This window comes from Oncorhynchus gorbuscha, linkage group LG01 (genome assembly GCF_021184085.1).
Source record: "Oncorhynchus gorbuscha isolate QuinsamMale2020 ecotype Even-year linkage group LG01, OgorEven_v1.0, whole genome shotgun sequence".
NCBI classification, from domain to species: domain Eukaryota; kingdom Metazoa; phylum Chordata; class Actinopteri; order Salmoniformes; family Salmonidae; genus Oncorhynchus; species Oncorhynchus gorbuscha.
In genome coordinates, this window is record NC_060173.1 from 52,237,467 (window position 1) to 52,308,691 (window position 71,225).

A 71,225-nucleotide genomic window follows, 5' to 3' on the forward strand; every position below is an offset into this window, starting at 1 on the left:
CTCTCCTATTGTGTACCACTGTTAAATACTGTGGAAAAATAAATGACAGGGAAAATAAGTACTAAGAACTACCAATTATTGTAGATAAATATTTTTTTAAAGGGTAAACACTGGACTGAACCCCCTAATTGTCAAACTAATATTAATGTTCAACAATATAGAAGATGCATGACTAGAGGTTATGTAATATAGGTGTATATCCACTGCATGATTCTTAGGTGTGTAATTGACATGACCAAATTGCAAATTTCAAAAATTCATGTAAAACCATGTGAGATAAAAATGGACAAACTGTTGTCCATGTCTGTGTGCAATATGTAGGGCCACTGAGTGGACATTCTGAACCCTGTTTGAAGTCACTAGATCACATGACCAAGGAGCCATTGAAATTCTAAATTTTAAAAAATTGTATAGATGTATATGGACAAGCTAAATGGTGTGCAATGTGTCTATGCTATCAGGTTAGCCATAACCCATTTTGAAAGTGTTAGGAGTAATGGTTAGAGAGCTATTGAAATATTATTTTTTAATTTTTAATTTGTCACTATGTTGACAGTCCCTAACTGTTGTTGGTGGACGTGAGGAAAACTACAGGCGAATATCCGTTGAATATCCAACCTGAAACTGCCTTTCCTCGGTAAGATATACTTACCAAGGCTCTGGCTATCCGACGAGAAATACCCCGCCTTTCAGACGGGCTTTAGGGCTTCTGGAGTGGGGGAAAAATTTGGTGAGTAAAGAATATTGAATAAGCGCCGTAGGTTACCGAATGATCAGCCACAATTTGTCGGGGCATTGACACTACTACAACTTGTCGAAAGCGGTTGCCGAAAAACAGTAGGCTTTTAGGGATGGTATAATGACCTTCCTGACAAGTAAATCATTTAACCTACTGAATCGGATGGGACTAAAATGACGGATGTGGTGATTTGTGCTCTTACACATTTACATTAACCGAGCTCCCCCAGTAAAAAAGAATCCCGTCTGAATAAGGCTGAAGTCATGGAAAGAGCAGGTGTTCTTGTTTCGTATACTCTGTGTATCTTTTGATTAATTTCCTTTCACTGTAGCCCCCAATACCTTCACCTATGTAGGGAACGTAAATCGTTCATGGGAGGAAGAGTTTGGAATCGAGATCTCCGATATCACCTGGCATTCTGCAATTGACAGGATACACTCATCCTCTATCTGCATTAGACATGATTTACTAAAGTTTTCAAGTATTTCATTGCCTACACTTTTGCAGGAGTAGACCTGTCAGATTGTAAACAGAAATAGACTCAACCTACTCTAGATGCCATCAGCCAACCGCCACTCTGTATCACATGTACTGGTCATGCCCGACACCAGGTCCATTCTGGTCCTCTATTTTTGAGACTTTCTCATATATATGCAATAAGAAAATTGCCCCAACTCCCTTTTGTCCCTATTATTGAGGCGCTCCCGAAGGGATTACTTTCTGCACTACCCAAGCAGAGGCCATAGCCTTCTTGTCCAGTCTGGCCAGCCCACTTATTCCTTTTTTAAGTGGAAACGGGACGTTATGGCCCATCTTAAACTGGGTTAGTGATGTCATGGCCCATCTTAAACTGGGTTAGTGATGTTATGGCCCATCTTAAATTGGGTTAGTGATGTTATGGCCCATCTTAAACTGGGTTAGTGATGTTATGGCCCATCTTAAACTGGGTTAGTGATGTTATGGCCCATCTTAAACTGGGTTAGTGATGTTATGGCCCATCTTAAACTGGGTTAGTGATGTTATGGCCCATCTTAAACTGGGTTAGTGATGTTATGGCCCATCTTAAACTGGGTTAGTGATGTTATGGCCCATCTTAAACTGGGTTAGTGATGTTATGGCCCATCTTAAACTGGGTTAGTGATGTTATGGCCCATCTTAAACTGGGTTAGTGATGTTATGGCCCATCTTAAACTGGGTTAGTGATGTTATGGCCCATCTTAAACTGGGTTAGTGATGTTATGGCCCATCTTAAACTGGGTTAGTGATGTTATGGCCCATCTCAAACTTGAGAAGGTAAAATATTCCACCCGTGGCTCCTCTCAAAAGTTTTCTAAGGTCTGGCAGCCATTTCTTGACTACTTTGAGAGTAGCCTTCTTGTATTTAAATAAAACCCCATTGTTATTGTCCACCAGCTATTGCATAGGACAGTACCAATGTAACCTTGATCTGTCTAGGATGTCACATGTCAATCTAAGATTGCAGGGAATAACCTTAAGGAGAACTGTGGTGGACACGGTCCATGACCTCCCAAGGGGCTCAGTGACACTGTGTAAGAGTGCCCCCTATTACATATTGGGTGGAACTGTGAGACCATTCAAGTTGACTACTACTAGGAATAAGTATATTTGACCTCATTGCCTTAGCCTGGCATCCAAACTGAGGTGAAGTAAAACAACGGTGTGCGCAGCATTCAGTATGGTTTAACCAGGCTATCGTTGGCTCTCTCTGCCCTCCACATCAGCTTTAGTTCTCAAGGGTGAACTAGATGACTAATTGAACATGGACACTGACAATACTGGGAAGAGAAAAAAAACATGTTTTATTTTCTTCAAAATATGGTGGCTCTTCTGAATAGATGTCGATGTGGGGTCCTAAGAGTCGTGCAGGTTTAGCAACGCCTGAACTGTGTCAGAGAAGACAGAGAGAGTAGGGAGAGGGACAGACCGAGAGAGACAGAGAGAGTAGGGAGAGGGACAGACCGAGACAGACAGAGAGAGTAGGGAGAGGGACAGACCGAGACAGACAGAGAGAGTAGGGAGAGGGACAGACCGAGACAGACAGAGAGAGTAGGGAGAGGGACAGACCGAGACAGACAGAGAGAGTAGAGAGAGGGACAGACCGAGACAGACAGAGAGAGTAGGGAGAGGGACAGACCGAGACAGACAGAGAGAGTAGGGAGAGGGACAGACCGAGACAGACAGAGAGAGTAGGGAGAGGGACAGACCGAGACAGACAGAGAGAGAGAAACCATTTTTGACTCAAACATCCTGTAGGTCTACTGTATCTATTATGTACTTTACAATGAGGATCTAAAATGAGGCATACTTATTACATGATTAAGGCATCTGGCAAAAACGCATGAAACCTATTCAGAAGTGTTGTTGTTGTTTCAATAGTTCAGACTCATTTCTACTAGTCTCGGCTACCAAGACTATTGCCAAGTGCATAGTCTCAAGTGGTTTCCTATCCCTTTCTCATCTTGTGGCGGATGAATCAGAATTAGTTGGGTAACATAGATAATTAAGATGTTTTATTTGCATAATATGCTCATGTGAGATACTTGTCATTAGAATGTATCCTTTGGACAATAGTGTTGGCAGTTGCACTTTTCCCTCAGCTGGGTCTCAGTCACTTGGGGCCCAGAGAGGGGAGAAGTCAGGCTTGTCTTTCACATGTCCCTGGTGCTATGCAGAATATCAGAAAGGGAAGAGGACAGAATGGAACATTGTCTTCATATGTGAATGTGTCTTTACCAATTCTTAAACCATGTGAAGGGATGGCGTGATTAATGGGGAACCAATTACTTGTCTCCACAATGTCTGTGCACCAGTCACTCCCTCCTTTTCCCATTGGGGGGAGATGTATGGCAGCGTCTGGAAACATTGTATGTCCTCTCTGATCTGTCCTGGGATAGTGTATGACCTAGAGGCTCACTCCCCTCAGTGAGCTCGTCCAGGAGTGGGGTCAAGAGGGGGTTTACTAGAGATGGGAGTATCTAGAGTTGACAATTGATATATGCCATTGGATGAGTTGGTGTTTTTGTACTATGAAGTACCAGGAATGAGATTAGAACCTTGTCGTATGGACCAAACTGAGCGATAATTTATAGTGACTGTTATCTGGCTAAGGGATACTCCTTTGTCAATTATAAAGTCACTTTGTGAAGAGTTCCTAAGATCTGTGGTTCGTCATGTAGGTTGAGAGGGGTGTATCTTGGCTATAAAAGATCTTTGTAATTTTCTGTAGCCACTCTCAATGGTTCATTAGAAATAGTGAATTGTTGAAAGTCAAATGCTATTGCAAAGCTGAATTATTATTAAAGATGAAGTTTAAGTAAAACTCTGACTGGTGTGTGAAGTTTGTCTCTCTCTCCTCATTTGGTAAATCAGAAATTAATCCACCACAATCTCCTTCATCAGCACTCAGTGCCACCTCTAGCCTTTTGGGGGCCCTATGAGAGATTTGGTTGGGGGGGCCCCACCCCCTTGCAAAACCTTTTAGTCTCTTCGCCATCTAAATACAGTCCTGGAGGGGACTACTACTACTACTACTACTACTACTACTACTACTACTACTACTACTACTACTCCTCCTCCTGCTCCTCCTCCGTGTGATTCCTTACCTGCTAAGTTCTGCAGCCTCTTCCTCTCGTCCAGGTTGTGCTGGAGAACCTCCAGCAGCTCAAAGTACCTGAAAAGGGAATCCCGGGGCCAGGTGACCTTCTCGTCCTCCTCCTGCTCCTGCATCACCTTCATATTCTCCTCCACGTAAGACTCCCAGTCTAACAGAGACGGGTAATACGAGTTCATTAGGGCATGAAACAGAAAAATGCTGTAAAACTGTTTGCAGCAGAAAACGAGTCCAGGGATACCCTCTCTGTTTCAGTTTGTTTTAAGTTTGGTGCCTTTATGATGGCCCAGATGGCCCAGACTACTCTTTTAGAGTGCATCATAGTAATGAGATCTCAGTGTCCAGGGCATGTTGGTATGTTCACTGTAATTCTTAACAGAATTGATGTACTGTACCAAATATCATCACACACTCCAAATGTACTCCCTATGATTTATTTGGTATCACAACATTTTGACACAAATTTGGTTCCTTGGAAGTTGTGGGAATGTGTGTTTTTGGTTTCAGATTGGTTTCCAGGAACAGAGCCCTAAGTTTCCTGACGGGTAAAACTAAAAGTAAAAAAAAAAACATTCTTAGAACAAAACCAAATATTCCAGACTGTTATGGGAACATTTATTTTTTTGGTTGCAGGGAGATTCTGAGAACATTTTACTCGAGTTTCTGGGAGGTTTTATTAACTCTCTGAGATTGGAAATGATAGTTTATTTGAAGGTAATTAAATAACATTCTGAGAACATTCTCTAAATGTTATGAAAGTTTTGTTAAGTTATTAGTGAAAGTTTGCCAACAATCACAGTAGGTGTGATCTTGCACACACTTAACAAGCTGGAGAGTTTTGTTGATGCTGAGAATGTAATGTATATGTAAATAACATTCTTAGAGCGTTCTCTTAAAGTTACTTAAGTTTCTGTATTTTTTCTGGAAAGTTTTCTTCATGTTCTGAGAACAGAATTTAGAGCTTATTGATGATAATGTTTTTCGTAACATTTAGAATTCCATTTTTGTTTACAACATTCCCAGAATATTACCAAGAATGGACATAAAAGAGAACCATACATTCTCGGAAAGTTCTGAGAAAATTGCTTAAGTTACACTGTTTTTGAGAATGTTCCTTCTGTAGCTCAGTTGGTAGAGCATGGCGCTTGTAATGCCAGGGTAGTGGTTTCGATCCCCGGGACCACCCATACGTAGAATGTATGCACACATGACTGTAAATCGCTTTGGATAAAAGCGTCTGCTAAATGGCATATATTATTATTATTATGTTCCCAGAATGTAGTCAAAATATTGCATTAAAGAGAACCACATGGGAACTTGTGCAGAATGTTCTGTACTGGAATTCCCACAGAAGACCGTTGTTTCTTAACATTGTCTGAACAATTTGAGAACATTCCCAATGTCAAACCATTTAGAGAACGTTCTTCAAATATTATCAAAATGTAATTAAATGTAACCATGTGTTAACTTTTAGGAATCGTTCTGTTAAAGTAATGAAAGAAAGTTTTTTTTGTCAAGTTCCTTAAATGTGCTGAGGATGTTCCAAAGCCAAGCAACTATCCTGCACCATTCACAAAACGCTGTGGGGAAGTTGTATGCAAAATAACCATAGGTCAACCTCTAACCTCTCAGCTCTAAGAAACATAGGGTTCTTAGAATTTTCTTTGTTCTGTGACAAAATAAATTGCTCTTTTTTCTCATTGCAGGATCGCAAAGAAATGGTCCCTATTCAAAGTATGATGAGTTTATTACGGTGTCCCAATGGTGGTTAGGTTTGAAAAGAACCCACTGTCACGCCCTGACCTTAGAGATCCTTTTTATGTCTCTATTTTGGTTTGGTCAGGGCGTGAGTTGGGGTGGGCACTCTATGTTTTGTGTTTTCTATTTCTATGTTTTGGCCAGGTATGGTTCTCAATCAGGGACAGCTGTCTATCGTTGTCTCTGATTGGGAACCATTCTTAGGTACCCCTTTTCCCACCTGTGTTTGTGGCAGGTTGTCTTTGTTTGTGGGCGCTAGTGCCTTTAGCAGCACAGTTTGGTTTGTATGATTTATTTTTTTGTTTTTGTTGGCGTCATTCTTTAATAAAGTAATATGTACGCTGCACCTTGGTCCCCATCTTTCAACAGCCATGCACCTTTTTCTGGAATATTAGATCTTGTAAACTGTAGTAGATCCTCAGTGGAAAATGACTCTTCACCATCCTCTGCCACTTTGCTCAGCCTAAATGTACATTTGAATATATTAGACCTAAGTTTTTACAATTGTGAATTTAAATGAAACTAATTAAATTGTGTTGACATCAAATTGTTTTATACATTTTACGATATGACAGGGACGTGAACGTACATTAAAGGTTATAAGAAACTGCCTTACCCGGCAAATTTCGAATGACTTATCCTCCTACGAAAAAGAAAAGAAAAACACATTTTTCACGGTATTTGTCAAAAGACATTTCAATGACAACATATTTGATCTAAACAAAGGTAATATATTGGTTAGTTTCTCACATATTTTCCCAGAAAGTAATAGTGAACATCAAAGACATTCTATCTTGAAAAAGATAATACTGTTTCATTTCTTTACTTTATTTTTCGCTACATCTTATTAGCCAATCACACCGGTCTGAAGAATCCAATAGAACATCTCCACACTCACCTGTTTATGATCTCAGCTTTAAAGAGATCAGCTTTGGCCTGGATCTCAATCTGCTGTACCTCTTTAGAGAGGTCACTCCGGATGGCCTGGAAGTTATTCACTGGACGGACAAAAAGGAAACAGACAATTCGGTAAAAAATCTGAGCATTATCACATTAGCATACCACTTAGACTGCATGCCCAGTAGTATTTATGCAAGTAGTATGGACATTGGAACAGTATGATATAAAACCCTTTTATATCCAGCTGGCCTTCAAAGTTAGAGAACTTTTTAAATTTCCATTTTAATGTGAAATATCTAGATAAAAGACAAAAGACCCACAAACAGTCAAGTCTGAGAATATGAAAAAAGAAAATGAAATAGCTAAATGGATGCGCTTTATCAAAGCATTACGGGGAAGTACCTACCCATAATACCCACAAAGATATTGCGGAATACGAAGGAGCCTATGAGGAGCCAGAGGATGATGTATAGGCCACATATGGCTTTGTCCAGTTCTGGAACTTTGCGGGTGTCGGCGAGCAGAGCGTACCAGTGATCCATGGTGAAGAGGATGAAGAGGGTGATGAAGGAGTTGTAGATATCTCTGGGAGGTGATGAAGATTCATGAAAACGTGTCAAAAATCTTCAAAGATGTAACATGGCTGTAGGTTTAGTTCCTGAACGGAAATGGATTCTGACTGGTTGGACTCTAACCTTATCTGTAGTGTAATATCAAGTGTTTGCATTCTACTCTTGAAGCCCTCTTAAAATGTGTGAGATTTAGGAAAATGTGATGTTTCTCAATGACCACTGTTCACATTAATATTATCTTATCATAACTGAGAATGAGAGAAATACTACTGTTAAATACTTCCAAAGAAACCAAGCTTTCATAGTAAGAGCAAATGTCACACACTTAAAGTTCATATTGTAGACCAGGCCCTCAATGTTGGAGCGAGTGTAACTCTCGAACAGGATGACTCCAACCACAGCGAAGATATAAGCAAACACCAGCAGCAGTAAGAATATGAAGGTCATAGCCTGTAAACACACAGAGATATTTTGTCATCCTTCAGTAGAATAGAATAGAGGCCCTTCATAACAGTGGGACCATTTCTATGTTCCATGAGGTCACAAAAGGACCACACATGTATACAGGTATTACTAATCAAATCATATGTATTACATTCGCCAAATACAACTTGTATAGACTTTACAGTGAAATGCTTGCTTACGAACCTTTAAAAATAATAATACAAAATAAAATAGTAACTAACACGAGGAATAAAATACACAAGAATGGCGCTATATACAGGGAGTACCAGTACCAGATTAATGTGTATTTGAGGTAAATACACTGCATGACCAAAAGTATGTGGACATCTGCTCGTCAAACATCTCACTCCAAAATCATGGGCATTAATATGTAGTTGGTCCCCCCTTTGCTGCTATAACAGCCTCCACTATTCTGGGAAGGCTTTCCACTAGATGTTGGAACATTGCTACAGGGACTTGCTTCCATTCAGCCACAAGAGCATTAGTGAGGTCGGGCACTGATGTTGGACGATTAGGCCTGGCTCGCAGTCGGTGTTATAATTCATCCCAAAGGTGTTCGATGGGATTGAGGTCAGGGCTCTGTGCAGGCCAGTCAAGTTCTTCCCCACCGATCTCGACAAACCATTTCTGTATGGACCTTGCTTCGTATACAGGGCATTGTCACGCTGAAACAGGAAAGGGCTTTCCCCAAACTGTTGCCACAAAGTTGGGAGTACAGAATTGTCTATAACGCCATTGTATACTGTAGTGTTAAGATTCCCTTCAGTGGAACTAAGGGGCATGGCCCGAACCATGAAAAACAGCCCCAGACTATTACTCCACCACCACCAAACTGTATAGTTGGCACTATGCATTAGGGCAGGTAGCGATCTCCTGGCATCTGCCAAACACAGATTTGTCTGTCTAACTGCCAGATGGTGAAGCGTGATTAATCACTCCACAGAACGCATTTCCACTGCTCCAGAGTCCAATGGCGGCAAGCTTTATGCCACTCCAGCCGACGCTTGGCATTGAGCTACTCGGCCATGGAAACCCATTTCATGAAGCTCCAGACAAACAGTTCTTGTGCTGACATTGCTTCCAGAGGCAGTTTGGATCTTGGTAGTGAGTGTTGCAACCGAGGACAGACAAGTTTTACGCGTTACGTGTTTCAGCACTCTGGGGTTCTGTTCTGTGAGCTTGTGTGGCCTACCACTTTGCTGCTGAGCCATTGTTGCTCCTAGACGTTTCCACTTCACAATCACAGCACTTACAGTTGACCGGGACATCTCTGGCAGGGAAGAAATTTGACGAACTGACTTGTTGGAAAGGTGGCATCCTATGATGGTGCTACGTTTAAAGTCACTGAGCTTTTCAGTGAGGCCATCCTACTGCCAATGATTGTCTATGGAAATTGCATGGTTGTGTGCTCGATTTTATACTCTTGTTAGCAACGAGTGTGAATGAAATAGCCAAATTCATTCATTTCAAGGGTGTCCACATTTTGTATATATAGTGTATGTACATAAAGGCAGGGTAAAGTGACTAGGCATCCGGATAGATAATAATATGAGTAAAATAAAGAGTGTGTGAGTATGCGTGCATGTTTGTGTTGTGTCGGTATCCGTGTGTATGTGAATGTGTGGGAGAGACAGTGTAGTGTGTGCTCCATCTCCAGCATTTAGGTCACCAGGCTGCTCGTTATGGCTCACACCTGTCACCATCATTACGTGCACCTGCGCGTCATCAGACTCACCTGGACTCCATCACTTCCCTGATTACCTTCCCTACATATGTCACTCCGTTTGGTTCCTTCCCCGGGCATTATTGTTTCTGTTCCAGGGTCATGTCGGTGCCTTGTTTGTGTTTCTTGTTTTGTATTTAGTTGCGTTTATTTATTGAAACACTCACTCCAGGAACTTGCTTCCCGACTCTCAGTGCACTAGTTATAGAGTGTGTATATGGTATGTTCAGTGCATTCGGAAAGTATTCAAACCCCTTGACTTTTTCCACATTTTGTTATGTTACATTCTTATTCTAAAATTGATTAAATTCATTTTATTGCTCATCAATCTACACACAATACCTCATAATGACAAAGGAAAAATTGGTTTTTAGATTTTTTTTGCAAATGTATTACAAATAAAAAACAGATACCTTATTTAAATAAGTATTCAGACCCTTTGCTACGAGACTCAATTGATCTCAGGTGCATCCTGTTTCCATTGATCATCCTTGAGATGTTACCACAACTTGATTGGAGTCCACCGGTCATCAATTAATTTGGAAAGGCACACACCTGTCTATACAACTCCCACAGTTGACAGTGCACGTCAGAGCAAAAACCAAGCCATGAGGTCGAAGGAATTGTACGTAGAGCTCCATGACATGGGATTGTGTCGAGACACATCTCTGCGGAAGGGTACAAAAACATTTCTGTAGCATTGAAGATCCCCAAGGGCACAGTGGCCTCCATCATTCTTCAATGAAATAAGTTTGGAACCTCCAAGACTCTTCTTAGAGTTGGCCGGCTGGTCAAACTGAGCAATCGGGGGAGAAGGGCCTTGGTCAGGGAGGTGACCAAGAACCCGATGGTCACTCTAACAGTGCTCTAGAGTTCCTCTGTGGAGATGGGAGAAACTTTCAGAGGGACAACCATCTCTGCAGCATTCCACCAATGAGGCATGTATGGTAGAGTGGCCAGACAGAAGCCACTCCTCAGTAAAAGGGACATGACAGCCCGCTTGGAGTTTTCCAAAAGGTACTTGAAGAACTCTCAGATCATGAGAAACAAGATCCTCTGGTCGGGTGAAACCAAGATTGAACTCTTTGGCCTGAATGCCTAGCGTCACGTCTGGAGGAAACCTGGTACCATCCCTACGGTGGGGGATGTTTTTTAGTGGCAGGGACTGGGAGACTAGTCAGGATTGAGGGAAAGTTGAATGGAGCAAAGTACAGAGATATCCTTGATGAAAACCTGCTCCAGAGCACTCAGGACCTCGGCGAAGGTTCACCTTCCAACAGGACAACGATCCTAAGCACACAGCCAAGACAACGCAGGAGTGGCTTTAGGGACAATTCTCTGAAAGTCATTGAGTGTCCCAGCCAGAGCCCGGACTTGAACCAGATTGAACATCCCTGAAAATAGCTGAGCAGTGACGCTCCCCATCCAATCTGAACTGAGCTTGAGAGGATCTGCAGAGAAGAATGGGAGAAACTCCCCAAATACAGTGCCACACTTGTAGCGTCATAACCAAGAAGATTGTAATCACTGGTGCTTCAACAAAGTACTGAATAAAGAGTCTGAATACTTATGTAAATGTGAAATTTCAGTAAGACATATAATATTGCAGCTTCTTCAAGTCTCTATAATAGGAGACTCTGGAACGAAGCTCATCCATTTTTATTCTCGAGTGCCTAGAAATTTGCCAATAGAACAGACCGGAACGCCTTTCAGTTTTCTCTTTGCCTCAATTTCCCCAGGACTCCACCTTGTCTCCCGCGTTTACGCCCGCAGCGTTTTGATAGCCCATGGAACAAAGAAATATGGTCCAGTATGAGCAGTGGAACAGCTGAGTCTGAGTTGAAGTCGTATTTGAAGTTGAAATCGAGGTTAGTAACTGTCAATCTGATATCCAGAAGTGCTTGGCAGTCATATGTGATAATAGTATGTCTAGAAGTTGACCATGTTACCTGCCTGGGGCCTCATTTACAAACCAGTGTAAATGTCTCACTAAAATCTGGCGTACATGGAGATTCTATGATTTAAGTGCACAACAAATTATTGGGATTCATCAAACTGTCACACACAACATATACGCATGTTTTCATTGATAAATCAGACACATACCCGCCTGAAAAACATAATCCATTCACCTTTTGTGTTGACAAAAACATTCTCATTTGCTGTACAATTTGGACATGCTGGAACTGGGCCATGAGCAGAGTGTTTAAATCCTTTGCAGTGACTATTTCAAACCCAAAATGCATGCCATCTATAGCGAGTGCCAAATACTGGCCGCGCATTCTGGAGGATTGATTGCCATTTTGAACAATTTCAAAATAAATTATACAGCCTTGGTATAATATCCAGCCTTGGGATAAACTCTGAGATTACAGGCCATGATGTCACTCTCTTATCACACAACTATTTTAAGTAGGCTACTAATTACTTTCGAGCATACTCAGGCTATTGATTGAGAGATGGATAAATGTTAACGTCATTTGTTGTGTAGAGGAAATAAACCAGTCATGTCAGAAAGGAGAGATGCCCTGCAATACGATTATGATTTAGGGCCTATATAATACAAGTAAAAGAAACATATTAGGCTAATTGCTGCTATGCGATATACTTACAGCAAATGCATGTTTTATCATTAGGCCTACCTTTTAATGTTTTTATTAGTCTACTATTTTTATATTTCCTGTGCCTCACATTTCCCACAAAATAACAATATTTGCTTGCAATACAATTGATCAACCACTAGAAGTTGAGCGTATGCATGAGCTGAGCTGTACGTGGAGATACTCACACTTTCCTGTCTTTCCAATTGATCAATGCCAACCTTTGCGAGAAAACTGGCGCGCAAAGTTGAGTCCTTTTCGTGCACGCGCACCTTTGCAAAATGTGTCATTCATGTTTGTCCTACTCCCAAAGTCTGTATCACTCAGTCTCTAACTGCACAATAAATGCTGACACCAATGCAGTGGGAGTGTAAAACTGTTGGATCCATAGACATAGAATAAACAATTATACTGTATTTCTATGGTTTGTTCCCTACCTTGAAAGCTTTGGAGATGGCCAACACGATAAGGCGGATCTGCCTGAATTTGGAAATAATTTTCAGGGAGCGGAGGATACGGAACTTCTTCAGGAGTGCCACAATCTCCAGGTCGTCAGTGTCCACCCCTTTGAAAACCTTCACGATCTCTGGTATAACAGACTGGGGGAGGAGAGAGGTAACCTGAGTACTGTAACTGGGATTTGGACTTGTATGTACAGTGCCTTCAGAAAGTATTCACATCCATTCACGGATTCCATTTGTTGTGTTACAGCCTGAATTCAAAATTGATTAAATATCTAATTTTTTCTCTCACCTATCTACACAAAATACCCCATCATGACAAAGTGAAAACACGTTTTTAGAAATTGTTGCACATTTATCTAGAATGAAATACATAAATATATAATTTACATAATTATCCACACCCCTGAGTCAATACATAGAATCGCCTTTAGCAGCAATTAGTCTTTCTGGGTAAGTCTCTAAGAGCTTTGCAAGCCTGGATTGTACAATATAAAATTATATAAGCTAAGTCAAGTTGGTTGTTGATCATTGCTAGACAGCCATTTTCAAGTCTTGCCATAGATTTTCAAGACAATTTTAAGTCAAAACTGTAACTTGGCCACGCAGGAACTTTCACTGCAACTCCAGTGTAGATTTGGCCTTGTGTTTTAGGTTATTGTCTTGTTGAAAGATGAATTAATCTCCCCGTGTCTGGTGGAAAGCAGACTGAACCAGGTGTTCCTCTAGGATTTGTCCTGTGCTTAGCTCCATTCAGCTTTATTTTTTATTCTGAAAAACTCCCCAGTCCTTAACGATTACAAGCATACCCATAACATGATTCAGCCACCACTATACTTGAAAATATGGAGAGTGATCCACAGTAATGTGTTATATTGGATTTGCCCCAAACATAATGCTTTGTATTCAGGACAAAAAGTGAATTTCTTTGCCACAATTTTTGCAGTATTACTTTAGTGCCTTGTTGCAAACAGGATGTTTCTGAATATTTGTGTTCTGTACAGGTTTCCTTCTTTTCACTCTGTCAATTAGAATAGTATTGTGGAGTAACTACTATGTTGTTGGTCCATCCTCAGTTTTCTACCCTCACAGTCATTAAACTCTTTTACTGTTTTAAAGTCACCATTGGTCTCATGGTAAAATCCCAGAGCGGTTTCCTTCATCTCTGGCAACTGAGTTAGGAAGGACGCCTGTATCTTTGTACTTACTGGGTATATTGATAAACCATAACTTCAACATGCTCAAAACTATATACAACGTCTGCTTTCTTTATTTTAACCAATAGGTCCCCTTCTTTGCGAAGCATTTAAAACCTTCCTGATCTTTGATTCGTCAATGGAAAACCTCCCTGATCTTTGATTCGTCATTGGAAAACCTTCCTGATGTTGAATCTGTGTTTAGAATTCAGGCAGCAGGATAGGGTGCAGGCCAGGCAGCAGGATAGGGGGCAGGCCAGGCAGCAGGATAGGGGGCAGGCCAGGCAGACTCTGTCTCGACCTTTAAGTCTTTATTGAAAACTCATATCTTCAGTAGGTCCTATGATTGAGTGTAGGCTGGCCCAGGGGTGTGAAGGTGAACGGAAAGGCACTGGAGCGAAGAACCACCCTTGCTGTCACTGGCTTACTGGTGCAATTACGTCCCTATGAGGAGTGCGTCACTTGAGTAGGTTGAGTCTCTGACGTGATCTTCCTGTCTGGGTTGCTACCTTGTTCCGGACCTGCTGTTTTCGACTTTCTCTCTAGTGCACCTGCTCTCTCTAACTCTAAATGATCAGCTATGAAAAGCCAAATGGCATTTACTCCTGAGATGCTGACCTGTTGCACCCTCTACAACCACTGTGACCCTGCTGGTCATCTATGAATGTTTGAACATCTTGGTCATGTACTGTTATCTCCACCCGGCACAGCCATAAGAGGACTGGCCACCCCTCAGAGCATGGTTCCTCTCTCGGTTTCTTCCTAGGTTCCTGCCTTTCTAGGGAGTTTGCAAGGCAAAGGGATTTTAATACTTATTGACCCAAGAAATTTCAACTTTTCATTTTTTATGCATTTGTAAAGATGTCTACAAACATTATTCCACTTTGACATGATGGGGTATTGTGCGTAGGCACAAAATCTCAATTTAATCTATTTTAAATTCAGGCTGTAACACAACAAAATGTGGAAAATGTCAAGGGGTTTGAATTCTTTCTGAAGGCACTGTATGTGTATATCTACATAATGCATAGGCCTCTATGTATAGGTCTATGTATAGGTCATCTATCTACATAACATCTACAGTACATTCACATGGAGACAAGACATTATTCAATTATTTGCTGGTTTGACTCTTACCAGCATGGTGACAGCAAAATCAAAGATGTTCCAGGTGCTTTTCCAGAAGTTCCAGAAGTTGTCCAACCACTTCAATACGATCTCCAGGAAGAAGATGGCCAGGATGCTCCAGTCCAACATTTCCAGAACCAGTTTCACAATCTCCAGCTTGGGGTCCATGTTGTCAAACACCTCTTGGGCAGAAAGAATAGTCAGGTTGCCACGTCTGCTTGTTGACCAGCCAACAACAGTCAATGAGTTGGCTAAAGCAAAGATTAATAATTTGCAAACCTTAGAATACATTTTGAAGCTAAGAAAGATCTAAGCTCAGTGTTGATTACATTTTTACATTTTTTTATTGCCAGGCAAAATAGTTTAGAGATTGGGTGATAGTTATTAATGTCGGAGGGGTTACCACCTTTGGTGCGCATGGGCAGCTTTCCAAACCCTAGGAATAGCACCCAAGATAACGAAATATTTCAATGATTCCGCAATCAGAGTAGCAGAAAGATGCAGTAAGAAAGGATTGAGCAAATCAGCCCCAGTGGATTTAAAAAAACATTAATCTTAAGCAAGGTGTCAAGCACATCTCAGTAGAAAGTTGTTGAAATTAAAACAAAGATTCAGTAGAAGTTGATTGATCTTTCATTGAGCCAACTGGAGGTTGGGAGAGGGAAGAGCGGTCGACTAACTGACCAGGGTCAGTTAAACCACCATTTCTTCCAAATAAAAAGCCTGCCGAGATAAAAGCATCGCTTTACTCATTTTTCTCAGTAATGCCAGTCTGACACGATTTGGGGAAGGAGAGGAATTTCCACGTTTCAGTGCATTAACTGTTTTCCCAAAATTCTATGGCTCACCAGCAGAATCTGAGATAGAACTTAGAAAGTAGCTTGATTTAGCTTTCTGAATTAAGGAAGTGTAACTATTTCTCAATTGCCTGAAACACTGCCAATCAGCTACCGAGTCAGTTTGTCTGCCAGAGACAGTATAAAAATGGATGAAAAAAGTTATAGAGCCAGTTTAGGGTCAGGCATGCGGCCGATAGAGGAAAGCTCGGAGCAAAACATACAGTAGTAGCTTGAAGAGATACTCGGGGAGTTATCTTTTTTAAATTCATCTTCATAATTATATGAAGATCACAGTGTTTTGTTTCGTATCTCTAATACGTGCAATGATCACTGATGTCATTAGCAAAACATTAATTGATGAGTATTTGTGGGAGCTATTTGTCAAAATTAGATTAATCAGCAAGGACTTTGCTGGGTTTCTTACATGAATCACTGTAGGTTTGGGGAGATTAGTTGAGTCAGGTTATAGCCCAGACAAATATTCTTCAAATGATCAGAGGCCATGTTAAGCCAATCCAGGTTCAAATATTCTAACATAACTAATTCAGATGACATAAAATGTTATAAATACTCAGAAATAGTACCAACAGCATCCGCCAATGCAGCAGGAGTGCATTAAATCCCTGCTACAAACAAGTTAGTATTTTGGCATAAAGCCACATCTATAAGCAAACACTCACACTTTTTGTGGATAGTGACACTTAGAGAACATGCATTGATTTCACATGTATAGCCACCCCTCACTCTTTTTTTCAGGATATCACACCTGAAGATGTTGTAATCCCCAATTCCAATGTCCTTATTCATAATCGAACCACTGAGCCAGTTCTTTGTGAGAAACAGAATATCAGGGTGTGTGTCATGCACCCAGAAATCAAGAAGGTTCATCTTTGACGTGACGTTAATGTGCAACAGCCCTCTAATTGATTTGAAAACCGAGGGGGGTATCCATTTGTGGAATTCACATAGGAACTAATAGCACTGGTCGAGCTAACGGCTATCTGCTGACAGAGTTATCACTGGAATGACAGTGGTATTCAGGGGAGTTAGAGGAACATAAATTAGGTTACTGACATTGAACACATAACCATTTCTACGGGAAATAACATGCTTTCCATGTCCTCTGTTGCTAACTATGACAGGGGGGACTGGAGCACTAACAGAATCGGACCGTGCACTTCGAAATATAGTAGACATTCAATCTATGTAGTGAAACATCTTATGTCATATTGAAAATTCCAGTCAATGCTCATAGACCCCGGCTGTGGAAATATGGGGATGAAATGCATTACAAGTGTTAATGATTTATTTGACATTGACTTGATAGGATGAGAGACTTTGATATTTTTTACCTGCTTGTATCTCCAAGACAATGGTGTTCAGAATGATGAGGATGACAATGATATTCATAAATATTTTACCTGGAGAATTCTGTCAAGTAAACAGTACACTTGAAAGGAATATGTACAAAGCTATTTCCTGAGACAACACTTGTTCACTTGTAATGTTCCTATGAATAATCATATAAAACATTGAAAAACTCTTGAGCCCAAACAACAAAAAAGACATACATGAGTCTCTACTACATCACAATATATATATATATATATATATAGGTAGTTTGTTTCGGGTTTGTTTGTTTTGAAATGGCTTGCAGGTACAACTAAAACCCAAGACTTTGGTTTTCCATTTAGGACTGGGTGTAAGGATACTCTCTAGAATCCAGTGGGCAAACATGTTCAAGGGCGGATAGTTGGCATGGAGGTTCTCCAGTCGTCCCTGGCGACGGAGGTCCATGGTGATGGTGCTGCCCCTCTGGGGGGAGATCTCGAAACGCACTAGCTGGTGTGTGTCCTTCCCCATCAGGCTGGTGTAGTTCTCCTCGTCTGTCAAACACACACGCATGCACGCACGCACGCACGCAGGCAGGCAGGCAGGCAGACAGACAGACAGGCAGGCAGGCAGGCAGGCAGGCAGACAGACAGACAGACAGACAGACAGACAGACAGACAGACAGACAGACAGACAGACAGACAGACAGACAGACAGACAGACAGACAGACAGACAGACAGACAGACAGACAGACAGACAGACAGACAGACATGCAGGCAGGCAGGCAGGCAGGCAGGCAGGCAGGCAGGCAGGCAGGCAGGCAGGCAGGCAGGCAGGCAGGCAGGCAGGCAGACAGACAGACAGACAGACAGACAGACAGACAGACAGACAGACAGACAGACAGACAGACAGACAGACAGACAGACAGACAGACAGACAGACAGACACGAGATAAGCATCCTTGTTATTTAGCAATGCCTTCTTAAAAACAAATACACACGATAGAATCACAGTATTCCTGTATTGTAAAGTGTAGGCCAAGCAGGACCAAAGTGTGTAATCATCTGAAGTAAACATACTTCTACAAATCTCTTCAAAGGCAAACACCTCTATTCTCAAAACAACTCAGGCCGGTTTCATTCAGACCAAATAGGAAGTTATGTCATTACTGTGGACTACCTAAAACATCATTGGTGCAGTATTTGGGGCTTCCTCTCTGCTCCTCCTGTAACTGGTCCAGCAGGTAGAAGCTCTGGATGAGTTTGGACCTGACCACCTCTGCTCTGGGAAGGAACTTCTCATTGGTTGACTTGCCCCTCTCATCATGGCTGTTGTAGGAGGGAAGATCCATGGAGGGGGGCTCCTGGAAAATGACCATGCAAATTACGGCAATTGTTGTCAGTGATTAGACCCTGAATTTACAGTAAAGTTTTTAAAGAATGCCATTCATATGACAATTTGGATAGCCATAAATTCACAACATGGAACAGTATTGTTAAATTATTACTTACCTGTGTCCCCATTTGTCTATATGAATATTGTTCAGCTAAGCAAAACGAAAGAAGTTTGACATGATTTCACCAAAGCAGTTTGACATGATTTCACCAAAGCAGTTTGACATGACTGAAATGTTCTCTTCAACAGAACACAAATGTGTCATAAATCGAAATGGTATTTTACTATGTGTGACGTCACAACAGTATAATCGTTCTACAACGTAATCTCTCACCTGTCATTACGTTGTCTGTACTCCATAACTCAATCAACTCTGTCAGGCTCTTAGTTCAAAATACTGTAGTGATTAATACATGTAAAAAGTATTGTATCATCTGACACAGAACATTTTTGTTTGGAAAGAAAAACACAATGTATCAATAGTAATGAATAAGCAATGAGCATTATAATGCATACTATTTTAATATCTGTGATTTTATATTTTTCCCACAACAAATAGCGTTCGTTGTACTGTATTTAGATTAATTGAACTCTGTGATCAATATTATCAGTATCATTTTTGCGATTTAAATTAAATAAAGGGGTGAATGGGAATTGGTAGTGAACAAGGAAATCATATGTGCCTGACTCTTATTGGCTGATTCAGACAGTATGACGCTGTTCAAAATCCAATGGTGAGATGCCACACTTTGTTTAGCAGCGCAGTCATTCACATCCTACCATCTCCACTATTAGCCTTTTCTCTTTCCACAAGTGCCTCCAACATTGGGCCTAGCACATTATCACATTAGGAGGGTTTCCAAAAAAAGCCGGCGTTTACATTTGAATCTGCTCCTCTTTTGGCACGTTTTGCAATGTTGAAATTGTTTTTTTTCATTGTTCTCGCCGGGGCTGCCCGGGCGAGTGATGTGATAGAATTCTCTGATGATGATTTCGACAGTAAAATTGGAGATCACGGGATGATTCTAGTGGAATTCTTTGCGCCATGGTAAGGTCTACAGAAACGCATAGTTAACTACATGTTGAGGCTAAATTGTTACAATTGTTACAGTCTCCAGTGAATATACACTGTTAGCTAGGTCTACTCTCCATATAACTCGCGCAAGAGGAATACATACACACAAAAAAAAGAATAGTTAACGCTCTATAGAATTGAATAGTTGACTCTGGCTGTCAACTAACTGTTAGCTAGCTGCTAGCTAACTATATGTATTAACGTTAGCTGGTTGAGGAAACAAACACTTTTCTAACGTTAACTACTTAACGTTACCTACTCATAACATTTGCTAGGAAGTGAATGTCAAATTGGCCATAGTGACCCATTTCTGCTTCTTATTCCTTACATGCACTTTGTTGGCTACATAGCGTTGCTCGTTATCAAATATCATGTTATACTAGCTAGCTGGGTGTCTCAGAATGGACACAGTTAGTATGTAACTAAGTTGGCTACTTTGGATGTGACCTGGCAAGCCACAATGTTTCATATAATAGAACATTTAATTTTATTTCGTAGAGTTTCAGGTTGAGCATGAGTTTCCTCAAATGTAACTTGTGGGTTTAAAATGGGTTTAAAGTCACCTAACGTGGGGGCTTGGCATACCACTTTTGTAACCTTATGATTGGCCAGTGAGGTTTGGGTGGCTACTCCTGATTGGTCCCCAGAACAGTTAGCAGGTAGTTCAATGCTGTCAAACTTGAACAAGACTTCATCGGGTAATCAGAACCCTCTATCCTTTTCAAGATAGTTAATATTTGATAACTTCATTCACAGATTTGTATTTTCCAGCAATAATGTGGATTTCCTTTTTCCTCAACATTGCGGCTGCGTTTTATTAAAAGGTTAATTTACACCCATCCATTTAATCCATCACGGTTATATCAAATTCCACCTGCTTTTAAAGCCCATCCATCCTCTAGATTTCAAACTAAGGTCTGAATGGATAATTAACGGCAACATAAGGGTCAAGCTTTTGTTTTACTGATCTCCCTTAGGTGTGGCCATTGTAAACGGCTAGCTCCGGAGTTTGAGGTGGCAGCAACACGTCTGAAAGGCATTGTCGCATTGGCCAAGGTACTTTAGTCACTTAATGCACTTACTGTTTGTACATTAAAATGTTAACTTTGGATTACAACCAGTTGTGTGAAATCTCCATACTCCTGTAAAGACAGCCATGTCTAAAAGGTTTATAAACTGAGTTAGTCACCTAGTTTGTGCTCTTTGTCACATTCATTAAGTAATGGCCACCTGTCATTGTGCTTTAGGTCGACTGCACGGTCCAAAACAATGTGTGCCAGAAGTACGGAGTTAGCGGTTACCCAACACTGAAGATCTTCAAAGACGGAGAGGATGCCGGTGCCTACGATGGGCTCAGAACTGCAGGTATTTGGACTTAACATGCCGTGTTAAGTCTGATGCGCTGAGATACAAAAGCATAATAAATGCCTGTCACCTATTGCATGTTTTGACCAAGTATTTCAATGGTCTCTCTCTCTGTCAGATGGGATTGTGAGCCATCTAAAGAAGCAGGCTGGCCCATCTTCCGTAGAGCTCAAGACCGAGGCAGATTTGACGAAGTATGTCGGAGACCGTGACGCAAGTGTTGTGGGTAGGTTTAGCCTTTGGAAGTTGACCTCTTCATAAATAAACAAAACTAAATGACAGTCAATTTTTTCCAACTTTTTCCTTTGTTGTCAATCATATTTGACTGTATGGCATATTTCCTGTGTCTCTCCTGTCCAGGTTTCTTTGCTGACGGTGGAAGCCCAGCCCAAGCAGAGTTCCTTAAGTCGGCCAGTGCCCTCCGAGAGTCCTTCCGCTTTGCACACACCAACTCTGGGGAGCTTCTCCAGAAGCATGGCGTGGAGGGAGAGTGAGTGCTCCTCTTAACATTGTGTTTTCTCCACTTACCCCGAGGGTAGACCAGCTTTAATATTGCAGATTGTGGCTTCTACCAATATAATTGTCTATATCATTTCCAATTCCCCATATATTTGTGTGTTATTATTATGTTTCCCTAACCCTACCACCCCTCCCCTAGTTGGCGTAAACTAATGCACAACAACACTTAGGCTTCTACTTCCAGCTCATGCATACTATATACATTTTACAAACACCATATTTTACATTGTTAGGTTCTATTTCTCAGAGTAAAAAACTCAATGGACGCTATGAAAGCTCAACCAAGTTTATTCTTCCCAGAGGATCGATACAGCTGCATTAGACACAAACCTTTTCACACAAGCACTGATATTTAACCCTTCCTCCTAAGCTGAGTGTCCACTTACACATCTGTAAAAACATTGTCTTTACTGCTAGGCAGGACACTAAGTGGTACGGGCCATTCACTTTTTACTTCTCCCTTAACGTGACCTGACCTGATCTCCCCCCATCACTAATCCATGGCTCTCGCCCCTTATCAATTCCTGCCACGTGATCGCTTCCCTGCACTCAATATTTCAATTGGATACCTGATATCATGTAAACGTTATACGTTACCCTCTCTCCCTCAGTGACATGAATAAGTATATTTCATATTCTCAGACCCTGACAACATTAGTTATTTTGTTTGCTTTTAGTCTCATCCTTCAGTTACCCTCAACCCCTCCTATCTCTGAATACCATCCAGATGATTTGCTATATATTAATCAGCTGTGATTCACTAAAGTTCTGAACCTTTCTAGGCGCATAGTTTCTACAGATTGTAAATTAAATGGACATTTTATTGCTCGGAGCATGTGTGACTATGACTTTTCAAATCACCCAGCGGTGCTATTTGCAGAGTTGGCTCCAGGTAATTGTTGCAATTCTTCAGCCATGGACAAAACAAATGATCTAATGATTGTCTCTTCACAGCAGAATATGCAGAGCTGGGGATGCTTGTATCATATATATATATATATATATATAATTACATTGGTTGTGAGAATTTTGTATACTTTATATTGAAAAACTCAACAATTTTGAATCTGGTGTTTTGTGTATCAGTTCATAGATTATGTTTGAGTGTCCTTGTGTCTCTCGATCTGACTGCTTGTGGTCTGTTTTATTGCAGGGGAATCATTCTGTTCCGTCCAGCACGCCTCAGCAACAAATTTGAAGAGAGCAGTATCAAGTTCAGTGAGGACAAGTTCACCAATGCCATAATCAAGAAGTTTGTCCAGGACAACATGTGAGTTTTACCACTTCAAAATGTTCTCCCTCGTGTTGCCAGCAGTAAAAAAGCATAGGCAGTTTGAATGGATTTTTGTTGTTGGCGTATTTAATAAATTCTTGGGAGATGTATGGGCCAGTTAAGTCCAATTTCTCTGAAGAGCAGCCCTTATTTTTTTTTACAGTCGAGATGGATGAGATGGTGACATATTTTTAACAAGTTGTACATCTTTTACACTGCATTTTGGATGCTGACATTAATTAAATGAGTTGTACCTCTTACACTGATACATTTTTTTTTTCTCCATCAGCTTTGGAATGTGCCCCCACATGACTGATGACAATAAGGACCAAATGAAGGACAAGGACCTGCTGGTGGCCTACTATGATGTGGACTATGAGAAGAACCCCAAAGGCTCCAACTACTGGAGGAACCGGTAGGGTCCCTAATAAATAACACTTACTCCCAGGAGGGAACCTCCTTTGTGTGTATTTTCTCTAGCTGTCAGTTCCCAAGACTAAACTTGTACATCATTTTGTGTACTCTGAATTCTGGTTTCCTGGACACTGATGGGGAAAAGCATGTTCAATGGAGATTTGCAACAGATTTGCATACAAGTGGACTCTTTGGGATCCATGACAAAATGTTCCAAAGCATTGTTGTATGAACCCAGCTCCCTCTCTCTTGCTGTCTATAGGGTAATGAAGGTGGCAAAGAGCTTCCTGGACCAGGGGAAAACGCTGAACTTTGCCGTGGCCAGCAAGAACAGCTTCAGCCACGACATCTCTGAGATGGGCCTGGACGCCAGCTCCGGAGAGCTACCCGTGGTCGGCATCCGCACTTCCAAGGGAGACAAATACGTCATGGCTGAGGAGTTCTCGTAAGTGTCACTCACCGTGCAACTCAAAATGGCACTTCGGACATGGTATCTCTTAGGTTAGGGTGACGTAGAACTGGGCGACTATAGACACAAATGCGATAAATTACGTTATGTTTTTGGTGGGGTGCTAGAGCTGGGAGATATGGACCAAGTTATGTCACGATAAATGTAACTTTTGCTCGATAACAACAAATACCATAACATTTAACTGACAGTTGCTTTGCATTACAAGCGGCAGGGCTCTAGAGTTTTTTGAAAAAAATAAAAAATAATAATTTTCTTCCCAGTGCCAAGACAACAGATGGTGGCCTAATGATTCAAAAAAGTAAACTATTTGATCTAGGAAATGCATCATTGATATTTTTATGTGCAACCTGTCAAAATAGGATCCAGAATAATCAATGTATTTTTTTGGCTCCTCTGAGAATTTGCTGACGTCTTTGTGCACATTGGCCTAAGGGATGTATTATTGACCACCCGAGGAAGTGGGAACTCAAAACACTTAACTAGATTGCTAAATCTAAAATATGGTATTACTGCTTAATTTCTGACTCTTATCAGTAAATGTAGGCTAATGTCCTACAAAAACATTGTCCAGCACTAGGGCTAGGCTACTCGATGCAGGGCTATTCACTGCGAGCGGTGTGCTCCACGGCACATCAAAACCATACCACACTACAGCCTACTCCGGCTGTAAAGTGGCACCCCCTTGACTTTTTCCACGTTTTGTTGCAGCCTGAATTTTGTCCTGAATGCAGAGTGTTATGTTTGGGGAACATCTGCTACAGCACATTACTGAGTACCTCTCCATATTTCCCAGCATAGTGGTGGCTGCATCATGTTTGTGTGCCTGTAATCGTTAAGGGGGAGTTTTTCAGGATAAAAAAATTAAACGAAATGGAGCTAAGCACAGGCAAAATGCTAGAGGAAAACCTGGTTCGGCCTGCTTTCCACCAGACACTGGGAGATGAATTCACCTTTCAATAGGATAATAACATAAAACACATGGCCAAATCTACACTGGAGTTGCTTACCAAGAGGACCATGAATGTCGCTCAAGCAGATTTAAGTCAAAACTATAGCAAAACCTGAAAAATGGTGGTCTAGCAATGATCAACAACCAATTTGACAGGGCTTGCCCATTATTCTTTTCAGAAATCTTCAAATGTTGCACAATCCAGGTGTGGAAAGCTCTTAGACTTACCCAGAAAGACTTAATGCTGTAATCGCTGCCAAAGGTGATTCTAACATGATTGATTCAGGGGGTTGAATATTTATGTAATCGATTGTATACATTTTTTTTTTAACATCAATTTGATTCCCCCCCCCCCATGTTGATCGTTGACAAACGACTAAATCCATTTTTAATCTCACTTTGTAACACACAAACATGTGGAAAAAGTCAAGGGTTGTGAATATCTTCTTAAGGCACTGTATGCTTGGGGTTCTCAAAATGCATCGCTCCCTCATCTTTGTGCACAATGGGGCGAGGGAGTGAGCGTCAGCAGCCGACAGGGACAGGTAGATACTGTTAACTCAATGACACAACAAGGTTCCAGTTTAACAAAGTTTACTATACCGTATGAACACACTACAAGGTAGCCATTCCACTCACGGCTAGGTCCTTCAACAACCAAACTTCCCGTGCAGGCGTACTCTTGACAGAGCAGGCGCACTCTTGACAGAGTGATAGCCCCGTAATAACAGAAATATAGGGATACTTAAAACATGAACTTAACAGATATTTTCATAGCAGGAATCAACATAATGCATAGGCTATTACTGTTGACCAAATAATGGTTTTTAGAACAATCTACAGGAACGTTGTGGATCAAAATGACCAATGTAAGCCAAAATGCTTTGGTAAGAGGAAGACAATGTGGGTGTCTGTAATTCTTTGTTGTATCATTCCAGCTCTAGGGTGACAGACTGGTTAATGATTTAGTGGTTATGATTTTATTGATCATACAAGTGCGACCTGTAATTTACCTAGGGAATTCACACGCACTAATCACCTTCACGTAACAGTGAGTACAACCTGCCATTGAATACCATTAACATTTCAAGCGACCCTTGACGGATGCTAAAAAGCACTTGGGGCTTTTGGAGCCAAATTTATGACATTTAAACTCTGTGGCAAAGGATATGTACACTTTCCACCCAATATAGAAGCACTAATGGGTCTTGATGACCTCAGTGGAAGTAGAAACATCCTGTGTCTGGGTTTTATTTCCCCACGTGCTATTCCCTACTGATTCAGTCCAATGTCTTGGTCTTCCACAGACGTGACGGCAAGGCCCTGGAGCGTTTCCTGCAGGACTACTTTGACGGCAAGCTGAAGCGTTACCTCAAGTCTGAGCCCAGTCCTGAGAACAATGACGGCCCCGTCAAGGTGAGTCAGCACTTGAGACTGAAATTGCAAGTGGTTAAGGGTGGGTGCTCCCAAACCTGGGGGAGAAACACAGCAACTCAATGATTTCCAATGAGAGCAGTGTGTTGGGGGGGGGGGGGGGGCTTAGTTTATGTTGTGCTGTTTGAGAGATTCTCCTAGTTTATGCCATTTTTTTTTTTAAAGCACGGGTTTTCTCAAGGTTTGTCTGTGTAAACCATTCTCACCAAGGCTAACTTTTTTTTTTTCCTCTGTTCTCCAGACTGTGGTGGCTGAGAACTTTGACGCCATTGTGAACAACGAGGAAAAGGACGTGCTGATTGAGTTCTACGCCCCATGGTGCGGCCACTGCAAGAGCCTGGAGCCCAAGTGGAAAGAGCTGGGAGAGAAGGTAAGGGCTACTGATTTTTAAATCTTGACTATGTCATGGCCATTCTACATTGGCATGTGAGACTAACCCTTTCCCTCCCCTACCTCACAGCTGTCCAGTGATCCCAACATTGTCATCGCAAAGATGGACGCCACAGCCAATGACGTCCCATCTCAATACGAAGTCAGGGGGGTGAGTGCTAAATCTTCCAAGTCAGAACTATTTGGAAAGTGCTTGACACACACCTACATGTCAAACAAGTCCCGTCTGTGTTACACCTTGATCTTCATGTTTCCCCACCCCATACCACTGTTTCAGATTCCCCACCATCTTCTTTGCTCCAGCTGGACAGAAAATGAGCCCAAAGAAATATGAGGTTCGTCCCGAGTATACATAACATATACGCCTTGGGTTAAAGTATCTGGCTCATGCAAGACTGAAAGGGTACTCCCACTTAGACCTCATTGTCTCACGTTGATGCAGCAGCTTACCTGGATTTGATTATTATTTTTTTTTTTCAGGGTGCTCGCGAGGTCAGTGATTTTATCTCCTACCTGAAGAGGGAGGCCACCAACCCTCTGGTGGCTCAAGAAGAGAAGTCCAAGAAGAAGCAGACCGAGCTATAGAAGCTCAACTGGAGCCAACATTCCGAGGCGGGAAACACTGATGGAACTAAAATTATATTCCAATTTTTAGTGAACTACAGAATGCTCTGAACCCTCCCTTGGGTCCTGCTGCTCTGGGAACACTGGAAGGTGGTGGTGGTGGCCAGGGCCTGCCTGATTTTAAAATGTATGGAAAGAGACAGTTTTGAAATTGAGATTTATTTCCCCTGGTCTGTCCCTCTGATGCACTTTGGTTTGAGACCAATTTCCAGTCATCTATTGTTTAGTTTTTTCTGAAAGTGGGGTGGTTATGGTAGTTTTATTTTTAACCACGTTTTTGTACATTTTGGAAGTTTTGGGAATAAAAGGCCCACAAAACAAAATGAATGTTTTTATTTGAATTTATGGAGAAATGTATCTTTACAGTCGGGTGTATAGAACATTATTAAACTGTGTATGACCCTAGTAGTAGAATAGAAAGAATATATAATTCCTTGAGGAATTTTATGGTAATTAGGATCTAAAACATATTCTTCAAAACTACAGAGGACCATTCTATAGAATGTTGCACTTTTAATAGGAGTGTTTTTATAGCTTACTCCTTGACCTAAAAGCATGCTCCATGGAGATACTCTATTGAAAGGGTGTTTTAGTCCAGGAATAGGCTTATTCTGTTTCCAGGAAACCAGCCTTGATTATGAGAGTGCACTCTTGTGTCTTTGGAACTGGCCTATCTTTTGTAAAAGTAGAGTGTAATGGTTTATTTTCCTCTTGTGAAAACAGTTTGCTTTGCAGATGTTGCTGTGTAATGTCATTGATCTTTGAGCAGAGGTGTGAAATTCTTCTGTGACCACTGATTCATAGATTTAAGCACCTGAATGGTTAAGAGCAGGGGTAATTGAGTACTATATGAGAAGGTATTGTCACTTTTCCTAGGTGGCAAAGGTCTGCCTATAGACCGCTATATCAAACTGCTAATACAGTTTGGGGTGGCAGGTAGCCTAGAGGTTAGAGCGTTGGGCCAGTAACCAAATGGTTGCTAAATTTAATCCCCCGAGCTGACAAGGTAAAAATCTGTCGTTCTGTACCTGAACAAGGCAGTTAACCCACTTGCGCAAACTAGCCTGTCATTGTAAATAAGAATTTGTTCTTAAATTACTTGCCTGGAAAATAAAAATACAGGACTTGTAAAGGCCCAGTGCACTACTATTGTGAAACAATATTTTTGCCCTAAAATATATTTTGTATTAATTTATTTTCTTTTGGGGGGGGGGGGGGGGGGGGGGTGCTGCAGTACCCCTACTTCCGGCTGCTATGTCTCTGAGATCCAATCTGTGTGAATCAGACTTGAACGCTGGAATGAACTGATTTTCCTCTCCAGTAGAGGGCAGCATCTTTTGGGCTTTTTCAGCACATTTTGTTAACCTGGAAGTTATTCTGTGAAATGACTCACATCAGGCCACGAGTTGGTATTTTTCTCTGATTGGTAGGATTGGTTTAACTATATGGGCCAATCAAAGTTGAAAACGAAGGCCAAAAGCGGGGCTTACTTGCGTACGAGCCAATCAGTGCCAAGTCAGTAAACCTTGCCTGGGCTTGTTCAGTCGAGTGTTCGGGACGGGTGGACGTGTCCGCAAAGGTACTGTATGCTATCCATGCTTTAGGTGATTTATGTATTAAGTCGTTAACATAATGTTTTGGTTAGTCAATGTTATACAGTTAAGCAATTACCTTATGTTATTTTTTTCGACGTTTTGATTTGTTCGTTTGATTTTGCCACGTTGGTAACACGCGGTCCGGAGCACGGACAGATGTGACATTTAGACACTATCTTTGGCATCATTTCCACTCTTTTTAGTCATGAATTTGTTAGTTTTTTCAATTGAGGTAGCTAGTTCTAGCTATTGTGCCATAACTTAAACTTGTCTAATTTTGTCTTTTCGTTCGTTTTTTGCCAATGAAATAAATAAAAAGGTGTGTTGCAGATGTGATACTACATGGAAAGAGCGATGTCTGAAGCATGCACTTCAACTGGAAGTAAAACCCATCGCAAATCTTGGGGACTTATCAACAACTACAGATATTTATCCCGGAAAGCCATGTTCCTCAGTGCAGTGGAGAACGCCAGAGCACGGAAGAAGCATCAAAAGAAGAATAACATCTCCAATAAGAGAAAAAGGATAGAGGAAAACAATAAAACGCCGGACACTATCCAAAGAGTAAAAAATATAAAATTACCTGCGAGACACACGTGTCTAGAAGTTGATAGCACTCTAAAAACCACAGACTCATGGACTCATGTTGCTAAATTTGGACTGCCATTGCCCCCCACAGTAGATGGTTTACCGATAGCTGCTTCTGGGGACAACCGTGTAGCCAACCAGCAGACTTCAGAAGGCAAAAATCTGGTTGGGGCCGCTCTGAGTGAACTATGGGAGGTGGACAGTGGATTCTCGTCTGAGGCCAGCCCTCCTGCTAGTGGACGCACTTCTCCCTGCCTCACCATGTGCCCGACCACTGTGGTGGCAATGGACTGCGAGATGGTTGGTACAGGGCTGGCTGGGCGCACTAGTGAATTGGCACGCTGCAGCTTGGTAGATTACCATGGCAATGTCCTCTACGATAAGTACATCCGTCCGTGCCAGGCTGTGACCGACTACAGGACCCGTTGGAGTGGCATCCAGAGGCACCATTTACAGAACGCTCTGCCCTTCCCCAAGGCTAGGACAGAGGTAAGAAGAGAACTAACCCCTCATCATCACAAGATTGTCTGGTTCTATTTGGCCTTTTTAATAGTATGATTTCATTTGTGACTTCTGGACCAAAGATTACAGTAGTCTATATGCTAAGAATCCCAACTGGACCCAGCCAGGGTCTCAAAGGAAAGTAGATGTGCAATTTGAAGCTGTTTATTTACATTTTACATTTAAGTCATTTAGCAGACGCTCTTATCCAGAGCGACTTAGTTTAATACTTTGATTATTCCTATTTGTCTTGTATGTGTGTTCCTGTTGATAATGGCCACCAATACTATGTCTGCTTTTCTGGTCCAGATACTAGGAATACTGGATGGGAAAGTGGTGATCGGCCATGCTCTGTACAACGACTTCCGGGCCTTGGATTTTAACCACCCGGGTCACATGATCAGGGACACAAGTGGTATGCGTCTGCTCAGGCGACTGGCTGGCTTCCCCACAAAGCGCTGCGTCTCACTCAAGATCCTGGCCAACAGCCTCCTAAACAGGAAAATACAGGTGAGCGTTCCTCTCGGTGTGTTTGGTGACCATGTTTTTAAAAGCGTCTGAGGTTAGGGATCTGAAAAGATTGATGGTTATCTTAACCTCTCTAGGGTATGTTGGTCCCACCTGGCCAACATTCAGTGAGATTGCAGAGTGCCAAATTCAAATACAGAAATACTCATTATAAAAATTCAGAAAAGATACAACTATTAAACATAGGTTTAAAGATGAACTTCTTGTGAATCCAACCACTGTGTCAAATTTCAAAAATGCTTTACGGCAAAAGCATACCTTACAATTATTTGAGAACATAGCCCAGCAGACAAATCATTACAAACAGTAACCAGCCAAGTAAAAGTTAAACAAGTCAGAAATAGAGATAAAATTAATCCCTTACCTTTTGATCTTCATGTTTGCACTCAGAAGACATTCGTTTATTCAATAAATGTTCCCTTTGTTCGATAAAGTCTCTTTGTATCTGAACCTCTGTTTTGTGCACGTTTTATTCAGTAATCCACAGGCTCAAACGCAGTCACAACAGGCAGACGACAAATCGAAATTGTATCCGTAAAGTTCATAGAAACATGTCAAACGGTGTTTATATTCAATCCTAAGGTTGTTTTTAGCCTAAATGCTAAATGATCTATAATATTTCAACTGGACAATAACGTCGTCAATATTAAAAGGTATACAAGAAAGGCACTCTCTCTGTGACACGGCAGGGTCCACACATTCACTCATTGTTCAGAATACAAGCCCGAAACCATTTCTAAAGACTTGACCTCTAGTGGAAGGCATAGGAACTGCAATTTGAGTCCTAAGTCAATGGATACTGTAATTGCATTGAATAGAAAACTACACACACAAAAATTCCTACTTCCGGAATGGATTTTTCTCAGGTTTTCGCCTGCCAAATCAGTTATGTTATACTCACAGACATTATTTTAACAGTTTTGGAAACTTTAGTGTTTTCTATCCAAATTGACTAATTATATGCATATCCTATCTTCTGGGCCCGAGTAGAAGGCCGTTTAATTTGGGCATGCATTTCATCCAAAATTCCAAAAGCTGCCCTCTACCCTAGAGAAGTTAATAGTCCTGTGTTGGGTTGGTCATTGGCGTTTTAACGTTTGTCATTTTGAGTCTGATGTCACGTGGTCTTTGTCTTGTCCCTGACAGGTTGGAAGGAGGGGCCACAGTTCAGTGGAGGATGCTCTGGCTTCCTTGGACCTGTATAAACTCGTGGAGGGGGAGTGGGAACAGGACATGCGAGAGAGGATGACGGACCGAGGCACAGGCACTCTCCCAGACCCCGCGACCTTAAACCACTACATGCAGGACCAATACTGGCCAGAGGACTTGACCGATGATGGCCATTGAGAGAAGCCTGTATAGGAGGGTTGACGGGGTAGATGTAGGCCAAGGGGTTTTAAGTCAAATGATCCAAGTTTGGCAAGCATGGCAGTATGGTTTAGTCAATATCAAGCTGCTCTTCTGACTGGCTAGTAACTGAAGTTCATGGAAAAAGAGGTGATATTAAATGAATCTGATTAGCTGATGTTGCACACATTCATGGTGGGAGCCACAGTTTCCACAGGGGATAAGGTCATGGCAACACATCCAGTCGCTCAATGTCATGTCAAGAATGGCAATCTTGGAACAAATGCAATGGCACGGGATTTATTTAATGCATTGCATCCATATGTCTTTTGTGTATGTTGAGCATGTTTGACTTAACATGTAGATAAAGTGGTAATCGGATACGAAACACATGCTTAACTTACTACTTGGATAATTACAACAATGCCTGGAAGTCTTATGGGTATCTGCTAGCAGCCCTTGTTATAACACCAGTTAAGAGGTAGTTTTGCAAACCAATGTTCACTTCCTTCATACTGGACACACAATTTTATTATCCATGGATTCATCGAACTCTGGAAGTAGATAATGGGCCTCTGTGACAAAATCTTGAAGTATTCCTTTAACTCACCATTTAAAGCTTTCTTGCATGAAATTACACCAGTATCTCCCGGTGAGTGGTCCATTGCCCCTTCAGTCACCTAATAGTGAACCATACTGCCAACTTGATGTTTTATGCTGCTGTTCTATGAAGACCCTGCTGTGCCTGTGCCCTAATTGGATATCAATATATTGGAATAAAAATAATTTACGAAAATGTTTACTGTCTTATCTAGAGGTCGGACGATTATTTTAAATTTTTAATACTGATTATTGGAGGACCAAAAAAAGCCGATACCGATTAATCAGCCATTTTTTTATTTTATTTATTTTTATTTATTTATTTGCAATGACAATTACAACAATACTGAATGAACAATGAGCACTTATTTTAACTTAATATAATATATCAAATAATGAAACATGTTCAATTTGGTTTAAATAATGCAAAAACAAAGTGTTGGAGAAGAAAGTAAAAGTTTAATATGTGCCATGTAAAAAAGCTAACGTTTAAGTTCCTTGCTCAGAACATGAGAACATATGAAAGCTGGTGGTTCCTTTTAGCATGAGTCTTCAATATTCCCAGGTAAGAAGTTTTAGGTTGTGGTTATTAGGACTATTTCTCTATACCATTTGTATTTAATATACCTTTGACTATTGGATGTTCTTATAGGCACTTTAGTATTGCCAGTGTGACAGTATAGCTCCCGTCCCTGTCCTCGCCCCAGGAACACATCGACGACAGCCAACCTCGAAGCATCGTTACCCATCGCTCCACAAAAGCCGCAACCCTTGCAGAACTAGGGGAACAACTACTTCAAGGTCTCAGAGCGAGTGACGTCACCGATTGAAACGCGATTAGCTAGCCATTTCATATCGGTTACACCAGCCTAATCTCGGGAGTTGATAGGTTTGAAGAGCTGCTGGCAAACGCACGAAAATGCTGTTTGAATGAATGTGTACGAGTCTGCTGCTGACTACCACCGCTCAGTCAGACTGCTCTATCAAATATCAAATCATAGACTTCATAACATAACACCGAAAAACGAGCCTTAGGTCATTAATACGGTCAAATTCGGAAACTATCATTTCGAAAACATCATTTATTCTTTCAGTGAAATACGTAACCGTTCCGTATTTGATCTAACGGGTGGCATCCCTAAGTCTACATTTGCTGTTTCATTGTACAACCTTCAATGTTATGTCATAATTATGTACAATTCTGGCAAATTAATTTAGATCTTTGTTAGGAATAAATGGTCTTCACACAGTTTGCAACGAGCCAGGCGGCCCAAACTGCTGCATATACCCTGACTGCTTGCACAGAACACAAGAGAAGTGAAACAATTTCCCTAGTTAAAATAAGTTAATGTTAGCAGGCAATATTAACTAAATATGCAGGTTGAAAAATATATACTTGTGTATTGATTTTAAAGAAAGGCATTGATGGTTATGTACATTCGTGCAACGACAGTGGTTTTTTTCGCGAATGCGCTTGTTATATCATCACCCGTTTGGCGAAGTAGGCTGTGATTCGATGAGAAATTAACAGGCACCGCATCGATTATATGCAACGCAGGACACGCTAGATAAACTAGTAATATCATCAACCATGTGTTGTTAACTAGTACTTATGTTAAGATTGATTGTTTTTTAAAAGATAGGTTTAATGCTAGCTAGCAATTAACCTTGGCTTCTTGCTGCACTCGCGTAACAGGTAGTCAGCCTGCCACACAGTCTCACTCTTGTGGAGTGCAATGTAAAACGGGGTTAGAGCGTTGGACTAGTAACCGGAAGGTTGCAAGATCGAATGCCCGACCTGATAAGGTAAAAATCTGTCGTTCTGCCCCCGAACAAGGCAGTTAACCCACTGTTCCTAGTCCGTCACTGAAAATAAGAATGTGTTCTTAACTGACTTGCCTAGGTGTAAAAATAAAAATGGTCCACAATCAGTGTCCAAAAATGCCGATTGTTATGAAAACTTGAAATTGGCCCTAATTAATCGGTCGACATCCAGTCTAAACTGGACTTCAAAATAGATGTGCCAAAGCATTGCACGAACATGGAATTTCACTTTTTTTCTCTCTAAATGTTTCAGATCAAACGCTGTGTTAATATGATCTGAATCCATCTTTTTTTTGTGCCTTGAATATGAGCAACTTGTTCGTTTTCTCCACTAGGTGGGAGTGCAATCTTGGAACAAACTCAGTTTAGTTTTCGATCTCGTTTCAGAGTCGTCTGTGATGTCAAATGTACAGCAAGTCCTCTAGTCTTCCATATAATCAGCTTTTCTCTGGAACCTCTATACATGATTTATACTGCAAGATACTTTGGGTCATATAGTGTATCGGCTCGTCAAACATCTCATTTCAAAATCATGGGCATTCATGTGGATGTGGTCCCTTCTTTGCTGCTATAACAGCCTCAACTCTTCTGGGAAAGCATTCCAGTAGATGTTGGAACATGGCTGCGGAGACTTGCTTCCATTCAGCCGCCAGAGCATTAGTGAGGCTGGGCACTGATGTTGGCCGATTAGGCCTGGCTCGCAAGTCGGCGTTCCAATTCATCCAAAATGTGTTAAATGGGTGATTCTACGGAAGTGGTGGATTCTGAAGAGCCAACAATTAAAATATATATTTTTTTACCCAAAATTTAGTCAGATAATAGTTAACACTTAACCATTATAAATCAACGTGCCACCTTAAAATTAAGATTAATAAATTACATAAAGTGCAAGTCCTACCTTTTTGTCACTGGTGTTAACTATATTTTGGATGACAAATTGAATTGTATTAGTCACATGCGTCGAATACAACAGGTGTTCTCCTTACGGTAAATGCTTACACATGAGCCCCTAACCAACAATGCAGTTTAAAAGAAATATGGATAAGAAATTAAAGTAACAAGTAATTAAAGAGCAGCAGTAAAATAACAACAGCGAGACTATATACAGGGGGTTAACGGTACACAGTCAATGTGCAGGGGCACCTGTTAGTTGAGGTAATAAACGAATCAAAAAAAGAAACGTCCTCTCACTGTCAACTGCGTTTATTTTCAGCAAACTTAACGTGTAAATATTTGTATGAACATAAGATTCAACAACTGAGACATAAACTGAACAAGTTCCACAGACATGTGACTAACAGAAAGGGAATAATGTGTCCCTGAACAAAAGGTGGTCAAAATCAAAAGTAACAGTCAGTATGAAAAAGTGACGTATCTTTTTTTGCTGAGTTTATGTACATGTAGGTAGAGTTATTAAAGTGACTATGTATAGATGATAACAACAGAGAGTAGCAGAGGTGTGGGAGGGGGGGGGGCAATGCAAATAGTCTGGGTAGCCATTTGATTAGGTGTTCAGGAGTCTCATGGCTTGGGGGTAGAAGCTGTTTAGAAGCCTCATGGACCTAAACTTGGTGCTCCGGTACCGCTTGTTGTGCGGTAGCAGAGAGAACAGTCTATGACTAGGGTGGCTGGAGTCTTTGACAATTTTTAGAGCCTTCCTCTGACACCACTTGGTATTGAGGTCCTGGATGGCAGGAAGCTTGGCCCCAGTAATGTACTGGCCCGTTTGCACTACCCTCTGTTGTGCCTTGCGGTCGGAGGCCGAGCAGTTGCCATACAAGGCAGTGATGCAACCAGTCAGGATGCTCTCAATGGTGCAGCTTTAGAACCTTTTTAGGATATGAGGACCCATGTCAAATCTTTTCAGTCTCCTGAGGGGCAATAGGTTTTGGCATGCCCTCTTCACGACTGTCTTGGTGTGCTTGGACCATGTTAGTCTGTTGGTGATGTGGACACCAAGGAACTTGAAGCTCTCAACCTGCACCACTGCAGCCCCGTCGATGAGAATGGGGGCATGCTCAGTCCTCTTTTTCCTGAAGTCCACAATCATCTCCTTTGTCTTGATCATGTTGAGGGAGAGGCCTACCACTGTTGTGTCATCGGCAAACTTAATGATGGCGTTGGTGTCGTGCCTGGCCGTGCAGTCATGAGTGAACAGGGAGTACAAGAGGGGACTGAGCACGCATCGCCGGGGGGCCCCTGTGTTGAGGATCAGCATGGCGGATGTGTTGTTACCTACCCTTACCACCTGGGGGCAGCCCGTCAGGAAGTCCAGGATCCAGTTGCAGAGGGAGGTGTTTAGTCCTAGGGTCCTTACCTTAGAGATGACCTTTAGGGCACTATGGTGTTAAACGCTGAGCTGTAGTCAATGATTAGCATTCTCACATAGGTGTTCCTTTTGTCCAGGTGAGAAAGGGCAGTGTGGAGTGCAATAGAGATTGCATCATCTGTGGATCTGTTGGGGCGGTACGCAAATTGGTGTTGATGTGAGCCATGACCAGCCTTTCAAAGCACTTCATGGATATAGACGTGAGTACTACAGGTTGGCAGTCATTTAGACAGGTTATTTTAGTGTTCTTGGGCACAGGCACTATGGTGGTCTGCTTGAAACATGTTGGTATTACAGACACGGACAGGGAGAGTTTGAAAATGTCAGTGAAGACACTTGCCAGTTGGTCAGCGCATGCTCGCAGTACACATCCTGGTAATCCGTCTTGCCCTGCGGCCTTGTGAATGTTGACCTGTTCAAAGGTCTTACTCACATCGGCTGCAGAGAGCGTGATCACAGTCTTCCGGAACAGCTGGTGCTCTCAAGCATGTTTCAGTGTTATTTGCCTCGAAATGAGCATAGAAGTAGTTTAGCTCGTCTGGTAGGCTCTTGTCACTGGACAGCTCTCGGCTGTTCTTCCCTTTGTAGTCTGTAATGGTTTGCAAGCCCTGCCACGTCCGACGAGCGTCAGAGCCGGTGTTGCACGATTCGATCTTAGTCCTGTATTGACGCTTTGCCTGTTTGGTGGTTCGTCAGAGGGCATAGCGTGATTTCTTAGAAGCTTCCGGATTAGAGTCCCGCTCCTTGAAAGTGGCAACTCTAGCCTTTAGCTCAGTGCGGATATTGCCTGTAATCCATGGCTTCTGGTTGGGGTATGTATGTACGGTCACTGTGGCGACGACATCATCGATGCACTTATTGATGAAGCCAATGACTGATGTGGTCTGCTCCTCAATGCCATCTGAGGAATTTGATTTGGTGCATTGTGAACTAGGCTTTCCTGAATGTAAAAGGTTAATGCTAATATTAATACATTGTTTTGATTAGTAATAATTTATTTTGAACCGGTATGTGTGAAGTTCTATTGTGCAACATTTTGATATTTCTACCACGTGTTTTGTGTTATAACAGAAATAATTGAGGTGGAGTCATCAAAATTGGATTATCATATTCTTAAAATACTTCCTAATGAATGCAGAAACATTTGGATAGATACACAAACATATATGAAAATTGGCAACGCTGATGCTGGAACATCAATATGCCATGCAGTAACGCCAGTGACGGAATGTGAAACCAATGACATAACTTACGATTATTTCATCCAATTTGGATCAATTTAGTCATCGTTTTTTTATTACAAATCATTTTATACCATGTGTTGATTTCATATGAACATTAAAATGAAGGTTATTGGTCAAAGATTAAGACCAAAAGATGAAGCCTATTGACTAAAATGTCTTTCCTAACACAACATTGTCATACAAACATATAACTTGTCTATTAGAGCTATAGAACAATTGAAAACACAACAATGAATGTAAACGAAGACTAAGTTTTCCCAAGCGCACTGAGAAACATTTTGTATTTAGTAAAACATGTTCATGGAATAGGCCTATTTCCTCTCTATTTTCCTGTACTAACTTTTACTGTATTTCCCATTCGAACTTTTACTTGAGAATAGTTTGTCTTTGACATGTTATTGTGTCACATCCATCTGTTGTCATCCATTTCATTCTAGCCACTGATGGCTTCTTCTCTGGCAATCAGTTCACATCTGCCACTTTCACACATTCCTCCAAGTACTTCCAGATACCGTGGTCAATCTGAGCTGATCTTTTGGCCGCGACTTTGGCATCAGACACACATACACACTCTGGTCATCCCCATACCAGTTGATATCATCTCTTGGGCTCGGCCAGAAGAACTTGTTGACTCCGTTCCTGTGGATGCACTTAACTTATGACGTTTTACCTCCAGTATGGTTGTTCATCGTAGTTCACAATGCACTAAATCAAATCAAATCTTATTGGTCACATACACGTGGTTATCAGATGTTAATGCGAGTGTAGCGAAATGCTTGTGCTTCTAGTTCTGACAGGGCAGTAATATCTAACAAGCAATCTAACAATTCCCCAACATCTACATAATACATAAATCTAAAGGGGTGAATGAGAATATGTATATATAAGTATATGGATGAGGGATGGCCGAGCGGCATAGGCAAGGTGCAATAGATGACATAAAATACAGTATATACATGTGATATGAGTAGTGTAAGATATGTAAACATTATTAAAGTGGCATTGTTTAAAGTGACTAGTGATCCATTTATTAAAGTGGCCAGTGATTGGGTCTCAATGTAGGCAGCAGTCTACATTGAGACCCAGAGTTTGTTATTGCTGTTTTTCAGTCTCTCGGTCCCAGCTTTGATGCATCTGTACTGACCTCGCCTTCTGGATGGTAGCGGTGTGAACAGGCAGTGGCTCGAGTGGTTGTTGTCCTTGATGATCTTTTTTACCTTCCTGTGACATCTGATGTTGTAGGTGTCATGGAGGGCAGGTAGTTTGCCCCCGGTAATGCGTTGTGCAAACCGCACCACCATCTGGAGAGCCTTGTGGTTGAGTGCGGTGCAGTTGCCGTTACAGGCTGTGATACAGCCCGACAGGATGCTCTTGATTGTGCATCTGTAAAAGTTTGTCAGGGTTTTGGGTGACGAGACAAATTTCTTCAGCCTCCTGAGGTTGAAGAGGCTCTGTGGCGCCTTCTTCACCACACTGTCTGTGTGGGTGGACCATTTCAGTTTGTCTGTGATGTGTACGCCGATGAACTTAAAACTTACTACCCTCTCACTACTGTCCCGTCGATGTGGGAAGGGGGGTGCTCCCTCTGCTGTTTCCTGAAGTCCACAATCATCTCCTTTGTTTTATTGACGTTGGGTAAGAGGTTGTTTTCCTGACACCACACTCCGAGTGCCCTCTCCTCCTCCCTGTAGGCGGTCTCATTGTTGGTAATCATTCCCACTACTGTTGTGTCGTCTGCAAACTTGATGATTGAGTTGGAGGCTTACATGGCCACGCAGTCGTGGGTAAAGAGGGAGTACAGGAGGGGGCCGAGCACGCACCCTTGTGGGGCCCCAGTGTTGTAGGTCAGCGAAGTGGAGATGTTGTTTCCTACCTTCATCACCTGGGGGCGGCTCGTCAGAAAGTCCAGGACACAATTGCACAGGGCGGGGTTGGGACCCACAGCCTCCAGCTTGATGATGAGCTTGGAGGGTACTATAGTGTTCAATACTATGCTGTGGTCAATGAACAGCATTCTTACATAGGTATTCCTTTTGTCCAGATGGGATAGGGTAATGCGCAATGTGATGGCGTCATCTGTGGACCTGTTGGAATACACCACCACTGTCCAGTGTGGTGAGCCTCTATGACATCTGGACGAAGTGGAGCTGAGTTATCCGGGTCGATGACATCTGTTTGATATGGAGGTGAGAGACCATGGCCATTAGCCGGCACTGGTGGGAGAGGGATTTCTTGGAGTCCATAACATTTGAAATCCCACACGCTCTGTGCTTTACGATGCCAGGCGTGATACTCTGAACCTGGCGCATTCGCATTGGGTTCCTTTTATGGTTGCTAGAGGTACCCTCACTGAAAACAGGGCCATCACAGAGGAAGTGAAAGTGTTTATCATGTCCAGAATCGGGTCCAGGTGAGCCCATTTGGCTGCTTGGTCATGCCTTTTGCTGGGTGAGATGGTGCAGGAAGAGATGGGGGTGCTCCTCTGCCACAAAGAACACACCAGTGTGGACCGTCACCTTCTTGTGTGAACCTTCGAAGTGAACTGACTGGACCTCTGAAGCATACCTGCATGTGAAGTTTTCACACAAAAAAATGTATATGGATCAAGCAGTCATTGGTCAGGTTCTCTCTCAAGGTCCGGTAGCTGTGGTACCTGCCATCGGATGTTGAACAGACTTCTCCTAAATTTAAAGAGCCTATCCTGGAACTGAATCACCAGCTCTTCTTCGGTTATGGCTGTATTCTTCTTCACTGGGATTAAGCTACTTTTCTCTCGCTCTTCAATATATATATATATATATATATATATATTTCGGGTAGGGAGCGTTCTCCTGGCATCTGCCAAACTCAGATTTTGTCTGTCGGACTGCAAGTAGGGGAAGTATGATTCATCACCCCAGAGAACTCCTTAAAATCACTCCAGAGAGCTCCTTAAACTTGTGTGTGTAAATGTTGCGGCTGTAGCCACTGGGAAATCAAACGTCTGCCAATTTTAAACTGACGAGCAGACTGGTCTCAGGCAGGTTATACAGTGTAACCATTCTGGCTGTATGCTGCAGTGTGCTTCTTCAGACCTACAGTCATGACCGAAATTATTGGCACCCTTGACGAAGATGAGCAAAAATACGGTTTTAAAAATACTGAGCTATATTGTGTGATAAAGAAAATTGGAAAACGATTTAATACTAATACAATTGCTCAGTGAAATAGGTTTTGATTAACAAGTAATCAAGATAGGTGTGGCAATCATTTTGACCCGTTTTTAATACTCCAGCACCTTGCAAGGATAATAGCACTGAGCCTTTTTCTAAAATGTTTTATTAGATTGGAGAACACGCTGGGAGGGATCTTAGATCATTCCTCCATACATAAATCTTTCCAGATCCTTGACATCCTTGGTCTGCGCTTATAGACTGCCCTCTTCAATTCAAACCACAGATTTTCAATGGGGTTCATGTCCAGAGACAGATGGCCATTGCAAAATTTAGATTTTGTGGCGAATTAACCGTTTCTTTGTGACGTTTGGTGTGCTTGGGGTAATTGGCCTGCTTGAACATCCACTTGCGGCCAAGTTTCAGCCTCCTGGCAGAGGCAACCATGTTGGCTAAAGTGTCTTAGTACTGGGTAAAGTTCATGATGCTGTTGACCTTAAGAAGGGCCCAGGACCAGTGGAAGCAAAATAGGCCATATTTTACAGTCGGTATGTAATATGGTGGTGGATCTTCGATGTCATGGACTTGAACACCACTGAAAACCTGTTACTTGTTTAAACAAAATATATTTCTCTGAGCAATTGCATTAGTATAACAATATAGTTTTCCCATTTTTGGAGCATACAATATAGCAGAGTATTTATTTTACACTATTATTTTTTGCTAACCTTTATCAACGGTACCAATACGTTTTGGTCATGACTGTATACTATATCAAAGGAGGCTCAGAGAAGCCTGCTCTGGCAGTTACAGGTGTGAGCATGTATATAGCTTTTTTATGCTCATGATGCTGCACACAAATATCGTCTTTAAAAAAATGTAAAAAAAGGAATTGTGTTTATTTTCCTCCTTTAGTTTGCCCCCCCACAAATGCCCTCATACATTTCTGTAGTAGCTTACAGGTATCCATGCATGTTATGCAATGCCACTACTTAACTTGAAGTGGTTGATCAATACTGAGTCTTTCGAAGGGTTTACTAAAGCTATACAGAGGTTCTATGCAAGTCCACTTCAGTCTACTGTGGTTCTTAAATGTGGTAAAAACATACAAATAAGTATGGGCTTCCCAAGATGCACAGCGGTCTAAGGCACTGCAATGCGTCACTACAGACCCGGGTTCAATCCCAATCTGTGTCACAACTGGCTGTGACCGGGAGTCCCATAGGGTGGCACGCAATTGGCCCAACATCATCCAGGTTAGGGGAGGGTTTGTCCGGCGGGGTTTTACTTGGCTCATTGCGCTCTAGCAACTCCTTGAGACAGTGTTTCCTCTGACACATTGGCGCGGCTGGCTTTCGGGTTAAGCGGGCTGGTGTTAAGAAGTGCAGTTTGGCTGGTCATGTTTTGGAGGACGCATGACTCGACCTTCGCCTCTCCAGAGACCGTTGGGAGTTGCAGCGATGAGACAAGATCGAAATTGGGGAGAAAAACGTGGTAACACACACACTTAAGAAAATTAACTGCCTATTCTAAAGAGCAGCTTGTCTGTGCATTTAGGAAGAGCCTGTTAAAACTAAACAGTGATCTACTTCCATATTTTACAGATTTAAAAGAAAAAGTTGCACCAAAGATAATTTTATAACTAAACCAAGAGACCACAGCCTGTCATTTCCAATGTGAACAAATTAGTCATAGTGGGCAGAACAGGTGGGAAGAGCCAAGCACAAGCTAGCGAGATCCTGTTGGTCAATTCTAGCCTTCTTCTGCATATTTCTGTTAGGGAACGCCTACCCTGTGACGTGTGCAATAACTCAATTCGCCTTTGCACTCCTAATAAACAAAGATATTTTTAAAACTTTGGCAATGGTAAAGTCTACTAAACTTAGTCCACTCTGTTCATAACAGATTCTAGTTTTGGAGATCAAATGGTTCACATTGATGAGAACATTTGCAGAATGTCAACCAAACTCAATCTCCTCTCACTGCCAGCAACTGGGATTCCTCTCACTACCATATTTGGTAGTGAGTGGAAACGCCAAACGGATGCTTCACATTTATACATCCGGTGAAATATCTGTCTCATTGTTCTATCTGTGGTTGCACTATGCAGAAATTTCTCTGCCATTTCCTGGTTTCTAAAATTCTAATAAACTGAAATTAGGCAAACTAAGTGACAAACTAAGCTAGTATAGTGTAGAAAATCATTGTACCATCTAAACCACTGTGAAATATACTTTCCATAACCAAACATATTGGTTAACCAAGCATAACCAAACATATTGGTTAACCAAACATAACCAAACATATTGGTTAACCAAACATAACCAAACATATTGGTTAACCAAACATATTGGTTAACCAAGCATGTTGGTTAACCAAGCATATTGGTTAACCAAGCATAACCAAACATATTGGTTAACCAAACATATTGGTTAACCAAGCATAACCAAACATATTGGTTAACCAAGCATAACCAAACATATTGGTTAACCAAGCATAACCAAACATATTGGTTAACCAAGCATAACCAAACATATTGGTTAAGCATAACCAAACATATTGGTTAACCAAGCATAACCAAACATATTGGTTAACCAAGCATAACCAAACATATTGGTTAACCAAGCATAACCAAACATATTGGTTAACCAAACATAACCAAACATATTGGTTAACCAAACATAACCAAACATATTGGTTAACCAAACATAACCAAACATATTGGTTAACCAAACATATTGGTTAACCAAACATATTGGTTAACCAAACATAACCAAACATATTCAGCTGTTAGAAGCTGGTGTACAAAATCGAAAGTAAAAAAATGCTAAAATGAAACTTAACAGAAAGCATAGAAATATGGCACACAGACCAGGTCTACCGCTTCTTAGACTTGCAGATCTGTAACTCACATTTCTATGTGGTCAGGTCACCCAAGACGTTACATATTGCCACTTTAACGATTAGGGTTGGAAGAACAGACATAATTGTGTAACGTTTAAAACTTACAAGCAAAAAAGATAGCCAGAGGCTCTTCGCAAGTCTACATCCTCAAAAAAGCCTTGGGGTGACACGGTTCCCTGGCAAACCAAGGCCGGGATTCAATGAAAGGTGCATTGTTGACAAGCGCATTGCACTTAACTTTGAAAAGTACATTTACCCTTCAGCCGACGTCCACAGTGTTCACCACAAATGCGATCCCCGCCTACGTTGGGGAACTCGGCAATTTCAGATCGCTATTTCTTTTTAAAGGCACATTGGCAGTAGTGCGGTGCTGAAACAAGTCGTTGAATGAATCCTGTCCTTAGGGAATGTACCTTTAAAATGGTTGCCATTACATCAGAGCTTCCTTTTCAAAGCTTAACAGTTCATCCAAGTTCCTTCCTTCCACCTTTTTTTGTTTAGTCATGCTGAGGATTGAGAGAGAACTGCCAGTATGGCGTCACAGAACACGTCAAAGAGAAATCCTGCAGCTTTAGCCACTTAGATCAACACTTGCATTAGCAGAAACAAAAAACGAGTCTTGTTCGGAAAGGCAGATCAGCTGGGAAAAAGAGCTGCTGTGAAAAGATCTGTGATTGGTAAAAAAATATATATACATATCAGAATTGGGCTGCCTGTCTAAATGCAGCCTATATGGTCCCACTATCTGTGCTGCTGCTGGTTTACTCACTCTCACACACTCTCTATCTCTAACACACACACACACACACACACACACACACACACACACACACACACACACACACACACACACACACACACACACACACACACACACACACACACACACACACACACACACACACACACACACACACACACACACAAAAGCTTTAACTTAGCGCTTGGGCTCAGGGCTGACTATGGGAACACAGAGCCTGGCATTGTGCTGCCATTCGGGACGCTTTAGTCACACGGACCCACCCCCCCCCATTGAGCGGATCAGACCTGGTTTAAGATATTACTCCTGCTCCACCATTGCATCAGTGCGAAACGTGCATCAGTGACATTTCTGTGGGGGAAAAGGGGCTCACTGCAAAATATCCTTCATCTGCTTTATACTGTAACACCTATGGCTACCTCAAAATGTAACTCTTGGTTACTTCCTACGTCACTCATTATTTCACCATCGCTGGTTATATTCCTCACCTACTTCCCACACTTACTCATTTCATTATTCCTCAAATGTTTTCCCCGTGCCACGAACTAAAGACCACACCTAACACCTAGTACTTGCATATTTCTCTCCCTGCATAGCTGAATGCACTCAATTCACCTTACTCCTTAGTTCAAATCACTCTTTCACTTTTTCCAACCCTCATTCTATTCTGATTAAACGGGGGACTTTTGTACCTGTATGTACCTACGTAACAAACCTTACATTAAACTTGTCCCCATTCTATAGGGTTAACATTGTTTGTAGCCACACACACCACAACGCTACTGTACTATGTCATATAGCACGGGCACAGCCTTTCAATCCTCTATAATACACAAGAACATATGTATTTCGAAAGCGAACCCGAGAGAACACCTGGATAATAGAACTCGTGGCTCATTTGGGCTCTGCGTTTACGGATAAGAATAGACCTTACTCCACATTCTAATGCATGGGGGTGGGGTCCAGTAGTCATTGGGTGGTGGAGAAGAAGGTGTCATGAGATATATATATATATATATATATATATAAATATTTAAAAAAAGGTCTCGACAATCTGGGCTAGCCCCATTGACATGTCCTCTCATTGCACATCATTGCCAGTGATACAATATTATAAAAACTCTTGCTTTATACTCTTTACCTGGCTGCACAATTGGTGGCAGCGGGAGGGGGGTGATGACCTGGTCCTATACAGCAAAGACAGAGGTCCCACTCATATGCATGGTCATACACGTGAGGGGTTAGAGTGCCTTCAATACCGGGTCTGAACCTCCCCCTCTCCAGAGCTCTGTTCATGTTCCAGGCCACAGAGAGAGTACAAACCACTACTTTTCACTTGTTCCAAGAAACGTTGGAATGCAATAAACTCTCTTCCCTACTAAATGCCCCCCCACCCCCTTAAACCACCTCTAACCTAAAAGTGTATCCCTTCCATTACATCTCACCTCACAGCAACCCCTACCGTCACCCACGTGACTCTAGCCCACCCTAACCCCACCTTCTCTTCTATTGGCTCAGCATCATGGCCCTCTTCGTCGTTCCCTCCTTTCTCCCCCCTTCCACTTTATGCTGATTATCAGAGAAATCTGATGGGCGTAATCCAGTGTGACGACACCAATCCTGATGCTACAAATGGTAGGGCCTGGCCGTCCTGCTCCACACGGACTCTCGACAGCGCCCAGCTTCCTCCCTCCCCAGGTAAGGCTCAATCTCCTCGATCCGGAAGCCTCCGATATGGGGAACCCACTGTGACCCATCTCCCTCACACCCAGGAGGTGGTGCATTCCAAATCCTGCTGGGGGTTTGGCAGTTCTGATGGACCCAGTGGAGTGTTGCTGGATTGGAGCCCAAATTAGGAAGTTTCTTTGCTCAGGAGGAAGGAGTGAAAAATGATTGGTATTTCATGACATATTTACTCTCCATGTTTTACAAGGCAGAGCATTGCCTTGTATGCTGGTCTGGTTGTTGAACGCTGGGGTGTTAAATGAGCTAAACACGAGAGATTTGAATACTTTGTGGGTTATAGACCATATCTCAGATGTGGACAGGTGCGGAATGTTTCAGCTTCCTTCTTGCGCCTAGCAGAGGACTTGGGAACCCACTGCCTGTAGCTATCAATGGAGTCCAGTGCTTCCGCTCTCTAGCTGACTCCGACAGAAATTTGAGGGAAAGCTTTGATGGTCGCGCCGATGATCTGAATGCACTATGGGATCAGTTGCACAGTTTCTCCGAATTGAGTGGCTGACCCACGCCTGACCCTGTCCATACAACTGTGCTATTGTGTCTGATATCGTGATTGAGTCTGGTGTTTTTACTTGAATCATCCTGCTATATAAAATAACAACATGTCTGATTCTGTGTAATTCAGATAACGGACAAATTAGGCTCACAAATCTGAAGTGTTACAAATGCTGGCGGGATAAGATGGAGGGAGTTTAAACCTGGAGCACAATACGTGAATTGTTTATTTTGATGTTTTCCTGGAATCCAATCTATTCTCCAATTGTGAATAATTAAATCCCTCTTATTTTCCAGTGGGTACAAAGCTGCTCTAAACAACTAAAGAAATGGCTGTCGTCGTAAGTACCTCTAAGCTCCTCTCTTTGTATGCAACAGGCTTAGATGCCGCACTGTAATTATTCAGTGGTGTTTGTATCGCAGATCAATGGTCAAACTTAACAAGTCTGTGGAATGACGAATGTAGAGACATTGATCCTGAGAGTCACGTTCTGAGAAATGTTGTTTTTCCATACAGTGACGAGCAGAAAACAAGAGTGCACCATCATGTTCCTTCGGAGGATGCAATCCACAATAGATCCGCTTATTGTGTCACGGTGTTCTTCCGTCACTTCCCACAGTAGGGTTACTCAAACAGCAGAAATAGAATGGCACTCAATTTGGCCGCCAGACAGTCCACCCATCAGGGAACGTTGACTCAAACGTCATATAACGTCCTGTGCCATGGACAATGGCAGCTCAACATTTCTCAGGCACATTAGCGCTGGATGCTGTCAATTGCTAGCATTAACCCCTAAGCAGATCTCAGCCGAGGTTAACCAGGCGTTACTGTGCTCATGCGAGGGTGATTAACCAATGCTAATACTTAAGCCCATTGATAAAGGCCTCCTTTTGGATTGTATATTGGCGTACGCCCTGGTTTTAAACCTCATTCGTAAGGTAGCTATTTGGTAGTCTTGCGAGCGAATGGTGCTTGTTGGCAAGTCATGCTTGTGAGATCATCCCCCCCCTCTCTCTCCCCCCCCAGAGTGGAACGTTCCGTATGGTGTCGGAAGAAGAGCAGGCTCTCAGGGCCAAGCTGGAGCGCCTCACGGTCAAGGACCACGGTCCCGTGTTCGGTCCCTGCGCCCAGCTGCCCGACCACACCGTGCAGAAGGTCTGCGGTCACTCGCTCACAAACCTTACACTGTCAAGTCATTTCCCATCATAAGCCCTGCCACAAACTCAAGTGCAACCACAAATCATGTGTCGAGTTCAACTGGAGTCCAGACTACCTGTACAAACTCCCTCTGGTCTCAAAAACAAGAACACTTAATTGTATCTTAAATTTCCACCAAAAGAGCTATTTCTTTGCAAAGGCTAATTTCAAGAACAAGCATGACGTCATACTGTGTCGATGCCACATATAGCACAATCTGAAAAAAAAAAAATATATACCTGCTCTTCAGTTCTGAGGTTGTAGACCTCATCTGAGGTTGACTGACTGATGCTTTGATGGATCCCTACAGGCCAAGGACGAGCTGAACGAGACCGACGAAAAGCGGGCGTTGGCAGTCAAGGAGCTGAGGGGAATCATCAAGGAGAAGGCAGAGGCTGAGGACGACCTCGCCAAAGGGGTGCTGGAAACCTTTGGCGAGAAGCCCGACGGCATGCTGGTCCGCTTCATCCGCGCCAGGAAATACGACGTGCCAAGAGCCTTCGACCTAATGAAGGGTGAGTCCCTACAAACTACCATACTGTATGTCAGTGAAGCTTAGTGAGCACATTTTATGTCTATTTCTTTGAAGCTGATGTCATGGGTTATAAATGCTATATCTTAAAATGACAAGCAGCTACAGCCTGGTCCCAAATCTGTTGCTGTATAGCCAAGTACTGTTGGAGTTGGCAAGAGAGCACAAATACATTTGGGACCAGGCTAAGGAAGCCATGCTATTGTGCACATGATCATTCTGCACAGTGGCATTAGAATGAAATGTAGTTTGGTTAAACCTAACCGGCGAACAGTGGGCAGAACCTAACCAAACAACGAAGTTCCTTTATGCTTAACTCCTAACTTGGCCAGACTATATCTGATCTTGATGATCCTGTGTCTGCGTTCAGGTTACGTGCGCTTCAGGAGGGATTACCCGGAGTTGTTCGAGAACCTGACCCCGGAGGCTGTCCGCAGCACCATCGAGGCTGGCTACCCAGGCATCCTGTCCAGCAGAGACAAGTACGGCCGCATCGTTCTGCTCTTCAACATCGAGAACTGGGATTACGAAGAGATCACCTTCGATGAGGTGACTACCGGGGACCTGGGTCCCCACAATGCACACTTTGAGATACATTGGAGGCGGCAGGGAGCCTAGTGGTTAGAGCGTTGGGCCAGTATCCGAAAGGTTGCTGGATCGAATCCCCGAGCTGACAAGGTAAAAATCTGTCGTTCAGCCCACTGTTCGCCGGTAGGCCGTCATTGTAAATGTTTTTAATTTTTTTATTTCACCTATATTTAACCAGGTAGGCTAGTTGAGAACAAGTTCTCATTTGCAACTGCGACCTGGCCAAAATAAAGCATAGCAGTGTGAACAGACAACACAGAGTTACACATGAAGTAAACAATTAACAAGTCAATAACACAGTAGAAAAAAATGGGCAATCTATATACAATGTGTGCAAAAGGCATGAGGAGGTAGGCGAATAATACAATTTTGCAGATTAACACTGGAGTGATAAATGATCAGATGGTCATGTACAGGTAGAGATATTGGTGTGCAAAAGAGCAGAAAAGTAAATAAATAAAAAACAGTATAAAAACAGTATGGGAATGAGGTAGGTGAAAATGGGTGGGCTATTTACCAATAGACTATGTACAGCTGCAGCGATCGGTTAGCTGCTCGGATAGCTGATGTTTGAAGTTGGTGAGGGAGATAAAAGTCTCCAACTTCAGCGATTTTTGCAGTTTGTTCCAGTCACAGGCAGCAGAGTACTGGAACGAAAGGCGGCCAAATGAGGTGTTGGCTTTAGGGATGATCAATGAGATACACCTGCTGGAGCGCGTGCTACGGATGGGTGTTGCCATCGTGACCAGTGAACTGAGATAAGGCGGAGCTTTACCTTGCATGGACTTGTAGATGACCTGGAGCCAGTGGGTCTGGCGACGAATATGTAGTGAGGGCCAGCCGACTAGAGCATACAAGTCGCAGTGGTGGGTGGTATAAGGTGCTTTAGTGACAAAACGGATGGCACTGTGATAGACTGCATCCAGTTTGCTGAGTAGAGTGTTGGAAGCCATTTTGTAGATGACATCACCGAAGTCGAGGATCGGTAGGATAGTCAGTTTTACTAGGGTAAGCTTGGCGGCGTGAGTGAAGGAGGCTTTGTTGCGGAATAGAAAGCCGACTCTTGATTTGATTTTCGATTGGAGATGTTTGATGTGAGTCTGGAAGGAGAGTTTGCAGTCTAGCCAGACACCTAGGTACTTATAGATGTCCACATATTCAAGGTCGGAACCATCCAGGGTGGTGATGCTAGTCGGGCATGCGGGTGCAGGCAGCGATTGGTTGAAAAGCATGCATTTGGTTTTACTCGCGTTTAAGAGCAGTTGGAGGCCACGGAAGGAGTGCTGTATGGCATTGAAGCTCGTTTGGAGGTTAGATAGCACAGTGTCCAATGACGGGCCGAAAGTGTATACAATGGTGTCGTCTGCATAGAGGTGGATCAGGGAATCGCCCGCAGCAAGAGCAACATCATTGATATATACAGAGAAAAGAGTCGGCCCGAGAATTGAACCCTGTGGCACCCCCATAGAGACTGCCAGAGGACCGGACTGCATGCCCTCCGATTTGACACACTGAACTCTGTCTGCAAAGTAATTGGTGAACCAGGCAAGGCAGTCATCCGAAAAACCGAGGCTATTGAGTCTGCCGATAAGAATATGGTGATTGACAGAGTCGAAAGCCTTGGCGAGGTCGATGAAGACGGCTGCACAGTACTGTCTTTTATCAATGGCGGTTATGATATCGTTTAGTACCTTGAGTGTAGCGGAGGTGCACCCTTGACCGGCTCGGAAACCAGATTGCACAGCGGAGAAGGTACGGTGGGATTCGAGATGGTCAGTGACCTGTTTGTTGACTTGGCTTTCGAAGACCTTAGATAGGCAGGGCAGGATGTATATAGGTCTATAACAGTTTGGGTCCAGGGTGTCTCCCCCCTTTGAAGAGGGGGATGACTGCGGCAGCTTTCCAATCCTTGGGGATCTCAGACGATATGAAAGAGAGGTTGAACAGGCTGGTAATAGGGGTTGCAACAATGGCGGCAGATAGTTTCAGAAATAGAGGGTCCAGATTGTCAAGCCCAGCTGATTTGTACGGGTCCAGGTTTTGCAGCTCTTTCAGAACATCTGCTATCTGGATTTGGGTAAAGGAGAACCTGGAGAGGCTTGGGCGAGGAGCTGCGGGGGGGGGGGGGGGGCAGAGCTGTTGGCCGAGGTTGGAGTAGCCAGGCGGAAGGCATGGCCAGCCGTTGAGAAGTGCTTATTGAAGTTTTCGATAATCATACAAATAAGAATTTGTTCTTAACTGACTTGCTTAGTTAAATAAAAAATAAATAAAAAATATATAATCATTGGTGGTCCCCACACGGCACTAAAAACAGGACCAACATTTTCATAGATATACAGTAATGGTTGTCAAATGGGAGTTATTGATCATTGAAATCATCCAACGATAATCATTTGAATTGGCTCATGAGATCTGTGGTCATCAAGGGCTTCTGTCACACTCAATATTGGAAGAGAACGTGCTCAAAATATGAAAAAATAAATACACTACAAATCTGTGTAGACAGGTAAAAAGGTTGCTTGGAACCAAAAACAAATCACGTAAAAATACAACAAAAGAGCCAACACTCACTTGATTACGATTTGCAATTATAGAGGCTTAGTTTTAATTCTCTTTCATAGCAATATTACCTAATAGTCCACACACTGGCCGTAAACGTATGGTCTATTGAGTCATGTTGCTATGAAAGAGAATTAAAAACAAAGCTCCTACTATTGCAAATGATAATCAAGGGAGTGCTGGCCCTTTTTCCCCATTCCTCTTGTCATGTTAACAGAAGTGTCAACAGGTGTGTGCTTCAAACGTGTGTGTGTGTGTCTGCACACATGTGACTATGCGTGTATATGTGCGCTCATCAGATCCTGCGTGCCTACTGTGTAATCCTGGAGAGCCTGCTGGAGAACGAGGAGACTCAGATCAACGGTTTCTGCATCATTGAGAACTTCAAGGGCTTCACCATGCAGCAGGCCTCTGGCATCAAACCCACTGAGCTCAAGAAGATGGTGGACATGTTGCAGGTCACTTTCACACACATTCCAAATGAATAGTAAACAGCACATTACCTTATGATACAAAATAATGTATTTAAAAAATATATATATTTTCGGGTTATCGTGTCGGCTCTAATCTAATGCGCTGAACTTTGTTGTTGCGCAACAATGATAGTTTCCCTTTCCGTTACTCGTACAACGAGGATGATTATTTATGGTCATAATGGTGGTGGGATCTGTAACGAATTGAACCTCGTGTGTGTGTGTGTATCAGGACTCCTTTCCTGCCCGTTTCAAGGCTGTCCACTTCATCCACCAACCCTGGTACTTCACCACCACCTACAACGTGGTCAAGCCCCTCATGAAGGGCAAGCTACTGGAGAGAGTGAGTGAAACAGGCCCTGTGAAAGAACATGAAAGAATTATCTTTTTAAAGATTGAGCCTTTTTATAGTGAGAGGTTGGTGGGAAAGTAGTGGGGGAAAACTTGGGATTTTAAAAATGGGGAAAATATCTGAAGTAACATGATAAAAATCAATGAGTAAGGAAAGTGAATGGGTTCTTAAATCAACATGTAATATACTGGTAACAGTAAATACAATAATGAAAAACTCAGTGGCCAGTTTATTAGGTACACCACCCAGTTCACAAATTGTTAGCTCCTCCAGACTGAGTCACGTGGACATGGTTCGCTATATAAAGCAGTCATTCAGTTACCGTTCGATTGAATGTTGGGCAAAACGAGTGACCTACGCGACTTTGAGCATACGATAATCAGTGGCAGGTGTGCCGGTTCCAGTATCTCAGAAACGGGCGGCCTCGTGGGCGTTTAACACAAGACAGTGTCTGGGGTTGACTGAAAATGGTGCGACAAACAGAAAACATCCAGTCAGCGGCAGCCCCGTGGGCGAAAACAGCTCGTTGATGAAAGGTCGAAGGAGAATGGCAAGAATCGTGCAAACTAACAGGTGGACCACAAACAGGTAAAATAACAGCGCAGTACAACAGTGGTGCAGAACGGCGTCACGGAACGTACAACTTGTTGGTCCTCGTCACAGATGGGCTATTGCAGCAGAAGACCACACCGGGCTCCACCCCTATCAGCTACAAACAAGTAGTAGTGGCTCCAGTGGGCATGCAATCAAACACTGGACAATGAAAGAGTGGGAAAAACATGGTCAGACTAAGCCTGCTTCCTGTTGAGTCATGCTGATGGCAGAGTCCTGATTTGGAATAGGTAGCATGAGTCCATGGACCCATCCTGCCTGGTGTCAAATGGTACAGGTTGGTGGCGGTGGTGTAATGGTGTGGGGAATGTTTTCCTGGCACAAGTTCGGTCCCTTGATACCAATTGTGTGTGTTGACCAACATTTCCGTGCCACTAAGAATTCAAGTTGTTCTGGAGGCAAGGGGGGGGGGGGGGTCTGACCCGGTACTAGATGGGAGTACCTAATAAGCTAGCCACTGAGTGTATATGGTGAGAATATTTTAGCTAATAGGTTTGTCTGTCTACCAAATCAGGTGTTTGTCCACGGAGACGAGCTGGACAACTACTACAAGGAGTTTGACGCGGACATCCTGCCCTCCGAGTTCGACGGCAAGAACTCCAAGTATGATGGCAAAGCCATAGCAGCCAAGCTGTTCGACTGAACAACCCCCCCCCCCCCTCCCCATCCGCAACATCTCCATCTAGACACACACACACCGCCAAAAAGACTTTGGAGAAAAAAATTGAAATAAAAACACAAGTGTGGCTTCAGAAAACTATGTGAAAAAAAGGGGTGTGGTATTGCACTGATTTTGTTTTCCAGCGGTTATTAAGTAGTAATACACCTTACAAAAGCACTCCCAACAGCACAGAGACTATACATCCTTGGCTCAGGCCTTATGTTGGGTTACTTAACAGCCCTAACCATCGAGCTTTTCGCTGTGCTGTGGGGACGGGCTTTGTAACCCCATCTCTGACCCAGACAGTTAGTACTAGTTAAACCTCACGGTGATAGAAGGCCAGGAATCCAACAAGTCCCCGTCTCCATTTGTTTGTGCTTGGAGAAGAACGAGCGGTTTAATCCTCTGAATTGCTGCAGAGGCATGAGCACGTCACCACTGTGTGTACAATAAACTGTATATAAAGAAAGATGACAATCTGTTCACCTTGGCTTGTAGAATCTTTGGAAAACACAAAACATAGGACAGAAAGTAATACACAAATGCAGAGAAATCCACAACAAAATAGTGTATTTCAAGGATACATGTTCCAAGTCAACATTTAACATAACATTTAAGTCATTTAGCAGACGCTCTTATCCAGAGCGACTTACAAATTGGTGCATTCACCTTATGACATCCAGTGGGACAGTCACTTAACAATAGTGCATCTAAAACTTAGGGGGGGTGGGGTGAGAGGGATTACCCATAAATATATTGCGTTTTGTACACCTTTATCTATCGGAACCAAAACACACATGATTACTTTATACATCACGCTAAGTTGTGATTCTACATTATAATGACTGAACAGCATTGTACATCTATAGGGGTTGTAAACAAAGTAAAAGGCAAACAAAGGATGAATTCCATAGGGATAAATAGTGGAAGTTATGACCATGACCTTAGTTCTCTCTGCAAGGCTCCTAGTCCAGCAGCTCTTCTCTCATCTACCCAATGATATCACAGTAACTTGGTCCATTTTTACACATGGAATAGAATACAGACAAGCGCAAATAAAAAGACAGAGCCCGGGATTCAATCAAAGGCACATTGTCGACAAACGCACTGCACTGATCAACATAAACCCAAAATTCCCTGACACGTGTAGAGATCACATTCAGAAGGCAGGTCAAGTGCAAATTACCTTCAAAAAGGGAAGTACGTTTGTCTACAATGCGCCTTGGACTGAATCTCCACCAACTTAGTCTGTGCTCTACATCTCAGGAACCACACCATTTATTATTATTTTTTAAACAGTTTCCAACAAATATCTCTTAAAAAAGAACAGAGAAAATATTAAATGGAAAAAGGGAAAATGAGAACAAAGACGCTGTCAGACTAAACTTACACAAGGTAACCTAAACCTTCTGTGTTTATTTAAAAAAATAATTAAAGCATGGGGCTTTGCCCATATAAGGAAGAAGTACAAGTCACATGGTGTTTTGGTATTTCAATTGAGGACAACTGGGGTCTACATCTGTAGCACATACCTATATATTATTTCACAACAGCAACCAACCTAAACGTGGCTTCAATTCTCATCTTCGCCGTTGGGTGAGTTCAATGATTCAGGTAGACACACAATGTTCATGGCAAACCTTGACAATCAGTTCCCTATTTGGTTCAATCAATCAATTCAAATAACCAATGCTCAATGGTGGGTGCGCTTGTTTTGTGTCGCCCGTTGCCCCAGGTGGGTGGAGTTTGCTCATTTTAGACCATTCCATTGGTCCTACAGTGAAATCTCCAAAACGTGCATGCCAGAATAAAGTGTCATTGACATTGTACCATTGAACATTGGCTACTAAGGCAAACCAACTGAATGACTGAAATAGCAGTGGACCCTTGCCTCACAGTGGCTGTGATTAAGGACTTTAGTCAGTGCACTCGGCTTGTAAGAATCAACTACTTAGAAAAGGTCAGAAATATTCCTATACTCACAACTCAAGTTACAATATATAAAAATCTATGTATTTGAGTCTCAGAAGTGGAGTGCTGTGTAGTGCAAGCCAACCAGTGAGAATATCAGAGGCTGTTCCACGAAGAATACAGTACAGGACAAGGGAACTTGTCATTAATGTGTTCTGGGTAGGATTGGGTGCTTCCTCAGAATGTCAGATATTTACAGAGTGTGGTCCTTGAACACTATGTCTGCGTATTGAAAATAGTAATGAAGTACTTTAAACCATTGCCATCCTTTCTTGGTTTGAAATATTTGTATTTTTTATGTTTATGTTTGAGGCACAATGTGAAGACAAAATATATTCTCACAAGGGCCAGATTGGAGTTTTTCCTCAGACGATGACCTGACCAGGAAAGTATTGCCTATTAGCCTAGAACTAGAGGCCTCAATTATTAAAAAGAGCCAAAGAAGCTTAACATAGAAATAAAATGTCTGTTCTAGGAATTCTATTTCTCTGCTTAACAAAAGCCTTCAGAGTTTCAACCTCCCAGAGCTCCCATTTGACAACATCACGACAACAGTACACACACTCGGAAACAAACAGCTAGGAGAGTCGGGACCAAGTAGCAACCCAAGTGAGAAGGAGTGCTGGCTGGGACTTTGCACACAGAAGCTAAATCTCCTCTCCAGTCTTTTCCATGGACAGAACGGAGCAGTAAATAAGCCAGTGTGGAGTCTTGTAGCTGTTCACCAGCAGGTGCAGGATACACTGTGTATCCACGTTTAGAGGAGCAAGTGCCATCCATTCGACTGACTGGAGTCCATGGGTAAAGGCTTTCAATGAATGTCATTCGCAGCTGAATGCTGTGTTTCTCTAAGCAAAGCTATAGTCAGAACAAAGTCAGGCGAGCTACTGTGCCCATAGATCATCCCCGTCCCCCTTTTGAAGAGAAGAATACAGGTTTCGGCCTTCTCCGGTGGGCGTATTTGTGTCCTTATAAACTAGGAGTCCCTTTAAAAAATAAAAGAAAGTGTGAGTGACAGATAAGTGACTCTTGATTGACAGGATGTTAGGGGACTAGGACAGAGGAATACTGGATGTAGGTAGAATGTGAAACCTTTCCTTTCGTATAATGGCATCCCCGTTTTATCCCTGGCAATGTGTGTCCATACAAAATACATTAACATGTGTGCGGTAAGCTTTACCGTCGGCCTGTGGACAGAGTCCACGACGTGTCCTCAGGCAGGGCGGTCTGTGTCTTTCCCACTGGCATATTGCGTTGGCATAGCCCACGATAACCTTGTCCATCCAGGTGAGGGGCTGGGGAAACAGAACAGCCCCCTCGAAGAAGCCCAGGTGACCCCCGTGGAGCGTCAGGGCGAAGATCACATTCGGCTTCTTTTCTGACGGGTGTGGAGAAAGATACGGAGATGCTAACAGTTAGCATGTGGTGGTGTCGTTGCGTAAACAATGGTGGATGCTGATACTACTGGCCTATTACTAGGTAAGATGCCACCAAAGTGGTATTGGGGTGCAGAGAAGTATTTCTGTCTGTAGTATAAAGCCCCTTTGTGGGGAAAAACTGGCTGGGCCTGGCTCCCCAGTGGGTGAACCTAGGCCCACCCGTGGCTGCGCCCCTGCCCTGTCATGTCAAATCCATAGATTAGGGCCTAATGAATTTCAATTGACTGATTTCCTTAAATGAACTAACTCAGTAAAAAGACAAATGAAATTGTTGCATGTTGTGTTCAGTATAGATTAGGTCATTGCACTCTTACTCGAAACACAGTAAACACGATGCAAAACATCTCAAATGGTAGATGTAACAGTGCAACTCGATGAGGTAATGAATTAGATATTGCCAATGTACTGACGATTCATTGGTTTAGTTTTGTAAGCTCGCAGGTAGCCCTTTCTGGCAGAGCCTCGAGTTTCCTCACAGATATGTGACTCCTAGGCCTAATTTCCTTTCCATTTCTGCCACCGAACACTCTCAGCCCTGACTCGCTCTGTCTTTATTTCCCTCTCGTAACTTTTAGTCACTGCAAACTGAACGCGAGAGGCGCTCAGATACAAATCAAAAAACGTGTACGGGACAGAATATTATAAAAACGGGCAGCACAGGTTAGTGGTGAGGTGGTAGCAGCTGACCTGCGATTAGCTCTCCATATGGAGGAAGCACATACGCACCGAAAACACACGGGCCAGTTAAATAAAAGGCAGCTCATCAGCGCCTGAGAGGGAGCAGAGAGGCACACAGCAGAGACAGCTGGTCCCGGCCGTGCAGCCCAGCGCTGGCTGCTGAAAGGGCCCAGGCAGACTGAGGGTGGCTGGCTGGCTTCCTGACTGACCTCCAGATACAGACAGACAGCGCTAATGGGATTAAGTGCTGGCCTTTGAGGCCAGAGAGACGACAAACTGGAGTAACACTGACTGAACCCATCTACCTTTATTAGAGAGCATGACTCACCCTTAAAGAAATCAGGTTGTGTGCGACTACATTTGGTACATGAGGCTACTTCCATATCCGCGTGTATGCAGTTGTCCAATACAATAGGTTTGTTTGCACTCTAGTAGCCTTTGGTGGTGAGGATAGCCTGTATACCCTTTATGGGACACCGCCACAACACAGTTCCCTATGGAACATGCAGGCCAGGCGTAGAGTTACAGGGCTCGCCAACCCCGCTCCTGGAGTGCTGCCCTCCTGTAGGTTTTCAATTCAACCCCAGTTGTAAACAGCCTGATTCAGGTTATTTAATTATTAGAATAAGGTGTGCTAGATTAGGGCTGGAGTGAAAACCTACAGGACCGTAGCCCTTCAGCCACATGGTTGGAACGCCCTGGTCTCAGGGGGAAGTAGATGCCAGCACCTTTCTCCTACAAGCCTTGTGGCTGTTGATTTACTCACTAAATGGGGGACGGGCCAGTGACTCCCGGCCACTGAGGCAAAGAAATGCTTAAATGCGGGCGACACATGGCGCACGTGCGGAAAACAAACACACGCTGTAAATAATACCACAGCACAGGGGATCGCATGGCCATGAAAAATTCAAAAAGACTGTCTGGGCAGGGAGACGCTGCAGAAAGATAGCGAGAAGAATTTATCAACACTTAGCGGTCAAAACTTAAAGAGTGTGTCCAGCAGAGAAAGGAAGAAGGGGCCAAGTTGATGTGACCCTGGTGTTGATTGAATAATTAATTGCGCTACTACTAATGACATTGCACACCGTCACAATGACCAGTTTAAAAGGATTTTGCATGAAGCTAAATGTAATCAAATAAGAATGCTCAGTACACATTTCTTTGAGGTGATTTGGCCATAAATTGTGAACTTGGTGAGCGTGGCCCATTTACTCCCATCGATTTGTTTTGGAAGATATCCTGTCCTGGCTACTAAAACTGCTGTCACTCACTATGAATAAATAATTGGTATTAATGAATCAACTAAATGTGATGAGTACTCAATTAGTTACAACTCTTACTGAATAGAGCGAATACCTGCGAGTGTGCGTGGGATGGTCAGAAGTGACCGATGGACCAGAGGGTCATCTGAGGAGTTGACCAGCAGTAGAGGCACATTGATCTGAAATACGATTGTCATCATCACCCTCATTCATCATCATCATTAAGTTTGAAAACCACTTTGTAATCACTCTGGGCTAGGTTTCTCAAATCCTTAGTAGCTAAAATAGTCAAAAGACAAATCTCCACAACCCAGACCGACAACCACATTAGTGGAACAATTATAAAATCAATATCTGACTTCAATCTTTGAGCAAAATTTGTTCAATGAAGCACTTTGTGTGTCTATAGGAGACTTGAGTCTGGGTCGTCAAGAGCAATAATGTACTACTTCAGCTACGAAGGCTCTGGGAGACTCCGGTCTGGTCCGTGTTCACTCACATTGTGAATGTAGTGTACGCAGCTTTCCTTCTCGTAGTACTCTTTCAGCGTGTCGTGACCATGGAACTTTCTGTGAAACATATGAACAAAAAAACAGGCTTCATGTTATAGCAACAAGGCCACAATTACTAAAGACAAGATTATTTCAAGATGGCCACCAGAGTCAGAAAGCCGGCCGTCACCTCATGATATTGTCATCGATCTGCATGAGGGAGGTAGCTGTGTACAGTCGGCTCAGGTCTGCGTCCTCCATCTTGCTCGAGTTCATTCCAAACAAACTCCCCCTGTCAATCAGAAACAGCGTACAGGTGGTACACAATGTATGGCGTAAAATAAATTCCTGCAAAAAACAATTCAGTATCAGAAATATCCCTTAAGAAAAAAATATTGCAGTATGCTGAAAATACTGCGTCCAAATGTTTTTTTTTACTGCAGTAATTTTGCAGTGCGACTGCAGTTACAGTGCAGTATATACTGCAGTTCAACTTTAGTTATTCTGCAATTAAGGTGTCCAAAATACCAGTCGACTGCAGTTACTGCACTTCTACTGCAGCTTCAAAACTGCTAGATTATTTTGTAACGGGTGTTAACAGACAATGCCAATAAAGCCAGACTAAGTGCCAAATAAACATTTTTTTTGTGGTTTAATATCTCGAAATGTATAGATGAAAGATGAAATTTGCCATTTGGGTCACTTCAAAGTGATACAAATGAAGGTTTTACGAATTATAAGTACAGCAGCTTTATTTACAGATTGCAGGTCAGATTTCTCCAGGTAATTTTGGCACATAGGTCTATTGATAATTTACCCTGTGCACAGTCTAACGGTTCCTCTGATCCATCCACAACAGCAGCAAATCAACACATACAGCATCTAGCTATATCCCGCTCAATACAAAATGACACTCATTATAAATGAAGAGTTGAGGGACAGAATAAACGTGTAATTTAGGGACAGTACGTTATTTCTAATGAGAAAATCTAACTTCTGAAGTGGGCAAAGGTGAAAAGACAGCCATTATAATATGAGCACTGTATGAATCTCTTATTTGCGGTCCGCGAAATAAACAGTCTAAGCACAGGGAAGGAGGGTTCTACTAAGCTATATGGAAATGTTTAAAAAAATATATATTTAAAAAATCATACCACGCATCATTTAGCTATTTAATTAATGAATTCATGAATTAATAACATTTTAAAAAGACCCCTTGAGGTATATATATTTTTTTAAATATATAAAAACATTATTTGTTGGGGAAAAAAATGTTGGGGCCATATCGCTATTAGCCGAAACAAACACATTGAATAACAGATTCACTACACGAAACAGATAAAATCAATTCAAAAGGCACTGTTGAATGACTGTATAGCCTAATAAGGCATCTTTCGTTTCATCATTATTTTAAATGTCATTTTATACAGTCTAAATGTGCAATTGTACAGTCTAAATTATTTACATTGTAGAAAGATAGTGAAGATATCAAAACTATGAAATAACATATGGAATCATGTAGTAAGCCCCCCACCCCCCCAAAAAAGTGTTAAACAAATCTAAATATATTTTATATTTGAGATTCTTCAAGAGTAGCCACCCTTTGCCCTGATGAAAGCTTTGCACACTCTTGGCATTCTCTCAACCAGCTTCACTTTGAATGCTTTTCCAGTCTTGAAGGAGTTCCCACATATGCTGAGCACTTGTTGGCCGCTTATCCTTCACTCGGCTGTCTGACTCATCCCAAACCATCTCAGTTGTTGAGGTCGGGTGATTGTGGAGGCCACGTCATCTGATGCAGCACTCCATCACTCTCCTTCTTGGTAAAATAGCCCTTACACAGCCTGGAGGTGTGTTGGGTCATTGTCCTGTTGAAAAACCAATGATAGTCCCACTAAGCGCAAACCAGATGGGATGGCTTATCGCTGCAGAATGCTGTGGTCGCCATGCTGGTTAAATGTGCCTTGAATTCTAAATAAAACGAGCAAGTCACCAGCAAAGCACCGCCACACCACTTCCTCCATGCTTTACAGTGGGAAATACTTATGTGGAGATCAACTGCTCACCCGCACCGCGTCTCACAAAGACACGGTGGTTGAAACCAAACATCTCCAATTTGGACTCCAGACCAAAGGACAAATTTCCACCATTCTAAATGTCAATTGCTCGTGTCTCTTTTTTTTTTTATTGGTGTCCCTTTAGTGGTTCCTTTGCAGGAATTCGACCATGAAGGCCTGATTCATATTCTCCTCTGAACAGTTGATGTTGAGATGTGTCTGTTACTTGAACTCTGTGACTAATGAACTGCAGCAGAGGCAACTCAGGTCTTCCTTTCCTGTGGCGGTCCTCATGAGAGCCAAATTCATCATAGCGCTTGATGGTTTTTGTGACTGCACTTCCGAAGTTCTTGAAAATGTTCCATATTGAATGACCTTCATGTCATTAAAAGTAATGATGAACTGTTGTTTCTCTTTGTTTATTTGAGCCGTTCTTTCCATAATATGGACTTGGTCTATCACCCCTACCTTGTCACAACACAACTGATTGGCTCAAAGTAATTGAGGAAAGAAATTCCACAAATTAACTTTTAACAAGGTACACCTGTTAATTGAAATACATTCCAGGTGACTACTTCATGAAGCTGGTTGACAGAATGCCAAGAGTGTGCAAAGCTGTCATCAAGGCAAAGAGTGGCTATTTGAAGAATCTCAAATATAACATATATTTAGATTTGTTGAACACATTTTTGGTTACTGCATGATTCCATATGTATTACTTCATAGTTGTATCGTCTTCACTATTATTCTACAATGTAGAAAATTGTAAAAATAATAAAGAAAAGCCCTTGAATGAGTTGGTGTTCTAAATCCTTTGACCGGTAGTGTGAATTAGAATGACATTTTATTGCTGTAATGTTCATTGCAGACTCCACTTGTAAATTGTAATTTTTATACAGTAGGGAAGCCTGCATACTTGTTATAGGCTACAAGCAAACAAGAACACCAGCTGTCTGATACTGATGGATGGCTGGCCCAGCGGCCGCTTGAGAACTATTATTATTATTACGATGATGGACGTCTTATCTGGGTTTGTTTTGTCGTCCAGACAGTTTGATATTTTGTAATCACAAATGCCGTAAATTAGTCTGGCTTGAAGCATGTAGCTCGTAAATGAACCATTACGGCAATTTATTTAGGATTTCTGTCTAGGTCTTATTTCAAAGACTGAACATTGCATAGGGACTATGACAGTAGTGATATGTATACTAACTACTGAGACGTGTGTTTTAGCAGTTGTATGTACCGGTGGGAGAGGATTATCTTCTTCATGTTGTCTGCCATGAGAAAGTTATAGAGCCTCCGACACTGGTCCCACTGTAGGAACGTCTTCTGGGCCCTAGATTAGCACACACACACACACACACACACACACACACACACACACACACACACACACACACACACACACACACACACACACACACACACACACACACACACACACACACACACACACACACACACACACACACACACACACACACACACACACACACGAGAGAGACAGTCAATAACGGCACCAAGTCAATACCACACAATGAGTGGTTCTTTTATTGTGCATGTATTTCTACAGTGCCTTCAAAAAGTATTCATACCCCTCAACTTATTCTACATTTGTTGTATTACAGCCTGCATCAAGTCTGGCACTAACAGGCTCTTGAACAGCTTCTATCCCCAAGCAATAACACTGATAAATAACTACATGGACTGAGTTAACCTGAGTATCCTCGTTGAACTTTTTATTTTTCCACTGCCTCTATGCACATTCACAGGGCCCTACACACACACATTTATACTGACTACACACACAAACTGCTGCTACTCTGTTTATCATATATCCTGATGCCTAGTCACCTTACCCCTATACATACACACACAAAAGCATGTGGACACCCTTTCAAAATAGTGGATTTGGCTACTTCAGACACACCCGTTGCTGACAGGTGTATAAAGTATAAAACTGTAAAGTTTGGTGGAGGAGGAATAATGGTCTGGGGCGGTCTTTCATGGTTCGGACTTGGCCCCTTAGTTCCAGTGAAATCTTAACGCTACAGCATACAATGACATTCTAGACGATTCTGTGCTTCCAACTTTGTAGCATCAGTTTGGGGAAGGCCCTTTCCTGTTTCAGCATGACAATACTGTGCAAAAAAATGAGGTCCGTATAGAAATGTTTTGTCGAGATCAGTGTGGAATAACTTGACTGGCCTGCACAGAGCCCTGCCCTCAACCCCATCGAACACCTTTGGGATGAATTGGAACGCCAACTGCGAGCCAGGCCTAATCGCCCAACATCAGTGGCCGACCTCACTAATTTTTGTGGCTGAATGGAAGCAAGTCCCCGCAGCAATGTTCCAACATCTAGTGGAAAGATTTCCCAGAAGAGTTGATTGAGGCTGTTATTTGATGTGTATGTGTCCACATACTTTTGGTCATGTAGGGTATATGTTGGTTGACTGATCAGGGCAGAGCAAAGTGCATCCTGTCGGTTTAATGAACAAAATAAACTATTGATTAGATTTGCATGGCACAACCAATTAGGCTTCATAGATCAGTAGCATAATTTACAAAATACTTGCTTTTCCATTCTTTTGAAAATATACTTTATTAGTCAATGAACTAATAATAGACATATTTGTGATTGCGTATATTCAATGGATTCATTAAAATAGATGCCCCAACCACATCTACACAGCCCTACTACCATGTACTCGGTGCTGGCATGTGCACGGGAGGTATAAAAGGCTTATGCCTGTTTGAAAGAGGTCATATAAACATTGGCCTATTTTTTTTATGTTGTTAACAGGCAACATACAGTAAATCCTATGTGAAACATGTATTAGCGGTGTAAGCACTTTGGTAGCACTTAATGCGTGGGGGTGTGGTTTGTATAAACGGGTAACGGGCATATGTGATGGCAGGTTTTTAATAGCCCGAGTGTACTTACTTTAGACTATTTGCAGAGTGCACGTGAACAGTGTCGGTGTCTAAAAGTGAACGGGGAAACAAGGCGAATTGAGGTCTATGAGAGACAATAGCAGTCAGAGGCACTGAGGTGGAGTCACACGCGCATGCGTGTGTGTGTGTGTGTGTGTGTGTGTGTGGTGCTCTGCATGAGATTAAAAGGAGATGAGGACAAACACAAAAGCTACACGGGGTAAAGTGGTGGCCATGGCCTACCTATGGGTATGAACAAAGAGAGGCCAGACTGGCTGCCTGCCCCTTCCACAAATCCTCACGGGCGTGGATCTAGACACACGCATGTCCGCATGTAGCCGAATCAGTATCAACGACGTTCTACTTGACAGTGTAGTGGGTGCCGTTTGTATAACGCTTTATTTTGATTCCACGTACCGGAGTGCGCTGTATCCCTGGCAGACACTGACGCAGCACAGCACTCTCTCCTGGTTGATCCTGTTCTCCCCCAGGAACTTACACACAATGTTCCCCCCTAGGCTGAAGCCCACCACGATGAGCAGTGTCTGGGGGAAGGCCCGCTTGATGGAACCCACCATGGCTGCAAACTCCCATGTACAACCTGGAAAAGGAATCACAGAAATGTGTATTTTGCTTTTCAACCAAATGCACTGAGATGCACAAACAAATCCCAAGGGATTGAAACCAAGGGTTGGCCACGGTGTAGTGCCCCTGGATAGATTTAGGGGTTAGGGGCCCTGCGCAAGGGCACAACGGCAGAAGATAGCATCTAGGATACAGATGCCAGCAACCCTCCGGTTACTGGCACACTCCCCACTGGCGCACTCCCCACCAGATTTTCCAGATGTACTAGGGATTCAAACCAGCAACCCTCCAATTGCTGACCTGCCTTTCAAACCTCCAGGCTACCTGCCACACCTAGTAGCAGTTAGAAAGACAGTGCAAGTTACAGGTAAATGCAATACATGTATTAATTAACCAACTTTTCAAGCTTTTTCAAGCTTTTACTTGGAATACTCCATACAGTGGGGCAAAAGAGTATTTAGTCAGCCACCAATTGTGCAAGTTCTCCCACTTAAAAAGATGAGAGGCCTGTAATTTTCATCATAGGTACACTTCAACTATGACAGACAAAATGAGAAAAAAAAATCCAGATAATCACATTGTAGGATTTTTTATGAATGTATTTTTATGAATAGCATGTCCCAGATGCTAATATTTGCATATTATTATTAGTATTGGATAGAACACACTGAAGTTTCTAAAACTGTTTGAATGATGTCTGTGAGTATAACAGAACTCATATGGCAGGTGAAAACATGAGAAAAATCCAACCAGGAAGTGGGACATCTGAGATTTGTAGTTTTTCCAAAAGCTTGGCCTACCGAATACACAGTGTCTATTGAGTCAAGTTGCACTTCCTACGGCTTCCACTAGATGTCAACGGTTTGATTTGTTTGATCGTAGCTAGCTACATAGCTAGCTACATAGCCATCTGTGTATCAAAGATAATTGTGTAGTCTAGAGCGATTTTCTAGGTTAGCTAGCCAGCTATTGTCGTTCTTTTAACGCAACATAACGTAATCAACACTGCTAGCTAGCCAGCTAGCCCCCGAATAGCAGCACTGTAGAAACTACTACACTCAACGGAACGACTTGATTAGTGTAGTGTCAACAACGCAGCCACTGTCAGCTAGCCTACAAAGTCAACAACGCAGCCACTGCCAGCTAGCCTACTTCAGCAGTACTGTATCATTTTTAATAATTTTAGTCAATAAGATTCTTGCTACGTAAGCTTAACTTTCTGAACATTCGAGACGTGTAGTCCACTTGTCATTCCAATCTCCTTGCATTAGCGTAGCCTCTTCTGTAGCCTGTCAACTATGTGTCTGTCTATCCCTGTTCTCTCCTCTCTGCACAGACCATACAAACGCTCCACACCGCGTGGCCGCTGCCACCCTAATCTGGTGGTCCCAGCGCGCACGACCCACGTGGAGTTCCAGGTCTCCGGTAGCCTCTGGAACTGCCGATCTGCAGCCAACAAGGCAGAGTTCATCTCAGCCTATGCCTCCCTCCAGTCCCTCGACTTCTTGGCACTGACAGAAACATGGATCACCACAGATAACACTGCTACTCCTACTGCTCTCTCTTCGTCCGCCCACGTGTTCTCGCACACCCCGAGAGCTTCTGGTCAGCGGGGTGGTGGCATAGGGATCCTTATCTCTCCCATGTGGTCATTCTCTCTTTCTCCCCTTACCCATCTGTCTATCGCCTCCTTTGAATTTCATGCTGTCACAGTTACCAGCCCTTTCAAGCTTAACATTCTTATCATTTATCGCCCTCCAGGTCCCCTCGGAGAGTTCATCAATGAGCTTGATGCCTTGATAAGCTCCTTTCCTGAGGACGGCTCACCTCTCACAGTTCTGGGCGACTTTAACCTCCCCACGTCTACCTTTGACTCATTCCTCTCTGCCTCCTTCTTTCCACTCCTCTCCTCTTTTGACCTCACCCTCTCACCTTCCCCCCTACTCACAAGGCAGGCAATACGCTCGACCTCATCTTTACTAGATGCTGTTCTTCCACTAACCTCATTGCAACTCCCCTCCAAGTCTCCGACCACTACCTTGTATCCTTTTCCCTCTCGCTCTCATCCAACACTTCCCACACTGCCCCTACTCGGATGGTATCGCGCCGTCCCAACCTTCGCTCTCTCTCCCCCGCTACTCTCTCCTCTTCCATCCTATCATCTCTTCCCTCTGCTCAAACCTTCTCCAACCTATCTCCTGATTCTGCCTCCTCAACCCTCCTCTCCTCCCTTTCTGCATCCTTTGACTCTCTATGTCCCCTATCTTCCAAGCCGGCTCGGTCCTCCCCTCCCGCTCCGTGGCTTGACGACTCAATGCGAGCTCACAGAACAGGGCTCCGGAAGGCCGAGCGGAAATGGAGGAAAACTCGCCTCCCTGCGGACCTGGCATCCTTTCACTCCCTCCTCTCTACATTTTCCTCCTCTGTCTCTGCTGCTAAAGCCACTTTCTACCACTCTAAATTCCAAGCATCTGCCTCTAACCCTAGGAAGCTCTTTGCCACATTCTCCTCCCTCCTGAATCCTCCTCCCCCCCCCCTTCTCCCTCTCTGCAGATGACTTCGTCAACCATTTTGAAAAGAAGATCGACGACATCCGATCCTCGTTTGCTAAGTCAAACAACACCGCTGGTTCTGCTCACACTGCCCTACCCTGTGCTCTGACCTCTTTCTCCCTCTCTCTCCAGATGAAATCTCGCGTCTTGTGACGGCCGGCCGCCCAACAACCTGCCCGCTCGACCCTATCCCCTCCTCTCTTCTCCAGACCATTTCCGGAGACCTTCTCCCTTACCTCACCTCGCTCATCAACTTATCCCTGACCGCTGGCTACGTCCCTTCCGTCTTCAAGAGAGCGAGAGTTGCACCCCTTCTGAAAAAACCTACACTCGATCCCTCCGATGTCAACAACTACAGACCAGTATCCCTTCTTTCTTTTCTCTCCAAAACTCTTGAACGTGCCGTCCTTGGTCAGCTCTCCCGCTATCTCTCTCAGAATGACCTTCTTGATCCAAATCAGTCAGGTTTCAAGACTAGTCATTCAACTGAGACTGCTCTTCTCTGTATCACGGAGGCGCTCCACACCGCTAAAGCTAACTCTCTCTCCTCTGCTCTCATCCTTCTAGACCTATCGGCTGCCTTCGATACTGTGAACCATCAGATCCTCCTCTCCACCCTCTCCGAGTTGGGCATCTCCGGCGCGGCCCACGCTTGGATTGCGTCCTACCTGACAGGTCGCTCCTACCAGGTGGCGTGGCGAGAATCTGTCTCCTCACCACGCGCTCTCACCACTGGTGTCCCCCAGGGCTCTGTTCTAGGCCCTCTCCTATTCTCGCTATACACCAAGTCACTTGGCTCTGTCATAACCTCACATGGTCTCTCCTATCATTGCTATGCAGACGACACACAATTAATCTTCTCCTTTCCCCCTTCTGATGACCAGGTGGCGAATCGCATCTCTGCATGTCTGGCAGACATATCAGTGTGGATGACGGATCACCACCTCAAGCTGAACTTCGGCAAGACGGAGCTGCTCTTCCTCCCGGGGAAGGACTGCCCGTTCCATGATCTCGCCATCACGGTTGACAACTCCATTGTGTCCTCCTCCCAGAGCGCTAAGAACCTTGGCGTGATCCTGGACAACAAACTGTCGTTCTCAACTAACATCAAGGCGGTGGCCCGTTCCTGTAGGTTCATGCTCTACAACATCCGCAGAGTAAGACCCTGCCTCACACAGGAAGCGGCGCAGGTCCTAATCCAGGCACTTGTCATCTCCCGTCTGGATTACTGCAACTCGCTGTTGGCTGGGCTCCCTGCCTGTGCCATTAAACCCCTACAACTCATCCAGAACGCCGCAGCCCGTCTAGTGTTCAACCTTCCCAAGTTCTCTCACGTCACCCCGCTCCTCCGCTCTCTCCACTGGCTTCCAGTTGAAGCTCGCATCCGCTACAAGACCATGGTGCTTGCCTACGGAGCTGTGAGGGGAACGGCACCTCAGTACCTCCAGGCTCTGATCAGGCCCTACACCCAAATAAGGGCACTGCGTTCATCCACCTCTGGCCTGCTCGCCTCCCTACCACTGAGGAAGTACAGTTCCCGCTCAGCTCAGTCAAAACTGTTCGCTGCTCTGGCTCCCCAATGGTGGAACAAACTCCCTCACGACGCCAGGACAGCGGAGTCAATCACCACCTTCCGGAGACACCTGAAACCCCACCTCTTTAAGGAATACCTAGGATAGGATAAAGTAATCCTTCTCACCCCCCCTCCCCCCTCTTAAAATATTTAGATGCACTATTGTAAAGTGGTTGTTCCACTGGATGTCATAAGGTGAATGCACCAATTTGTAAGTCGCTCTGGATAAGAGCGTCTGCTAAATGACTTAAAATGTAAAATGTAACCATCTTTAGAAACTTAAATGAGGATTCTACTATAAAGGAGGGACTCATGAGACCTCCGAGTCAGTGGTCTGGCATAGTGCCTTGGTCTCAGGGCGCGCGCTCCCGACAGAGTTACCTCTCATTCCAGAGCTTTTCTTCAGACATAGGAATTTTCCGGTTGGAACATTATTGATATTTTATGTTAAAAACATCCTAACGATTGATTCCATACATCGTTTGACATGTTTCTAAAGGACTGTAACGGAACTTTGAGTTTTTGTCTGGACGAAGTGCTTAGGCCTCATGAAGATGAATTAGTGGGCTGAACACACTAACAACAAGTGGCTATTTGGACATAAATGATGGACTTTATGGAACAAATCAGTCATTTATTGTCGAATTCCTGGGAGTGCCTTCTGATGAAGATCATCAAAGCTAAGTGAATATTTATGGTGTTATTTCTAACTTCTGTTGACTCCAAAATGGCAGATATTTCTCTGGCTGTTTTGGGCTGTGAGTGCCGTTCTCAGATGATGCTTTTTCCGCAATTCTTTTTAAAAATCTGACACAGCGGTTGCATTAAGGAGAAGTCTCTTTAGTTCTGTGAATAACACTTATCTTTTATCAATGTTTATTATGAGTATTTCTGCAAAAATCACCAGATGTTTTGGAATCAAAACATTACTGCACGTAACGTGGATATGTAAACAGATATTTGAATATAAATATGCACATTATCTAACAAAACATACATGTATTGTGTAACATGATGTCCTATGAGTGTCATCTGATGAAGATCATCAAAGTTTAGTGATTCATTTTATCTATATTTCAGCTTTTTGTGACTCCTATCTTTGGCTGGAAAAATGTCTGTTTTTTTGACTTGGCTATGACCTAACATAATCATATGTTGTGCTTTCGCTGTAAAGCATTTTTTATTTTATTTTTTATTTTATTTATTTTTTATTTTTTTTATCGGACACGATGGGTAGATTAACCTCTTGCAATGAGCAAACCCGTATCCGGGAGCGTAACCATAGCCTCAAACACATTAGCATAACGCGGCGGACACAAATACGCAAAAAAATAAAATACAAATACAAAAAATTCGCAAATGAAATTAAATAAATTCAAACACAAGCTTAGCCTTTTGTTAACAACACTCATCTCAGATTTTCAAAATACGAGTTACAGCCAACGCTAGACAAGCCTTTGTGGAAGTTTATCATGGTATAATGCTATGCTAGGCTCTGCTGGCAGCAGGCAACATTTGCAAGAAAATAAGAAAAGCAACCAAATTAAATAATTTACCTTTGAAGAACTTCAGATGCTTTCACTCAGGAGACTCCCAGTTCGATAGCAAATGTTCCTTTTTTCCAAAAAGATTATTTTTGTAGGCGAAAAAGCTCCCGTTTCTTCATCATGCTTGGCTGAGAAATTGACCGGAAAATGCTGCAACTATAACGGCAAACTTTTTTCAAAATTTGCTCCATAATATCGACAGAAACACAGCAAACGTTGTTTAGGATCCATCCTCAAGGTGTTTTTAACATATATATTCAATAATATATCCGTCGAGGCAATTGGTTTCT

The 71,225-nt window shown here is 42.8% G+C and overlaps 5 protein-coding genes across 12 annotated transcripts in view; 3 read left to right on the forward strand and 2 right to left on the reverse strand.

Annotated features, from left to right (window-relative positions):
• Nucleotides 1-2,536: 2,536 nt before the first annotated feature.
• LOC124039672 (cation channel sperm-associated protein 2-like) lies at nt 2,537-18,698 on the reverse strand. The gene is made up of 12 exons (XM_046355891.1): nt 18,525-18,698; nt 17,725-17,898; nt 17,365-17,433; nt 15,183-15,355; nt 12,826-12,987; nt 7,926-8,050; nt 7,435-7,613; nt 7,027-7,126; nt 6,745-6,771; nt 6,506-6,591; nt 4,363-4,521; nt 2,537-2,643 (listed from the first exon to the last, which is right to left on the reverse strand). The coding sequence occupies exons 1-12, from the start codon at nt 18,694-18,696 to the stop codon at nt 2,612-2,614; spliced, it is 1,458 nt and encodes a 485-aa protein (XP_046211847.1). The 5' UTR covers nt 18,697-18,698; the 3' UTR covers nt 2,537-2,611.
• An 818-nt stretch (nt 18,699-19,516) lies between these two features.
• On the forward strand, nt 19,517-27,578 carry LOC124039666 (protein disulfide-isomerase A3-like). Its single transcript, XM_046355877.1, has 13 exons — nt 19,517-19,788; nt 20,793-20,871; nt 21,063-21,180; nt 21,299-21,406; nt 21,541-21,670; nt 22,853-22,969; nt 23,262-23,387; nt 23,649-23,831; nt 26,115-26,223; nt 26,483-26,611; nt 26,702-26,781; nt 26,909-26,966; nt 27,112-27,578. The coding sequence occupies exons 1-13, from the start codon at nt 19,655-19,657 to the stop codon at nt 27,214-27,216; spliced, it is 1,476 nt and encodes a 491-aa protein (XP_046211833.1). The 5' UTR covers nt 19,517-19,654; the 3' UTR covers nt 27,217-27,578.
• Nucleotides 27,579-28,674: 1,096 nt separating this feature from the next.
• LOC124039726 (apoptosis-enhancing nuclease-like) lies at nt 28,675-32,614 on the forward strand. 2 transcript variants are annotated; one of them, XM_046356018.1, is made up of 4 exons: nt 28,675-28,834; nt 29,170-29,927; nt 30,249-30,449; nt 31,614-32,614. In XM_046356018.1, exons 2-4 carry the CDS (start codon nt 29,193-29,195, stop codon nt 31,812-31,814), a joined length of 1,137 nt encoding a protein of 378 aa, XP_046211974.1. In that variant the 5' UTR covers nt 28,675-28,834; nt 29,170-29,192; the 3' UTR covers nt 31,815-32,614. The 2 variants fall into 2 exon arrangements, with proteins under 2 accessions (XP_046211974.1, XP_046211964.1); XM_046356008.1 differs by having other exon boundaries at nt 28,686-28,834; nt 29,181-29,927.
• A 13,622-nt stretch (nt 32,615-46,236) lies between these two features.
• LOC124039751 (retinaldehyde-binding protein 1-like) lies at nt 46,237-54,323 on the forward strand. The gene is made up of 8 exons (XM_046356071.1): nt 46,237-46,325; nt 47,163-47,206; nt 47,893-48,021; nt 48,374-48,578; nt 48,966-49,144; nt 52,042-52,200; nt 52,448-52,558; nt 53,694-54,323. The coding sequence occupies exons 2-8, from the start codon at nt 47,195-47,197 to the stop codon at nt 53,820-53,822; spliced, it is 924 nt and encodes a 307-aa protein (XP_046212027.1). The 5' UTR covers nt 46,237-46,325; nt 47,163-47,194; the 3' UTR covers nt 53,823-54,323.
• The window catches only part of LOC124039691 (monoacylglycerol lipase ABHD2-like), a 23,521-nt gene continuing 6,559 nt past the window's right edge, over nt 54,264-71,225 (reverse strand). For all 7 annotated transcript variants that reach the window (XM_046355926.1, XM_046355981.1, XM_046355954.1 and 4 more), the window contains 7 exons: nt 65,096-65,279; nt 62,985-63,077; nt 59,872-59,973; nt 59,690-59,759; nt 59,285-59,369; nt 56,992-57,189; nt 54,264-56,797 (listed from right to left, as the gene is read on the reverse strand). In XM_046355926.1, coding sequence (XP_046211882.1) covers nt 56,781-56,797; nt 56,992-57,189; nt 59,285-59,369; nt 59,690-59,759; nt 59,872-59,973; nt 62,985-63,077; nt 65,096-65,279 — 749 coding nt within the window. In that variant the 3' untranslated portion in view covers nt 54,264-56,780. The remainder of the gene's footprint in view (nt 56,798-56,991; nt 57,190-59,284; nt 59,370-59,689; nt 59,760-59,871; nt 59,974-62,984; nt 63,078-65,095; nt 65,280-71,225) is intronic.

Coding starts and splice junctions, on each gene's coding strand:
- LOC124039672 (XM_046355891.1), bottom strand. CDS start 18,696: ATGGATCTTCCCTCCTACAACAGCCATGATGAGAGGGGCAAGTCAACC. Junction 12,988..15,182: donor ATTTTGCTGTCACCATGCTG/GTAAGAGTCAAA, acceptor CTCCTCCCCCAG/TCTGTTATACCAGAGATCGT. Junction 2,644..4,362: donor GAGGCTGCAGAACTTAGCAG/GTAAGGAATCAC, acceptor TCTCTGACACAG/TTCAGGCGTTGCTAAACCTG.
- LOC124039666 (XM_046355877.1), top strand. CDS start 19,655: ATGTTGAAATTGTTTTTTTTCATTGTTCTCGCCGGGGCTGCCCGGGCG. Junction 22,970..23,261: donor AAGTTTGTCCAGGACAACAT/GTGAGTTTTACC, acceptor TTTCTCCATCAG/CTTTGGAATGTGCCCCCACA. Junction 26,967..27,111: donor TGAGCCCAAAGAAATATGAG/GTTCGTCCCGAG, acceptor TTTTTTTTTCAG/GGTGCTCGCGAGGTCAGTGA.
- LOC124039726 (XM_046356018.1), top strand. CDS start 29,193: ATGGAAAGAGCGATGTCTGAAGCATGCACTTCAACTGGAAGTAAAACC. Junction 29,928..30,248: donor TCCCCAAGGCTAGGACAGAG/GTAAGAAGAGAA, acceptor TTTCTGGTCCAG/ATACTAGGAATACTGGATGG. Junction 30,450..31,613: donor TCCTAAACAGGAAAATACAG/GTGAGCGTTCCT, acceptor TGTCCCTGACAG/GTTGGAAGGAGGGGCCACAG.
- LOC124039751 (XM_046356071.1), top strand. Junction 52,201..52,447: donor AGATGGTGGACATGTTGCAG/GTCACTTTCACA, acceptor TGTGTGTATCAG/GACTCCTTTCCTGCCCGTTT. Junction 52,559..53,693: donor AGGGCAAGCTACTGGAGAGA/GTGAGTGAAACA, acceptor CTACCAAATCAG/GTGTTTGTCCACGGAGACGA.